This window comes from Eumetopias jubatus, unplaced genomic scaffold (genome assembly GCF_037043125.1).
Source record: "Eumetopias jubatus isolate StellerSeaLion01/CBP00866 unplaced genomic scaffold, mEumJub1_p1.0 scaffold_10, whole genome shotgun sequence".
Lineage (NCBI taxonomy): Eukaryota > Metazoa > Chordata > Mammalia > Carnivora > Otariidae > Eumetopias > Eumetopias jubatus.
In genome coordinates, this window is record NW_028274816.1 from 129,708,807 (window position 1) to 129,780,895 (window position 72,089).

Consider the following 72,089-nt stretch of genomic DNA (forward strand, 5'->3'; position numbering starts at 1 on the left):
AGGGGTTCTCTGTGCCTCCTGGATTTTGATGCCTGTTTCCTTCCTCACATTAGGGAAGTTCTCTGCTATAATTTGCTCCAATATACCTTCTGCCCCTCTCTCTCTCTCTTCTTCTTCTGGGATCCCAATTATTCTAATGTTGTTTCGTCTTATCATATCACTTATCTCCCGAATTCTGCCCTCATGATCCTGTAGTTGTTTCTCTCTCTTTTTCTCAGCCTCTTTATTTTCCATCATTTGGTCTTCTATATCGCTGATTCTCTCTTCTGCCTCATTTATCCTAGCATTTAGTGCCCCCATTTTTGATTGCACCTCATCAATAGCCTTTGTGATTTCGATTTGGTTAGATTTTAGTTCTTTTATTTCTCCAGAAAGGGTTTCTCTAATAACTTCCACGCTTTTTTCAAGCCCAGCTAGTATCTTTAAAGTCATGATTCTGAACTTTAGGTCCGACATCGTACTAATGTCCGTATTGAGTAATGTCCTGGCTCACGGTACTACCTCTTGTTCTTTTTGCTGAGGTGATTTCTTTCGTCTTGTCATTTTGTCCAGAGGAGAATAGATGAATGAGAGAACAAGATGCTAACAGGTTTACAACCTCCCCAGCAAATATACTGTATACAAATCAGAAAAGACCTGAAACCAGGGGAAAAGAAAGGGAAAGAAAGAAAAAGGAAAGAGAAAAAGAAAAAAAAAGAAAAAAAAAGATAAAAACAAAAGCAAAACAATACAAAAAAGGCAGAATATGATCAAATATGATCAGGCTAGTGCATAGATCAGTGCCACACACTAGATTTTGGGCGTATTTTGGTCTGTTAGAAAAAAGTGCCTCCTAAAATTTTAAAGGAAGAAAGACATATATGTACAAAATAAGGGTTGATACAATGAAGGGATGGAAGATGAGTGTAAAGATGAAAATTATAAAAGATCTTATAAAAGGACTTGGTAAGATAAGTTGTTTGAAAAAAGAAAGAAGATTTAAGAAAAAAAAAGGAAAAAGGGAGAGAATGTGATCAGGCAGGAGACTAGAACAAAGCCATACAGTAGTGATTTAGGGTATATTTTGATCTGTTAGAAGAAACTGTACCTCAAAATTTTAAAGAGAGAACAACTTATATATATATGCCAAAAATAAGGGTAACTACTATGAAGGGATAAAATATGACTCTAAAAATGAAAAATAAAAAATGTTTTGTTTTTTGTTTAAAAAAAGGGATTTATAAGATTTTGGTTGAAAAAGGGAAAAATAAAAATAAAAAAACAGTCAACAAAAATTAACTTTGATGAAATAATGAATCATGGTAAAAAAAAAAAAAAAAAAGCCATGAATCTATGTGCAGTATTCCCCTAGCGCTGGAGTTCTCCTATTCTCCTTGATCGATCAACTTGGTCTTGGCTTGCTGGCTGTTTGTGCTGATCTTCTGGGGGAGGGGCCAGTTGCTGTGGTTTCCAAATGTCTTTGCCGGAGGCAGAATTGCCCGCCCTTGTCGGTCCGGGCTAAGGAAGCTGCTCCGGTTTGCTCTCAGGAGCTTTTGTTCCCTGCAAGCTCTCGGTACAGCTTTGGAGGACCAGGACAGAAATGGTGGCCTCCCAATCTCCACTCAGAGGAGCTGAGAACTCGGGGCCCCGCTCCTCAGTGTGCCCCCAGAGAAAAGCAGTCACTTCCGTGTCCCCGGTCTCCGGCCGCACTCCGTGCTCACCCGGCCTGTGACCGAGCGTTGCTATCTCTGGCACCCGACCCCGCGCGGAGTCTCCAAATCCAGCAGATCCCTGCAGTGTGTTCCCGCACCGCTCCTCCCCGGGAAGGAAGGGGAATCTCCCCGGATCTGCTGCTTGTTGGGTCCCTGCTGGGGGAGCCGTGCCCCGACGGGGCCGCAGATCACAGTTTATGGCAACCCCGAGCTGAGAGCCCGCGCCTCTGCTCCGTATCTGCAGCCGGCTTCCCTGCTCTGATACCTGGGAACTCTGGCGCACTCAGGCACCCCCGGTCTCTCTGTGACCCCAAGGGTCCTGAGACCATACTGTCCCGGGAGGATTCCACCCCCCGCTTAGCCACTGCAGCGACGTCCCTCCGCCGACCCAACTTATAAAAGGTCCGATTTTGTGCTCCGCGGCTCTATCACTTGCCAAAAGCGGCCGGTGGAGGCCCCTCCCCTGCCGTCTATCCTCCCGAATATCGCCTCGGATTCACTTCTCCGCACGCCCTACCTTCCAGTAAGTGGTCGATTCTCTGTTCAGAGAGTTGTTGCTACTCTCCTGTTCGATCTCCTGTTGAGTTCGTAGGTGTTCAGAATGGTTTGATCCCTATTCAGCTGGATTCCTGAGACCAGACGAAATCTAGGTCTCCTACTCCTCCGCCATCTTGCTCCGCCTCTTCGAGTTTGATAAGTTCTTTATAGATTTTGGATACTAGCCCTTTATCTGATATGTCATTTGCAAATATTTTCTCCCATTGTGTCGGGTGTCTTTTGGTTTTGTGGACTGTTTCTTTTGCTGTGCAGAAGCTTTTTATCTTGATGAAATCCCAATAGTTCATTTTTGCCCTGGCTTCCGGTGCCTTTGGTGATGTTTCTAGGAAGAAGTTGCTGCGGCTAAGGTCTAAAAGGTTGCTACCTGTGTTCTCCTTTAGGATTTTGATGGACTCCTGTCTCACATTTAGGTCTTTCAACCATTTGGAGTATATTTTTGTGTGTGGCGTAAGGAAATGGTCCAGTGTCATTCTTCTGCATGTGGCTGTCCAATTTTCCCAACACCGTTTGTTGAAGAGACTGTCTTTTTGCCATTGGACATTCTTTCCTGCTTTGTCAAAGATAAGTTGACCATAGAGTTGAGGGTCCATTTCTGGGCTCTCGATTCTGTTCCATTGATCTATGGGTCTGTTTTTGTGCCAGTACCATACTCTCTTGATGATGACAGCTTTGTAATAGAGCTGGAAGTCCGGAATTGTGATGCCGCCACCTTTGCTTTTCTTTTTCAGTATTCCTCTGGCTATTCTGTGTCTCTTCTGGTTCCATACAAATTTTAGGATTATTTGTTCCATTTCTTTGAAAAAAGTGGATGGTATTTTGATGGGGATTGCATTGAATGTGTAGATTGCTCTAGGTAGCATTGACATCTTCACAATGTTGATTCTCCCAATCCATGAGCATGGAACGTTTTTCCATTTCTTTGTGTCTTCTTCAATTTCTTTCCTGAGTATTTTATAGTTTTCTGAGTACAGATCCTTTGCGTCTTTGGTTAGATTTATTCCTAGGTATCTAATGATTTTGGGTGCAATTGTAAATGGGATAGACTCCTTGATTTGTCTCTCTTCTGTCTTGTTGTTGGTGTAAAGGAATGCCACTGATTTCTGTGCATTGGTTTTATATCCTGCTACTTTACTGAATTCCTGTATGAGTTCTAGCAATTTTGGGGTGGATTCTTTTGGGTTTTCCACATACAGTATCATATCATCTGCAAAGAGTGAGAGTTTGACTTCCTCTTTGCCGATTTGGATGCCTTTGATTTCTTTTTGTTTTCTGATTGCTGTGGCTAGGACTTCTAATACTATGTTGAATAGCAGTGGTGAGAGTGGACATCCCTGCCGCGTTCCTGACCTTAGGGGAAAAGCTCTCAGCCTTTCCCCATTGACAATGATATTCGCTGTAGGTTTTTCATAGATGGCTTTTATGATATTGAGGTATGTACCCTCTATCCCTATACTCTGAAGAGTTTTGATCAAGAAAGGATGTTGTACTTTGTCAAATGCTTTTTCTGCATCTATTGAGAGGATCATATGATTCTTGCTCTTTCTTTTGTTAATGTATTGTATCACGTTGATTGATTTGCGGATGTTGAACCAGCCTTGCAGCCCAGGAATAAATCCCACTTGGTCATGGTGAATAATCCTTTTAATGTACTGTTGGATCCTATTGGCTAGTATTTTGGTGAGAAATTTTGCATCCATGTTCATCAAGGATATTGGTCTGTAATTCTCTTTTTTGATGGGGTCTTTGTCTGGTTTTGGGATCAAGTTAATGCTGGCCTCATAAAATGAGTTTGGAAGTTTCCCTTCCATTTCTATTTTTTGGAACAGTTTCAGGAGAATAGGTATTAATTCTTCTTGAAATGTCTGATAGAATTCCCCTGGGAAGCCATCTGGCCCTGGGCTTTTGTTTCTTGGGAGATTTTTGATGACTGTTTCAATTTCTTTAGTGGTTATAGGTCTGTTCAGGTTTTCTATTTCTTCCTGGTTCAATTTTGGTAGTTGATACATCTCTAGGAATGCACCCATTTCTTCCAGGTTATCTAATTTGCTGGCATAGAGTTGCTCATAATATGTTCTTATAATTGTTTGTATTTCTTTGGTGTTGCTTGTGATCTCTCCTCTTTCATTCATGATTTTGTTGATTTGGGTCATTTCTGTTTTCTTTTTGATCAGTCTGGCCAGGGGTTTATCTATCTTGTTAATTCTTTCAAAGAACCAGCTCCTAGTTTCGTTGATCTGTTTTACTGTTATTTTGGTTTCTAGTTCATTGATTTCTGCTCTGATCTTTATGATTTCTCTTCTCCTGCTGGGTTTAGGCTTTATTTGCCGTTCTTTCTCCAGCTCCTTTAGGTGTAGGGTTAGGTTGTGTATTTGAGACCTTTCTTGTTTCTTGAGAAAGGCTTCTATTGCTATATACTTTCCTCTCAGGACTGCCTTTCCTGTATCCCAAAGATTTTGAACAGTTGTGTTTTCATTTTCATTGGTTTCCATGAATGTTTTTAATTCTTCTTTAATTTCTTGGTTGACCCATTCATTCTTTAGTAGGATGCTCTTTAGCCTCCATGTATTTGAGTTCTTTCCGACTTTCCTCTTGTGATTGAGTTCTAGTTTCAAAGCATTGTGGTCTGAAAATATGCAGGGAATGATTCCAATCTTTTGTTACCGATTGAGACCTGATTTGTGACCTAGGATGTGATCAATTCTGGAGAATGTTCCATGGGCACTAGAGAAGAATGTGTATTCCTTTGCTTTGGGATGGAATGTTCTGAATATGTCTGTGAAGTCCATTTGGTCCAGTGTGTCATTTAAAGTCTTTATTTCCTTGTTGATCTTTTGCTTAGATGATCTGTCCATTTCAGTCAGGGGGGTGTTAAAATCCCCCACTATTATTGTATTGTTGTGAATGTGTTTCTTTGCTTTTGTTATTAATTGCCTTATATAATTGGCTGCTCCCATGTTCGGGGCATAGATATTTACAATTGTTAGATCTTCTTGTTGGATAGACCCTTTAAGTAGGATATAGTGTCCTTCCTCATCTCTTATTACAGTCTTTGTTTGAAAATCTAGTTTGTCTGATATAAAGATTGCCACCCCAGCTTTCTTTTGGTGTCCATTAGCATGGTAAATGGTTTTCCACCCCCTCACTTTCAATCTGGGGGTGTCTTTGGGTCTAAAATGAGTCTCTTGCAGACAGCATATGGATGGGTCTTGTTTTTTAATCCAATCTGATAGCCTGCATCTCTTGATTGGGGCATTGAGCCCATTTACATTCAGGGTAACTATTGAAAGGTATGAATTTAGTGCCATTGTATTACCTGTAAGGTGACTGTTAACTGTCTGTTGTCTGTGTTCGTTTCTGCTCTTTGCTGCTTTTAGGTTCTCTCTTTGCTTAGAGGACCCCTCTCAATATTTTTTGGAGGGCTGGTTTCGTGTTTGCAAATTCCTTTAGTTTTTGTTTGTTCTGGAAGCTTTTTATCTCTCCTTCTATTTTCAATGATAGCCTAGCTGGATATAGTATTCTTGGCTGCATGTTTTTCTCATTTAGTGCTCTGGAGATATCTTGCCAGTCCTTTCTGGCCTGCCAGGTCTCTGTAGATAGGTCTGTTGCCAATCTAATGTTTCTACCATTGTAGGTTACATATCTCTTCTCCCGAGCTTCTTTCAGGATTTTCTCTTTGTCTCTGAGACTCGTAAGTTTTACTATTAGATGTCGGGGAGTTGACTTATTATTATTGATTTTGAGAGGGGTTCTCTGTGCCTCCTGGATTTTAATGCCTGTTTCCTTCCTCACATTTGGGAAGTTCTCTGCTATAATTTGCTCCAATATGCCTTCTACCCCTCTCTCTCTCTCTCTTCTTCTTCTGAGATCCCAATTATTCTAATGTTGTTTCGTCTTATCATATCACTTACCTCTCGAATTCTGCCCTCGTGATCCTGTAGTTGTTTCTCTCTCTTTTTCTCAGCCTCTTTATTTTCCATCATTTGGTCTTCTATATCGCTGATTCTCTCTTCTGCCTCATTTATCCTAGCATTTAGTGCCCCCATTTTTGATTGCACCTCATCAATTGCCTTTGTGATTTCGATTTGGTTAGATTTTAGTTCTTTTATTTCTCCAGAAAGGGTTTCTCTAATAACTTCCACGCTTTTTTCAAGCCCAGCTAGTATCTTTAAAGTCATGATTCTGAACTTTAGGTCCGACATCGTACTAATGTCCGTATTAAGTAGGTCCCTGGCTGACGGTACTACCTCTTGTTCTTTTTCCTGAGGTGATTTCTTTCGTCTTGTCATTTTGTCCAGAGGAGGATAGATGAATGAGAGAACAAATGGCTAACAGGTTTACAACGTCCCCAGCAAATATACTGTATACAAATCAGAAAAGACCTGAAAGCAGGGGAAAAGAAAGGGAAAGAAAGAAAAAGAAAGAGAAAAAGAAAAAAAAAGAAAAAAAAAGATAAAAACAAAAACAAAACAATACAAAAAAGGCACAATATGATCAAATGTGATCAGGCTAGTGCATAGATCAGTGCCACACACTAGATTTTGGGCGTATTTTGGTCTGTTAGAAAAAAGTGCCTCCTAAAATTTTAAAGGAAGAAAGACATATATGTACAAAATAAGGTTTGATACAATGAAGGGATGGAAGATGAGTGTAAAGATGAAAATTATAAAAGATCTTATAAAAGGACTTGGTAAGATAAGTTGTTTGAAAAAAGAAAGAAGATTTAAGAAAAAAAAAAGGAAAAAGGGAGAGAATGTGATCAGGGAGGAGAGTAGAACAAAGCCATACGCTAGTGATTTAGGGTATATTTTGATCTGTTAGAAGAAACTGTACCTCAAAATTTTAAAGAGAGAACAACTTATATATATATGCCAAAAATAAGGGTAACTACTATGAAGGGATAAAATATGACTCTAAAAATGAAAAATAAAAAATGTTTTTTTCTTAAAAAAAGGGATTTATAAGATGTTGGTTGAAAAAGGGAAAAATAAAAATTAAAAAAAACAGTCAACAAAAATTAACTTTGATGAAATAATGAATCATGGTAAAAAGAAAAAAAAAAAAAAGCCATGAATCTATGTGTAGTATTCCCCTAGCGCTGAAGTTCTCCTATTCTCCTTGATCGATCAATTTGGTCTTGGCTTGCTGGCTGTTTGTGCTGATCTTCTGGGGGAGGGGCCTGTTGCTGTGGTTTCCAAATGTCTTTGCCGGAGGCGGAATTACCCCGCCCTTGTCGGTCCGGGCTAAGGAAGCTGCTCCGGTTTGCTCTCAGGAGCTTTTGTTCCCTGCAAGCTCTCGGTACAGCCTTGGAGGACCAGGGCAGAAATGGTGGCCTCCCAATCTCCACTCGGAGGAGCTGAGAACCGCACCCCCATAGCGTTGTTTTCTACAACTAAGTGTATAGCACGTTCCTTACGCTTCCTCCGATTCAAACACACACCTCTATAGGGGACAACTTGTGACTTGGTGGTACCATTCGACCCACATTTTTCTTCACAATTCAGCCTATGGCATTTTCCTTACGCTTTCAGGCAAAGAACTGAATACGCTTTTAGCTTCCTGAAACAAGATCTGAGTAGGGAGAAACTTTCGACACACCTTTTTCTCAAGCAGTCGTACATGACACAGTATTTGTGCCTTCACTGCGAACGTTGGAAATTGCTTCCATCTTCTTCCCTGTAGGTGGTAGTGGAAAGACTATTTCCCTGCAGTTTTGTTTCTTGAGAGGTGAGTATAAGAACCTTCCCTTAGAGAACAACCCATATATCTCCAAGGGCCTTTATCTTCAAGAACCAAGATGATCGCATGAAAGCCTGTTTGACGTGGCCTTGTTTCTCAGAGTTCAGTGTAAGGCTACTAGGCCTGAGGCAAGCCCACGTCCATTTGAAGACCCATTCACCTGCATGACACAGGACTTAAAAGAGAGAAACCCTCCGCACAACGTGTTCCTCGCTGTACAGGATCGCACGTTCCATCTCTTTCCTTGCACACAAGGTTTAACAAGCTGATTCCAACCTTACGAAAGGAGATGGTAGTCGAAGGACGGCAACACCATAGATTTGTTCTTACAGTTAAACAAACGTATGCCATCTTCCTTAGGCTTGCTCACATCATCCATTTCCATACATCGTTCTTCATGTCACGACTGTAAGCACATTCGACACGGAGAGTTAAGTCTAGGCCATGTCCCTTACGCCTTCAAACCCACTACGGAAAACACTTTCATCTCACTGAAACCATAGGAAAGCTGAGGGAAGACTACTTCAGAAGAGGTTTCTACAACACCGTCACAGGGCCCATTCAAGAAGCCTTCACCGTTTCATGCTAAAGTGCTTCTCATCCTTACTTGTATGGCTTTCCTGATGGATTTCCTTCTCACATGAAAACCTTGACACGATCCATCTGCTCTCTCTCCTACGCTTGAAAACACTTCTCACAGAACGAGATTCGAATGGGGACCGTCTTTCTACACTAAGTATGTCTGTGGGACAGGCACGGGGCACATTCCTTGCGATTTCACACTTACGTTGGAAAATTCTACCATGTTCAGGGAAGATGTCAGTAGAAACACGGTTTCTCTGTGGTGGTGTTTCTTCAGACTGAATAGTACTCCCTTTGTTTAAGATTCAACACATACGTTTTGTGACTATGAATTCCTCGCGAACTCAGATGGGCGCTCGAAGTCGCGTTTGAGATAGACTTGGTTCTCACAGATTCGTGTATGCCTTTCCTCTGCATAACTCACATACTTTGTAAGACGCTTCTATCTTCGTGACCCATGAATGGTGTTCGTTGAGAAAAGGACTCCGTAAGAAGTTGTTCCGCGAGTAACGTAGATCACGCTTCCCGTCTGCTTTCTTTCACACTTTGCCTCAAGCCGCTTCGTTTCTTAGCAGTGGAGATGGCAGTCGAAGGACCGCACCCCCACAGCGTTGTTTTGTACAACTAAGTGTATAGCACGTTCCTTACGCTTCCCCCGATTTCCAGACACACACCTCTATAGGAGACAACTTGTGACGTGGTGGTACCATTCGACCCACATTTTTCTTCACAATTCAGCCTATGGCATTCTCCTTGCGCTTACACGCGAAGAACTGAAAACGGTTCTAGCTTCCTGAAACAAGATCTGAGTAGGGAGAAACTTTCGACACAACTTCTTTCTCAAGCAGTGGTACATGACACCGTAATTGTGCCTTCACTGCGAACGTTGGAAATTGCTTCCATCTTCGTCCCTATAGGTGGCAGTTGAAAGACTATTTCCCTGCAGCTTTGTTTCTTGAGAGGTGAGTATAAGAACATTCCCTTAGAGAACAACACATATATCTCCAAGGGCCTTTATCTTCAAGAACCAAGATGTTCGCATGAAAGCCTGTTTGACGTGGCCTTGTTTCTCAGAGTTCAGTGTAAGGCTACTAGGCCTGAGGCGAGCGCACGTCGATTTGAAGACCCATCCACCTGCATGAGAGAGGACGTAAAGGAGAGAACCCTCCGCACAACGTGTTCCTCGCTCTACAGGATCACGTTCCATCTCCTTCCTTGCACACAAGTTTTAACAAGCTGATTCCAACCTTACGGAAAAAGATGGTAGTCGATGGACGGCAACACTATAGATTTGTTCTTAGAGTTAAACAAACGTATGCCATCTTCCTTAGGCTTGCTCACATCATCCATTTCCATACATCGTTCTTCATGTCACGACCGTAGGCACATTCGACACGGAGAGTTAAGTGTAGGCCATGTCCCTTACGCCTTCACACCCACTACGGAAAACTCTTTCATCTCACTGAAACCATAGGTCAGCTGAGGGAAGCCTACTTCACAAGAGGTTTCTCCAACACCGTCACAGGGCCCATTCAAGGTGCCTTCACGGTTTCATGCTAAAGTGCTTCTCATCCTTACGCGTATGGCTTTCCTGATGGATTTCCTTCTCACAATGAAAACCTTGACACGATCCATCTGCTCTCTCTCCTACTCTTGAAAACACTTCTGACAGAACAAGATTCGAATGGGGACAGGCATTCTACACTAAGTATGTCTGTGGGACAGGCATGGGGCACATTCCTTGCGATTTCACACTTACGTTGGAAAAGTCGACCATGTTCAGGGAAGATGTTAGTAGAAACACGGTTTCTCTGTGGTGGTGTTCCTTCAGACTGAATAGTACTGCCTTTGTTTAGGATTCAACACATACGTTTTGTGACTATGAATTCCTCGCGAACCCAGATGGGAGCTCGAAGTTGCGTTTGAGATAGACTTGGTTCGCAGAGATTCGTGTATGCCTTCAGCTCCCTACTCGCATACTTTGGAAGACACTTCTATCTTCGTGACCCATGCATTGTGTTCGTTGAGAAAAGCCCTCCGTAAGAAGTTGTTCCACGCGTAGGGTAGATCACGCTTCCCCTCTGCTTTCTTTCACACTTTGCCTCAAGCCGCTTCGTTTCTTAGCAGAGGAGATGGCAGTCGAAGGACCGCACCTCTATAGCGCCGTTGTGTAGACCTAAGTGTATAGCACATTCCTTACGCTTCCTCTTATTTCCAGACATACGCCTCTCTACGAGACAACGAGTGTGTTGCTTGTCACACTCGAACCACACTATTTTTCACCATTCAGCATGGGGCGTTTTCCTTGTGTTTTCACATCAAGTACTGAAAACGCTTCTCTCTACCGAAACAAGATCTGAGTTGGGAGAAGCTTTCGACACGAATTCTTTCTCAAGCAGCGCTATATGGCCCAGTACCTGTGCCTTCGCTGTGACCGTTGGAACGTTCTTCCATCTTCTTCCCAGTACATGGCAGTAGAAGGACTATCTCCCTCTACCGTGTTGTTCCTTGAGAGGTGAGTGTAAGGCACTGACACATATAGCTCAGAAGGCTACATTCTTCCCGAACCAAGATGTGAGCACGAAATCAGTATCGAGATGGCCTTGTTTCTCTGAGTTCAGGGGAAGGCTCTGATGAGTCTAGCTCGCGTACGTTTGAAGTCCTTCCAACTTCATGACACAAGACTTCACACTTGGTGTAAAGCCGCTTCGATCCTTAGGAAAGGAGAAGGGAGTCGAAGGACCGCTCCTCCACAGCTTTGTTCTTAAAGACTTAACTGTAGAGCACGTTCCTTACGCTTCCTCCGATTAACATACACACACCTCTATAGGGGATAACTTGTGAGTTCGTGGTAACATTCGACCCACATTTTTTTTCACAATTCAGCCTATGGCATTTTCCTTACGCTTTCACGCAAAGAACTGAAAACGCTTCTAGCGTCCGGAAGCAAGATCTGAGTTGGGAGAAACATTCGACACAACTTCTTTCTCAAGCAGTGGTACATGACATAGTATTTGTGCCTTCTCTGCGTACGTTGGAAATTGCTTCCATTTTCTTCCCTGTGGGTTGTAGTGGAAAGACTATTTCCCTGCAGTTTTGTTTCTTGAGAGGTGAGTATAAGAACCTTCTCTCAGAGAGAACACATATATCTCCAAGGGCTTCTATCTTTAAGAACCAAGATGTTCGCAAGAAAGCCTGTTTGAAGTGGCCTTGTTGCTCAGAGTTCAGTGTAAGGCTACTAGGCCTGAGACGAGCCCACGTCCATTTGAAGACCCATCTACCTGCATGACACAGGACTTAAAGGAGAGAAAACCTCCGCACAACGTGTTCCTCGCTGTACAGGATGGCATGTTCCATTTCTTTCCTTGCACACAAGGTTTAACAAGCTGTTTCCAACCTTACGAAAGGAAATGGTAGTCGAAGGACGGCAACACCATAGATTTGTTCTTACAGTTAAACAAACGTATGCCATCTTCCTTAGGCTTCCTCACATCATCCATTTCCATACATCGTTCTTCATGTCACGACTCTAGGCACATTCGACACGGAGAGTTAAGTCTAGTCCATGTCCCTTACGCCTTCACACCCACTACGGAAAACACTTTCATCTCACTGAAACCATAGGACAGCTGAGGGAAGCCTACTTCACAAGAGGTTTCTCCTGCACCGTCACAGGGCCCTTTCTAGATGCCTTCACCTTTTCATGCTAAAGTGCTTCTCATCCTTACGTGTATGGCTTTCCTGATGGATTTCCTTCTAACAATGAAAACCTTGACACGTTCCTTGTGCTCTATCTCCTTCTCTTGAAAACACTTCTCAGAGAACAAGATTCGAATGGGGACAGATATTCTACACTAAGTATGTCTGTGGGACAGGCACGGGGCACATTCCTTGCGATTTCACACTTACGCTGGAAAAGTCTACCATGTTCAGGGAAGATGTAGGAGAAACACGGTTTCTCTGTAGTGGTGTTTCCTCAGAATGAATAGTACTCGCTTTCTATAGGATTCAACACATATGTTTGTGAATATGAATTCCTCGCCAACCCAGATGGGAGCTCGAAGTCGCGTTTGAGATAGACGTGGTTCGCACAGATTCGTGTATGCCTTTCTTCTGCATAAATCGCATACTTTGGAAGACGCTTCTATCTTCGTGACCCATGAATGGTGCTCGTTGAGAAAACCCTCCGTAAGTAGTTGTTCCGCGGGTAAGGTAGATCATGCTTCCCCTCTGCTTTCTTTCACACTTTGCATCAATCCGTTCGTTTCTTAGCAGAGGAGATGGCAGTCGAAAGACCGCACCTCCACAGCGTTGTTTTGTAGAACTAAGTTTATAGCACGTTCCTTACGCTTCCTCCGAATTCCAGACACACACCTCTATAGGGGACAACTTGTGACTTGGTGGTAACATTCGACCCACCTTTTTCTTCACAATTCAGCCTATGGCATTCTCCTTGCGCTTTCACGCGAAAAACTGAAATCACTTCTAGCTTCCTGAAACAAGATCTGAGTAGGGAGAAACTTTCGACACAACTTCTTTCTCAAGCAGTGGTACGTGACACAGTATTTGTGCCTTCACTGCGAATGTTGGAAATTGCTTCCATCTTCGTCTCTATAGGTGGGAGTGGAAAGACTATTTCCCTGCAGCTTTGTTTCTTGAGAGGTGAGTATAAGAACCTTCCCTTCGAGAACAACACATATATCTCCAAGGGCCTTTACCTTCAAGAACCAAGATGTTCGCACGAAAGCCTGTTTGACGTGGCCTTCTTTCTCAGAGTTCAGTGTAAGGCTACTAGGCCTGAGGCGAGCCCACGTCGATTTGAAGAGCCATTCACCTGCATGAGAGAGGACGTAAAGGGGAGACCCATCCGCACAACGTGTTCCTCGCTCTACAGGATCGCGTTCCATCTCTTTCCTTGCACACAGGTTTAACAAGCTGATTCCAACCTTACGAAAATAGTTGCTCGTCGAAGGACGGCAACACTATAGATTTGTTCTTTGAGTTAAACAAACGTATGCCATCTTCCTTTGGCTTGCTCACATCTTCCATTTCCATACATCGTTCTTCATGTCACGACTGTAGGCACATTCGACACGGAGAGTTAAGTCTAGGCCATGTCCCTTATGCCTTCACACGCACTAAGGAAAACACTTTCATCTCACTGAAACCATAGGACAGCTAAGGGAACCCTACTTCAGAAGAGGTTTCTCCAGCACCGTCACAGGGCCCATTCAAGATGCCTTCACCGTTTCATGCTAAAGTGTTTCTCATCCTTACGTGTATGGTTTTCCTGATGGATTTCCTTCTCACAATGAAAACCTTGACACGTTCTATCTGCTCTCTCTCCTACTCTTGAAAACACTTCTCACAGAACAAGATTGGAATGGGGACAGATATTCTACACTAAGTATGCCTGTGGGACAGGCACGGGGCACATTCCTTGCGGTTTCACACTTACGCTGGAAAAGTCTACCATGTTCAGGGAAGATGTTAGGAGAAACACGATTTCTCTGTAGTGGTGTTTCCTCAGAATGAATAGTTCTCCCTTTGTATACGATTCAACACATATGTTTGTTACTATGAATTCCTCGCCAACCCAGATGGGAGCTCGAAGTCGCGTTTGAGATAGCCTTGTTTCGCACAGATTCGTGTATGCCTTTCTTCTGCATAACTCGCATATTTTGGAAGACACCTCTATCTTCGTAACCCATGAATGGTGCTCGTTGAGAAAACCCTCCGTAAGAAGTGGTTCCGCGGGTAAGGTAGATCATGCTTCCCCTCTGCTTTCTTTCACACTTTGCCTCAATCCGTTCGTTTCTTAGCAGAGGAGATGGCAGTCGAAAGATCGCACCTCCACAGCGTTGATTTGTAGAACTAAGTGTAAAGCACGTCCCTTTTGCTTGCACCGATTTCCAGACACACACCTCTACAGGGGACAACTTGTGACTTGGTGGTAACATTGGACCCACATTTCTCTTCACAATTCAGCCTATGGCATTTTCCTGACGCTTTCAGGCAAAGAACTGAAAACGTTTATAGCTTCCTGAAACAAGATCTGAGTAGGGAGAAACTTTCGACACAACTTCTTTCTCAAGCAGTGGTACATGACACAGGATTTGTGCCTTCACTGCGAACGTTGGAAATTGCTTCCATCTTCGTCTCCATAGGTGGTAGTGGAAAGACAATTTCCCTGCAGCTTTGTTTCTTGAGAGGTGAGTATAAGAACATTCCCTTAGAGAACAACACATATATGTCCAAGGGTCTTTATCTTCAAGAACCAAGATGTTCGCACGAAAGCCTGTTTGACGTGGCCTTTTTCTCAGAGTTCAGTGTAAGGCTACTAGGCCTGAGGCGAGCCCATGTCCATTTGAAGACCCATCCACCTACAGGACACAGGACTTAAAAGAGAGAAAACCTCCGCACAACGTGTTCCTCGCTGTACAGGATCGCTCCTTCCATCTATTTCCTTGCACACAACGTTTAACAAGCTGCTTCCATCCTTACGAAAAGAGAAGGTAGACGGAAGACGGCAACACCATAGATTTGTTCTTACAGTTAAACAAACGTATGCCATCTTCCTTAGGCTTGCTCACATCCTCCGTTTCCATACATCGTTCTTCATGTCACGACTGTAGGCACATTCGACATGGAGAGTTAAGTCTAGGCCATTTCCCTTACGCCATCACACACACTACGGAAAACACTTTCGTCTCACTGAAAGCATAGGACAGCTGAGGGAAGCCTACTTCAGAAGACTTTTCTCCAGCACCTTCACAGGGCCCTTTCAAGATGCCTTCACCCTTTCATGCTAAAGTGTTTCTCATTCTTACGTGTATGGCTTTCCTGATGGATTTCCTTCTCACAATGAAAACCTTGACACGTTCCTTCTGCTCTCTCTCCTACTCTTGAAAACACTTCTCCCAGAACAAGATGGGAATGGGGACAGACATTCTACACTAAGTATTTCTGTGGGACAGGCACGGGGCACATTCCTCGTGATTTCACACTTACGCTGGAAAATTCTACCATGTTCAGGGAAGATGTTAGGAGAAACACGGTTTCTCTGTAGTGGTGTTTCCTCAGAATGAATAGTACTCACTTTGTATAGGATTCAACACATATGTTTGTGATTATGAATTCCTCGCCAACCCAGATGGGAGTTCGAAGTCGCGTTTGAGATAGACTCGTTTCGCACAGATTTGTGTATGACTTTCCTCTGCCTAACTCGCATACTTTGTAAGATGCTTCTATCTTCGTGACCCATGAATGGTGTTCGTTGAGAAAAGGACTCCGTAAGAAGTTGTTCCGCAAGTAAGGTAGATCACGCTTCCCTTCTGCTTTCTTTCACACTTTGCCTCAAGCCGCTTCCTTTCTTAGCAGAGGAGATGGCAGGCGAAGGACCACCCCTCCACAGCGTTGTTTTGTAGAACTAAGTGTATAGCACGTTCCTTAAGCTTCCTCCGATTTCCAGACACACACCTGTATAGGGGACATCTTCTCTCTTGGTGGTAACATTCGACCCACATTTTTCTTCACAATTCAGCCTATGGCATTCTCCTTGCGCTTTCACGTGAGGAACTGAAAACACTTCTCGCTTCCTGAAACAAGATCTGAGTAGGGAGAAACTTTCAACACAACTTCTTTCTCAAGCAGTGGTACATGACACAGGATTTGTGCCTTCACTGTGAACGTTGGAATTTGCTTCCATCTTCGTCCGTATAGGTGGTAGTGGAAAGACAATTTCCCTGCAGCTTTGTTTCTTGAGAGGTGAGTATAAGAACATTCCCTTAGAGAGCAAAACATATATCTCCAAGGGCCTTTATCTTCAAGAACCAAGATGTTCGCACGAAAGCCTGTTTGGCCTGGCCTTGTTTCTCAGAGTTCAGTGTAAGGCTACTAGGCCTGAGGCGAGCCCACGTCCATTTGAAGACCCATCTACCTGCAGGACACAGGACTTAAAAGAGAGAAACCCTCCGCTCAACGTGTTCCTCGCTCTACAGGATCGCGCGTTCCATCTCTTTCCTTGCACACAACGTTTAACAAGCTGCTTCCAACCTTACGAAAAGAGATGGTAGTCGAAGGACGGCAACAGTATAGATTTGTTCTTAGAGTTAAACAAATGTATACCATCTTCCTTAGGCTTGCTCACATCTTCCACTTCCATACATCGTTCTTCATGTCACGACTGTAGGCACATTCGACAGGGAGAGTTAAGTCTAGGCCATGTCCCTTATGCCTTCACAACCACTACGGAAAACACTTTCATCTCAATGAAACCATAGGACAGCTGAGGGAAGCGTACTTCAGAAGAGTTTTCTCCAGCACCGTCACAGGGCCCTTTCAAGATGCCTTTACCATTTCATGCTAAAGTGCTTCTCATCCTTACGTGTATGGCTTTCCTGATGGATTTCCTTCTCACAATGAACACCATGACACGTTCCGTCTGCTCTATCTCCTACTCTGGAAACACTTCTCACAGAACAAGTTTCGAATGGGGACAGATATTCTATACTAAGTATGTCTGTGGGACAGGCACGGGGCACATTCCTTGCGATTTCACACTTACCCTGGAAAAGACTACCATGTTCAGGGAAGATGTTAGGAGAAACACGGTTTCTCTCTAGTGGTGTTTCCTCAGAATGAATAGTTCTCCTTTTGTTTAGGATTCAACACATACGTTTTGTGACTATGAATTCCTCGTCAACCCAGATGGGAGGTCGAAGTCGCGTTTGAGATAGACTTGTTTCGCACAGATTCGTGTATGCCTTTCTTCTGCATAACTCGCATAATTTGGAAGACGCTTCTATCTTCGTGACCCATAAATGGTGCTCGTTGAGAAAACCCTCCGTAAGAAGTTGTTCCGCGGGTAAGGTAGATCATGCTTCCCCTCTGCTTTCTTTCACACTTTGCCTCAATCCGTTCGTTTCTTAGCAGAGGAGATGGCAGTCGAAGGACCGCACCTCCACAGCGTTGTTTTGTAGAACTAAGTGTGTAGCACGTTCCTTAGGCTTCCTCCGATTTCCAGACATACACCTCTATAGGGGACAACTTGTGACTTGGTGGTAACATTCGACCCACATTTCTCTTCACAATTCAGCCTATGGCATTTTCCTGACGCTTTCAGGAAAAGACCTGAAAACGCTTATAGCTTCCTGAAACAAGATCTGATTAGGGAGGAACTTTCGACACAACTTTTTCCTCAAGCAGTGGTACATGACACAGTATCTGTGCGTTCACTGCGAACGTTGGAAATTGCTTCCATCTTCGTCCCTACAGGTGGTAGTGGAAAGACTATTTCCCTGCAGCTTCGTTTCTTGAGAGGTGAGTATAAGAACATTGCCTTAGAGAACAACACATATATCTCCAAGGGCCTTTTTCTTCAAGAACCAAGATGTTCGCATGAAAGCCTGTTTGACGTGGCCTTCTTTCTCAGAGTTCAGTGTAAGGCTACTAGGCCTGAGGCGAGCCCACGTCCATTTGAAGACACATCCACCGGCAGGACACAGGACTTAAAAGAGAGAAACCCTACGCACAACGTGTTCCTCGCTGTACAGGATCGCGCGTTCCATCTCTTTCCTTGCACACAACGTTTAACAAGCTGCTTCCATCCTTACGAAAAGAGATGGTAGTCGAAGGACCGCAACACCATAGATTTGTTCTTACAGTTAAACAAACGTATGCCATCTTCCTTAGGCTTGCTCACATCCTCCATTTCCATACATCGTTCTTCATGTCACGACTGTAGGCACATTCGACACGGAGAGTTAAGTCTAGGCCATTTCCCTTACGCCTTCACACCTACTACGGAAAACGCTTTCATCTCACTGAAAACATAGGACAGCTGAAGGAAGCCTACTTCAGAAGAGGTTTCTCCAGCACCGTCACAGGGCCCATTCAAGATGCCTTCACCCTTTCATGATAAAGTGCTTCTCATCCTTACGTGTATGGCTTTCCTGATGGATTTCTTTCTCACAGTGAAAACCTTGGCACGTTCCATCTGCTCTCTCTCCTGCTCTTGAAAACACCTCTCACAGAACAAGATTCGAATGGGGACAGATATTCTACACTAAGTATGCCTGTGGGACAGGCACGGGGCACATTCCTTGCGATTTCACACTTACGTTGGAAAAGTCTACCCTGTTCAGGTAAGATGTTAGTAGAAACACGGTTTCTCTCTAGTGGTGTTTCTTCAGAATGAATAGTATTCCCTTTCTTTAGGATTCAACACATACGTTTTGTGACTATGAATTCCTCGCGAACCCAGAGGGGAGCTCGAAGTCGTCATTGAGATAGACTTGGTTCGCACAGATTGGTGTATGCCTTTCTTCTGCATAACTCGCATACTTTGGAAGACGCTTCGATCTTCGTGACCCATGAATGGTGTTCGTTCAGAAAAACCCTCCGTAAGAAGTAGTTCCGCCAATAAGGTAGATCACGCATCCCCAATGCTTTCTTTCACACTTTGCCTCAAGCCGCTTCGTTTATTAGCAGAGGAGATGGAAGTCGAAGGACCGCACCTCCACAGCTTTTTTTTGTAGCACTATGTGTATTGGACTTTCCTTAGGCTTCCTCCGATTTCCAGACACACACCTCTATAGGGGACAACTTGTGACTTGGTGGTACCTTTCGACCCACATTTTTCTTCACAATTCAGCCTATGGCATTCCCCTTGCGCTTTCACGCGAAGAAGTGAAAACACTTCTACTTTCCTGAAACAAGATCTGAGTAGGGAGAAACTTTCAACACAACTTCTATCTCAAGCAGTGGTACATGACACAGTATTTGTGCCTTCACTGCGAACGTTGGAAATTGCTTCCATCTTCGTCCCTATAGGTGGTAGTGGAAAGACTATTTCCCTGCAGCTTTGTTTCTTGAGAGGTGAGTATAAAACTTTCCCTTAGAGAACAACACATATATCTCCAAGGGCCTTTATCTTCAAGAACCAAGATGTTCGCACGAAAGCCTGTTTGACGTGGCCTTGTTTCTCAGAGTTCAGTGTAAGGCTACTAGGCCTGAGGCTAACCTACGTCCATTGGAAGACCCATCCACCTACAGGACACAGGACTTAAATGAGAGAAACCCTCCGCACAACGTGTTCCTCGCTGTACCGGATCGCGCGTTCCATCTCTTTCCTTGCACACAAAGTTTAACAAGCTGCTTCCATCCTTACGAGAAGAGATGGTAGTCGAGGGACGGCAACAGCATAGATTTGTTCTTACAGTTAAACAAACGTATGCCAACTTCATTAGGCTTGCTAACATCCTCCATTTCCATACATCGTTCTTCATGTCACGACTGTAGGCATATTCGATACGGAGAGTTAAGTCTAAGCCATTTCCCTTACGCCTTCACACCCACTACGGAAAACACTTTCATCTCACTGAAACCATAGGACACCTGAGGGAAGCCTACTTCAGAAGAGGTTTCTCCAGCACCGTCACAGGGCCCATTCAAGATGCCTTCACCGTTTCATGCTAAAGTGCTTCTCATCCTTACGTGTATGACTTTCCTGATGGATTTCTTTCTCACAGTGAAAACCTTGGCACGTTCCATCTGCTCTCTCTCCTACTCTTGAAAACACTTCTCACAGAACAAGATTCGAATGGGGACAGTCATTCTACAATAAGTATGTCTGTGGGAGAGGCACGGGGCACATTCCTTGCGATTTCACACTTACGTTGGAAAAGTCTACCATGTTCAGGGAAGATGTTAGTAGAAACACGGTTTCTCTCTAGTGGTGTTTCTTCAGAATGAATAGTACTCCCTTTCTTTAGGATTCAACACATACGTTTTGTGACTATGAATTCCTCGTCAACCCAGATGGGAGGTCGAAGTCGCGTTTGAGATAGACTTGGTTCACACAGATTCGTGTATGCCTTTCTTCTGCATAACTCGCATACTTTGGAAGACGCTTCTATCTTCGTGACCCATGAATGGTGTTCGTTGAGAAAAGCCCTCCGTAAGAAGTTGTTCCTCCAGTAAGGTAGATCACGCTTCCCCTCTGAATTCTCTCACACTTTGCCTCAATCCGCTTCGTTTCGTAGCAGAGGAGATGTCAGTCGAAGACCGCACCTCCACAGCGTTGTTGTGTAGAACTAAGTGTATAGCACGTTCCTTACGCTTCCTCCGATTTCCAGACACACACCTCTAGGAGACAACGTGTGACTTGGTGGTAACATTCGACCCACATTTTTCTTCACAATTCAGCCTATGACATTCTCCTCGCGCTTTCACGCAAGGAACTGAAAAGACTTCTAGCTTCCTGAAACAAGATCTGAGTAGGGAGAATCTTTCGACACAACTTCTTTCTCAAGCAGTGGTACATGACACAGGATTTGTTCCTTCACTAGGAACGTTGGAAATTGCTTCCATCTTCGTCCCTATAGGTGGTAGTGGAAAACTATTTCCCTGCAGTTTTGTTTCATGAGAGGTGAGTATAAGAACATTCCCTTAGAGAACAACATATATATCTCCAAGGGCCTTTATCTTCAAGAAAAAAGATGTTCGCACGTAAGCCTGTTTGACGTGGCCTTCTTTCTCAGAGTTCAGTGTAAGGCTACTAGGCCTGAGGCGAGCCCACGTCGATTTGAAGAGCCATCCACCTGCATGAGAGAGGACGTAAAGGAGAGACCCCTCCGCACAACGTGTTCCTCGCTCTACAGGATCGCGTTCCATCTCTTTCCTTGCACACAGGTTTAACAAGCTGATTCCAACCTTACGAAAATAGTTGGTAGTCGAAGGACGGCAACACTATAGATTTGTTCTTTGAGTTAAACAAACGTATGCCATCTTCCTTTGGCTTGCTCACATCTTCCATTTCCATACATCGTTCTTCATTTCACGACTGTAGGCACATTCGATACGGAGAGTTAAGTCTAGGCCATGTCCCTTATGCCTTCATACGCACTACGGAAAACACTTTCATCTTACTGTAACCATAGGACAGCTAAGGGAACCCTACTTCAGAAGAGGTTTCTCCAGCACCGTCACAGGGCCCATTCAAGATGCCTTCACCGTTTCATGCTAAAGTGTTTCTCATCCTTACGTGTATGGTTTTCCTGATGGATTTCCTTCTCACAATGAAAACCTTGACACGTTCTATCTGCTCTCTCTCCTACTCTTGAAAACACTTCTCAGAGAACAAGTTTCGAATGTGGACAGTCATTCTACACTAAGTATGTCTGTCGGACAGGCACGGGGCACATTCCTTGCATTTCACACTTACGTTGGAAAATTCTACCCTGTTCAGGCAAGATATCAGTAGAAACACGGTTTCTCTGTGGTGGTGTTTCTTCAGACTGAATAGTACTCCCTTTGTTTAAGATTCAACACATAGGTTTTGTAACTATGAATTCCTCGGGAACCAGATGGACACTCGAAGTCGCGTTTGAGGTAGACTTGGTTCGCATAGATTCGTGTATGCCTTTCCTCTGCCTAACTCGCATACTTTGGAGGACGCTTCTATCTTCGTGACCCATGAATGGTGTTCGTTGAGAAAAGGACTCCGTAAGAAGTTGTTCCGCAAGAAAGGTAGATCACGCTTCCCCTCTGCTTTCTTTCACACTTTGTCTCAAGCCGCGTCGTTTTATGGCAGAGGAGATGGAAGTCGAAGGACCGCACCTCCACAGCTTTTTTTGTAGAACTAAGTGTATAGCACGTTCCTTACGCTTCCTCCGATTTCCAGACACACACTTGTATAGAGGACAACTTGTGACTTTGGGGTACCATTCGACCCACATTTTTCTTCACAATTCAGCCTATGGCATTCTCCTTGCGCTTTCACGGGAAGAACTGAAAACACTTCTAGCTTCCTGAAACAATATCTGAGTAGGCAGAAACTTTCGACACAACATATTTCTCAAGCAGTGGTACATGACACAGTATTTTTGCCTTCACTGCGAACGTTGGAAATTGCTTCCATCTTCGTCCCTATAGGTGGTAGTGGAAAGACTATTTCCCTGCAGCTTTGTTTCTTGAGAGGTGAGTATAAGAACATTCCCTTAGAGAACAACACATATATCTCCAAGGGCCTTTATCTTCAAGAACCAAGATGTTCGCACGAAAGCCTGTTTGACGTGGCCTTGTTTCTCAGAGTTCAGTGGAAGGCTACTTGGCCTGAGGCGAGGCCACGTCCATTTGAAGACACATCCACCGGCAGGACACAGGACTTCAAAGAGAGAAACCCTCCGCACAACGTGTTCTTCGCTGTACAGGATCGCGCGTTCCATCTCTTTCCTTGCACGCAACCTTTAACAAGCTGATTCCAACCTTACGAAAAGAGATGGTTTTCGAAGGACGGCAACACCATAGATTTGTTCTTATAGTTGAACAAACGTATGCCATCTTGCTTAGGCTTGCTCACATCCTCCATTTCCATACATCGTTCTTCATGTCACGACTGTAGGCACATTCGACACAGAGAGTTAAGTCTAGGCCATGTCCCTTACGCCTTCACACCCACTACGGAAAACACTTTCATCTCACTGAAAGCATAGGATAGCTGAGGGAAGCCTACTTCAGAAGAGATTTCTCCAGCACCGTCACAGGGCCCTTTCAAGATGCCCTCACCGTTACATGCTAAAGTACTTCTCATTCTTACGTGTATGGCTTTCGTGATGGATTTCCTTCTCACAATGAAAACCTTGACACGTTCCTTCTGCTCTATCTCCTACTCTTGAAAACACTTCTCACAGAACAAGATTCGAATGGGGACAGATATTCTACACTAAGTATGCCTGTGGGACAGGCACGGGGCACATTCCTTGCGATTTCACACTTACGCTGGAAAAGACTACCATGTTCAGGGAAGATGTTAGGAGAAACACGATTTCTCTGTAGTGGTGTTTCCTCAGAATGAATAGTACTCCCTTTGTATACGATTCAACACATATGTTTGTTACTATGAATTCCTCGCCAACCCAGATGGGAGCTCGAAGTCGCGTTTGAGATAGCCTTGTTTCGCACAGATTCGTGTATGCCTTTCTTCTGCATAACTCGCATACTTTGGAAGACACCTCTATCTTCGTAACCCATGAATGGAGCTCGTTGAGAAAACCCTCCGTAAGAAGTTGTTCCGCGGGTAAGGTAGATCATGCTTCCCCTCTGCTTTCTTTCACACATTGCCTCAATCCGTTCGTTTCTTAGCAGAGGAGATGGCAGTCGAAGGATCGCACCTCCACAGTGTTGATTTGTAGAACTAAGTGTATAGCACGTTCCTTTCGCTTGCACCGATTTCCAGACACACACCTCTACAGGGGACAACTTGTGACTTGGTGGTAACATTCGACCCACATTTCTCTTCACAATTCAGCCTATGGCATTTTCCTGACACTTTCAGGCAAAGAACTGAAAACGCTTATACCTTCCGGAAACAAGATCTGAGTAGGGAGAAACTTTCGACACAACTTCTTTCTCAAGCAGTGGTACATGACACAGGATTTGTGCCTTCACTGCGAACGTTGGAAATTGCTTCCATCTTCGTCTCCATAGGTGGTAGTGGAAAGGCTATCTCCCTGCAGCTTTGTTTCTTGAGAGCTGAGTATAAGAACATTCCCTTAGAGAACAACACTTATATCTCCAAGGGTCTTTATCTTCAAGAACCAAGATGTTCGCACGAAAGCCTGTTTGACGTGGCCTTCTTTCTCAGAGTTCAGTGTAAGGCTACTAGGCCTGAGGCGAGCCCACGTCCATTTGAAGACCCATCCACCTACAGGACACAGGACTTGAAAGAGAGAAACCCTCCGCACAACGTGTTCCTCGCTGTACAGGATCGCTCGTTCCATCTGTTTCCTTGCACACAACGTTTAACAAGCTGATTCCAACCTTACGAAAAGAGATCGTAGACGGAAGACGGCAACACCATAGATTTGTTCTTACAGTTAAACAAACGTATGCCATCTTCCTTAGGCTTGCTCACATCCTCCATTTCCATACAGCGTTCTTTATATCACGACTGTAGGCACATTCGACATGGAGAGTTAAGTCTAGGCCATTTCCCTTACGCCATCACACACACTACGGAAAACACTTTCGTCTCACTGAAACCATAGGACATCTGAGGGAAACCTACTTCAGAAGAGGTTTCTCCAGCACCGTCACAGGGCCCATTCAAGATGCCTTCACCGTTTCATGCTAAAGTGCTTCTCATCCTTACGTGTATGGCTTTCCCGATGGATATCTTTCTCACAGTGAAAACCTTGGCACGTTCCATCTGCTCTCTCTCTTACTCTTGGAAACACTTCTCACAGACCAAGATACGAATGGGGACAGACATTCTACACTAAGTATGTCTGTGGGACAGGCATGGGGCACATTCCTTGCGATTTCTCACTTACGGTGGAAAAGTCTCCCATGTTCAGGGAAGATGTTAGTAGAAACACGGTTTCTCTCTAGTGGTGTTTCTTCAGAATGAATAGTACTCCATTTGTTTAGGATTGCACTCATACGTTTTGTGACTATGAATTCCTCGCGAACCGAGATGGGAGCTCGAAGTCGCGTTTGAGATAGACTTGGTTCGCACAGATTCGTGTATGCCTTTCTTCTGCATAACTCGCATACTTTGGAAGACGCTTCTATCTTCGTGACCCATGAATGGTGTTCGTTGAGAAAAGCCCCCCGTAAGAAGTTGTTCCGCCAGTAGGGTAGATCACGCTTCCCCTCTGCTTTCGTTCACACATTGCCTCAAGCCGCTTCGTTTCTTAGCAGAGGAGATGTCAGTCGAAGAACCGAACCTCCACAGCGTTGTTGTGTAGAACTAAGTGTATACCACGTTCCTTACGCTTCCCCCGATTTCCAGACACACACCTCTATAGGGGACAACTTGTGACTTGGTGGTAACATCCGACCCACATTTTTCATCACAATTCAGCCTATGGCATTCTCCTTGCGCTTTCACGCGAGGAAGTGAAAACAGTTCTAACTTCCTGAAACAAGATCTGAGTAGGGAGAAACTTTCGACACAACTTCTTTCTCAAACTGTGGTACATGACACAGGATTTGTGCCTTCACTCCGAATGTTGGAATTTGCTTCCATCTTTGTCCCTATAGGTGGTAGTGGAAAGACAATTTCCCTGCAGGCTTGTTTCTTGAGAGCTGAGTATAAGAACATTCCCTTAGAGAACAACACATATATCTCGAAGGGCCTTTATCTTCAAGAACCAAGATGTTCGCACGAAAGCCTGTTTGACGTGGCCTTGTTTCTCAGAGTTCAGTGTAAGGCTACTAGTCCTGAGGCGAGCCCACGTCCATTTGAAGACCCATCCACCTGCAGGACACAGGACTTCAAAGAGAGAAACCGTCCGCACAACGTGTTCCTCGCTGTACAGGATCGCGCGTTCCATCTCTTTCCTTGCACGCAACCTTTAACAAGCTGATTCCAACCTTACGAAAAGAGATGGTAGTCGAAGGACGGCAACACCATAGATTTGTTCTTACCGTTAAACAAACATATGCCATCTTCCTTAGCCTTGCTCACATCCTCCATTTCCATACATCGTTCTTCATGTCACGACTGTAGGCACATTCGACACGGAGAGTTATGTCTAGGCCATGTCCCTTACGCCTTCACACCCACTACGGAAAACACTTTCATCTCACTGAAACCATAGGACAGCTGAGGGAAGCCTACTTCAGAAGAGTTTTCTCCAGCACCTTCATAGGGCCCTTTCAAGATGCCTTCACCCTTTCATGCTAAAGTGTTTCTCATTCTTACGTGTATGGCTTTCCTGATGGATTTCCTTCTCACAATGAAAACCTTGACACGTTCCTTCTGCTCTCTCTCCTACTCTTGAAAACACTTCTCCCAGAACAAGATGGGAATGGGGACAGACATTCTACACTAAGTATGCCTGTGGGACAGGCACGGGGCACATTCCTTGCGATTTCACACTTACGGTGGAAAATTCTACCATGTTCAGGGAAGATGTTAGGAGAAACACGGTTTCTCTGTAGTGGTGTTTCCTCAGAATGAATAGTACTCACTTTGTATAGGATTCAACACATATGTTTGTGATTATGAATTCCTCGCCAACCCAGATGGGAGTTCGAAGTCGCGTTTGAGATAGACTCGTTTCGCACAGATTTGTGTATGACTTTCCTCTGCCTAACTCGCATACTTTGTAAGATGCTTCTATCTTCGTGACCCATGAATGGTGTTCGTTGAGAAAAGGACTCCGTAAGAAGTTGTTCTGCAAGTAAGGTAGATCACGCTTCCCTTCTGCTTTCTTTCACACTTTGCCTCAAGCCGCTTCCTTTCTTAGCAGAGGAGATGACAGGCGAAGGACCACACCTCCACAGCGTTGTTTTGTGGAACTACGTGTATAGCACGTTCCTTACGCTTCCTCCGATTTCCAGACACACACCTCTATAGGGGACAACTTGTGACTTGGTGGTAACATTCGACCCACATTTCTCTTCACAATTCAGCCTATGGCATTTTCCTTACGCATTCAGGCAAAGAACTGAAAACGTTTCTAGCTTCCTGAAACAAGATCTGAGTAGGGAGAAAGGTTCGACACAACTTCTTTCTCAAGCAGTGGTACATGACACAGTATTTGTGCCTTCACTGCGAACGTTGGAAATTGCTTCCATCTTCGTCCCTGTAGGTGGTAGTGGAAAGACTACTTCCCTGCAGTTTTGCTTCTTGAGAGGTGAGTATAAGAATCTTCCCTTCGAGAACAACACATATATCTCCAAGGGCCTTTATCTTCAAGAACCAAGATGTTGGCACGAAAGCCTGTTTGACGTGGCCTTGTTTCTCAGAGTTCAGTGTAACGCTACTAGGCCTGAGGCGAGCCCACGTCCATTTGCAGACCCATCCACCTGCATGACACAGGACTTAAAGGAGAGAAACCCTCCACACAACGTGTTCCTCGCTGTACAGGATCGCACGGTCCATCTCTTTCCTTGCACACACCGCTTAACAAGCTGCTTCCAACCTTACGAAAGAGATGGTAGTCGAAGGACGGCAACAGTATACATTTGTTCTTTGAGTTAAACAAACGTATGCCACCTTCCTTAGGCTTGCTCACATCATCCATTTCCATACATCGTTCTTCATGTCACGACTGTAGGCACATTCGACATGGAGAGGTAAGTCTAGGCCATGTCCCTTACGCCTTGACACCCAATACGGAAAACACTTTCATGTCACTGAAACCATAGGACAGCTGAGAGAAGCCTACTTCAGAAGAGGTTTTTCCAGCACCGTCACCGGTCCCATTCAAGATGCCTTCACCGTTTCATGCTAAAGTGCTTCTCATCCTTACGTGTATGGCTTTCCTGATGGATTTCCTTATCACAATGAAAACCTTGACACGGTCCATCTGCTCTCTCTCCTACTCGAAGATTGTTAGATCTTCTTGTTGGATAGACCCTTTAAGTAGGACATAGTGTCCTTCTTCATCTCTTATTACAGTCTTTGTTTTTTATTGCTTTGTTAATCACCATGTACTACATCATTGGTTTTGGTGTAGTGTTCCATGATCCATTGTTTGTTCACAACACACAGTGCTCCATGTGGAATGTGCCCTTGTTAATACCCATCACCAGGCTAACCAATCCCCCTACCCACCTCCCCTCTAGAAACCTCCGTTTGTTTTTCAGAGTCCATCATCTCTCCTGGTTCGTCTCCCCCTCTGACTAACTCCCCTTCATTCTTCCTCTCCTGCTATCTTCTTCTTTTTCTTTATTCTTAAAATATGTTGCGTTTTTGTTTCAGAAGTACAGATCTGTGATTCAACAGTCTTACACAATTCACAGCGCTCACCGTAGCTCATACCCTCCCCAATGTCTATCACCCAGCCACCCCATCCCTCCCACCCCCGACCACTCCAGCAACCCTCAGTTTGTTCCTGACATTAAGAATTCCTCATATCAGTGAGGTCATATGATACATGTCTTTCTCTGATTGACGTATTTCACTAATCATCGACGCTCCAGTTCCATCCACGTCGTTGCACATGGCAAGATCTCATTCCTTTTGATGGCTGCATAATATTCCATTGTGTATATGTATACCAGCTCTTCTTTATCCATTCCTCTGTCGATGGACATCTTGGCTCTTTCCACTGTTTGGCTATTGTGGACATTGCTGCTATAAACAATGGGGTGCACGTACCGCTTCGGGTCCCTACCTTTGTATCTTTGGGGTACATACCCAGGAGTGCCATTGCTGGATCGAATGGTAGCTCTAATTTCAACTGTTTGAGGAACCTCCATACTGTTTTCCAGAGGAGTTGCGCCAGCTTGCATTCCCACCAACACTGTAGGAGGGTTCCCCTTTCTCCACATCCCCGCCAACATCTGTCGTTCCCTGACTTGTTAATTTTAGCCCTTCTGACGGGTGTGAGGTGGTATCTCATTGAGGTTTTGATTTGGATTTCCCTGATGCCGAGCCGTGTTGAGCACTTTTTCATGTGTCTGTTGGCCATTTGGATGTCTTCTTTGGAAAAATGTCTGTTCATGGCTTCTGCCCATTTCTTGATTGGATTATTTGTTCTTTGGCTGTTGAGTTCGATAAGTTCTTTATAGATTTTGGATAGTAGCCCTTTATCTGATATGTCATTTGCAAATATTTTCTCCCATTGTGTCGGGTGTCTTTTGGTTTTGTGGACTGTTTCTTTTGCTGTGCCAAAGCTTTTTATCTTGATGAAATCCCGATAGTTCATTTTTTGCCCTGGCTTCCCGTGCCTTTGGTGATGTTTCTAGGAAGAAGTTGCTGCGGCTGACGTCGAAGAGCTTGCTACCTGTGTTCTCCTTTAGGATTTTGATGGACTCCTGTCTCACAGTGAGGTCTTTCAACCATTTGGAGTCTATTTTTGTGTGTGGTGTATGGACATGGTCCAGGGTCATTCTTCTGCATGTGGCTGTCCAATTCTCCCAACACCCGTTGTTGAAGAGACTGTCTTTTTGCCATTGGACATTCTTTCCTGCTTTGTCAAAGGTAAGTTGACCATAGAGTTGCGGGTCCATTTCTGGGCTCTCGATTCTGTTCCATGGATCTATGTGTCTGTTTTTGTGACAGTACCATACTGTCTTGATGATGACAGCTTTGTCATAGCGCTCGAAGTCCAGAATTGTGATGCCGCCCGCTTTGCTCTTCTTTTCCAATATTCCTCTGGCTATTCGGTGTCTCTTGTGGTTCCATTCAAAATTTAGCATTATTTGTTCCATTCCTTTGAAAAAAGTGGATGGTATTTTGATGGATATTGCATTGAATGTGTAGATTGCTCTAGGTAGCATTGACATCTTCACAATATTGGTTCTCCTAATCCATGTGCATGGAACGTTTTCCCATTTCTTTGTGTCTTCTTCAATTTCTTTCCTCAGTATTCTGTAGTTTTCTGAGTACAGATCCTTTGCCTCTTTGGTTCAATTTATTCCTAGGTATCTTATGGTTTGGGGAGCAATTGGGAATGGGATAGACTCCTTGATTTGTCTCTCTTCTGTCTTGTTGTTGGTGTATAAGAATGCCACTGATTTCTGTGCATTGATTTTATAGCCTGCTACTTGACTGAATTCCTGTGTGAGTTCTAGCAGTTTTGGGGTGGAGACTTTTGGGTTTTCCACATAAAGTATCATATCATCTGCAAAGAGTGAGAGTTTGACTTCCTCTCTGCCGATTGTGATGCCTTTGATTTCTTTTTGTTGTCTGCTTGCTGTGGCTAGGACTTCGAATACTATGTTGAGTAGCAGTGTTGAGAGTGGCTATCCCTGCCGCGTTCCTGACCTTAGGGGAAAAGCTCTCAGCTTTTCCCCACTGAGAATGATATTCGCTGTAGGTTTTTCGTAGATGGCTTTTATGATATTGAGGTTTGTAACCTCTGTCCCTATACTCTGAAGCGTTTTGATCAAGAGTGGGTAGTGTACTTTGTCAAATGCTTTCTCTGCATCTATTGAGAGGATCCTATGATTCTTGTTCTTTCTTTTGTTAATGTATTTTATCACGTTGATTGATTTGCGGATGCTGAACCAGCCTTGCAGCCCAGGGATAAATCCCACTTGGTCGTGGTGAATAGTCCTTTTAATGTACTGTAGGATCCTCTTGGCTAGTATATTGGTGAGAATTTTTGCATCGATGTTCATCAAGGATATTGGTCTGTAATTCTCCTTTTTGATGGGATCTTTGTCTGGTTTGGTGATCAAGGTAACGGTGGCCTCATAAAATGAGTTTGGAAGTTTTCCTTGCGTTTCTACTCTTTGGAACAGTTTCAGGAGACTAGGTATGAATTCTTCTTTAAATGTCAGAAAGAATTCCCCTGGGAAGCCATCTGGCCCCGGGCTTTTGTTTTTTGGGAGATTTTTGATGAGTGCTTCAATTGCCTTCGTGGTTATAGGACTCTTCAGGTTTTCTATTTCTTCCTGGGTCAGTTTTGGTAGTTGACACATCTCTAGGAACGCACCCATTTCTTCCAGGTTATCTAATTTGCTTCCATAGGGTTGCTCATATTGTGTTCTTATAATTGTTTGTATTTCTTTGGTGTTGGTTGTGATCTCTCCTCTTTCCTTCATGATTTTGTTGATTTGGGTCATTTCTCTTTTCTTTTTGATCAGCCTGGCCAGTGGTTTATCCATCTTGTGAATTCTTTCAAAGAACCAGCTCCTAGTTCCGTTGATCTGTTCTCCTGTTCTTTTGGGTTCTAGTTCATTGATTTCTGCTCTGATCTTCATGATTTCTCTTCTCCTGCAGGGTTTATGCTTTCTTTGCCGTTCTTTCTCCAGCTCCTTTAGGTGTAGGGTTAGGTTGCGTATTTGAGACCTATCTTGTTTCTTGAGAAAGGCTTGTATTGCTATATACTTTCCTCGCAGGACTGCCGTGGGTGTATCCCAAAGATTTTGGGCTGTTGTGTTTTCATTTTCATTGGTTTCCATGAATTTTTGAAATTCTCCTTTAATTTCCTGGTTGACCCATTCATTCTTTAGTAGGATGCTCTTTAGCTTCCATGTATTTGAGTTCTTTCCGACTTTCCTCTTGTGATTGAGTTCTAGTTTCAAAGCATTGTGATCTGAAAATGTGCAGGGAATGATCCCAATCTTTTGGTACCGGTTGAGACCTGATTTGGGACCTAGGATGTGATCCATTCTGGACAATGTTCCATGGGCACTAGAGAAGAATGTGTATTCCGTTGCTTTGGGATGGAACGTTCTGAATATGTCTATGAAGTCTCTTTGGTCCAGTGTGTCATTTAAAGTCTTTATTTCCTTGTTGATCTTTTGCTTAGATGATCTGTCCGTTACAGTCAGGGGGATGTTAAAGTGCCCCACTATTATTGTATTGTTGTCAATCTGTTTCTTTGCTTTTCTTATTAATTGCCTTATATAATTGGATGCTCCCATGTTTGGGGCATTGATATTTACAATTGTTAGATCTTCTTGTTGGATAGACCCTTTAAGTAGGATATAGTGTCCTTCTTCATCTCTTATTACATTCTTTGTTTTTTATTGCTTTGTTAATCACCATGTACTACATCATTTGTTTTGGTGTAGTGTTCCATGATCCATTGTTTGTTCATAACACACAGTGCTCCATGCGGAATGTGCCCTCGTTAATACCCATCACCAGGCTAACCAATCCCCCTACCCACCTCCACTCTAGAAACCTCAGTTTGTTTTTCAGAGTCCATCATCTCTCCTGGTTCGTCTCCCCCTGTGAATAACTCCCCCTCATTCTTCCTCTCCTGCTATCCTCTTCTTTTTCTTTATTCTTAAAATATGTTGCGTTCTTTGTTTCAGAAGTACAGATCTGTGATTCAACAGTCTTACAAAATTCACAGCGCTCACCATAGCTCATACACTCCCCAATGTCTTTCACCCAGCCACCCCATCCCTCCCACCCCCGACCACTCCAGCAACCCTCAGTGTGTTCCTGAGATTAAGAATACCTCATATCAGTTTGGTCATATGATACATGTCTTTCTGTGATTGACGTATTTCACTAATCATCGGACCCTCCAGTTCCATCCATGTCGTTGCACATGGCAAGATCTCATTCCTTTTGATGCCTGCATAATATTCCATTGTGTATATGTATACCACCTCTTCTTTATCCATTCCTCTGTCGATGGACATCTTGGCTCTTTCCACAGTTTGGCTATTGTGGACATTGCTGCTATAAACAATGGGGTGCACGTACCGCTTCGGGTCCCTACCGTTGTATCTTGGGGTAAATACCCAGGAGTGCCATTGCTGGATCGAATGGTAGCTCTAATTTCAACTGTTTGAGGAACCTCCATACTATTGTCCAGGGGGTTGCACCAGCTTGCATTCCCACCAACACTGTAGGAGGGTTCCCATTTCTCCACATCCCCGCCAACATCTGTCGTTCCCTGACTTGTTAAATTTAGCCCTTCTGACGGGTGTGAGGTGGTATCTCATTGAAGTTTTGATTGGGATTTCCCTGATGCCGAGCCGTGTTGAGCAGTTTTTCATGTGCCTGTTGGCCATTTGGATGTCTTCTTTGGAAAAATCTCTGTTCATGGCTTCTGCCCATTTCTTGATTGGATTATTTGTTCTTTGGCTGTTGAGTTCGATAAGTTCTTTATAGATTTTGGATAGTAGCCCTTTATCTGATATGTCATTTGCAAATATTTTCTCCCATTGTGTCGGGTGTCTTTTGGTTTTGTGGACTGTTTCTTTTGCTGTGCCAAAGCTTTCTATCTTGATGAATCCCAATAGTTCATTTTTGCCCTGGCTTCCCGTGCCTTTGGTGATGTTTCTAGGAAGAAGTTGCTGCGGCTGACGTCGAAGAGCTTGCTACCTGTGTTCTCCTTTAGGATTTTGATGGACTCCTGTCTCACATTGTGGTCTTTCAACCATTTCGCGTCTATTTTTGTGTGTGGTGTAAGGAAATGGTCCAGTCTCATTCTTGTGCATGTGGCTGTCCAATTTCCCCAACACCAGTTGTTGAAGAGACAGTCTTTTTGCCATTGGACATTCTTTCCTGCTCTGTCAAAGATAAGTTGACCATAGAGTTGAGGGTCCATTTCTGGGCTCTCGATTCTGTTCCATGGATCTGTGTGTCTGTTTTTGTGCCAGTACCATCCTGTCTTGATGATGACACCTGCGTTAGAGCTGGAAGTCCAGAATTGTGATTCCGCCAGCTTTGCATTTCTTTTTCAATATTCCTCTGGCTATTCGGGGTCGCTTCTGGTTCCATTCAAATTTTAGGATTATTTGTTCCATTTCTTTGAAAAAAGTGGATGGTATTTTGATGGGGTTGCATTGAATGTGTAGATTGCTCTACGTAGCATTGACATCTTCACAATGTTGGTTCTCCCAATCCATGAGCATGGAACGTTTTTCCATTTCTTTGTGTCTTCTTCAATTTCTTTCCTGAGTATTTTGGAGTTTTCTGAGTACAGATCCTTTGCCTCTTTGGTTCAATTTATTCCTAGGTATCTTATGATTTTGGGTGCAATTGTGAATGGGATCGACTCCTTGATTTGTCTCCCTTCTGTCTTGTTGTTGGTGTATAGGAATGCCACTGATTTCTGTGCATTGATTTTATAGCCTGCTACTTGACTGAATTCCTGTGTGAGTTCTAGCAGTTTTGGGGTGGAGTCTTTCGGGTTTTCTACATACAGTATCATATCATCTGCAAAGAGTGAGAGTTTGACTTCCTCTCTGCCGATTGGGATGCCTTTGATTTCTTTTTGTTGTCTGATTGCTGTGGCTAGGACTTCGAATACTATGTTGAATAGCAGTGGTGAGAGTGGCTATCCGTGCCGCGCTCCTGACCTTAGGGGAAAAGCTCTCAGCGTTTCCCCATTGAGAAGGATATTCGCTGTAGGTTTTTCGTAGATGGCTTTTATGGTATTGAGGTTTGTACACTCTGTCCCTATACTCTGAAGAGTTTTGATCAAGAAAGGGTGCTGTACGTTGTCAAATGCTTTTTCTGCATCTATTGAGAGGATCCTATGATTCTTGTTCTTTCTTTTGTGAATGTATTGTATCACGTTGATTGATTTGCGGATGTTGAACCAGCCTTGCAGCCCAGCGATAAATCCCACTTGGTCATGGTGAATACTCCTTTTAATGTACTGTTGGATCCTCTTGGCTCGTATTTGGGTGAGAATTTTTGCATCGATGTTCATCAAGGATATTGGTCTGTAATTCTCCTTTTTGATGGGATCTTTGTCTGGTTCTGGGATCAAGGTAACGGTGGCCTCATAAAATGAGTTTGGAAGTTTTCCTTCCATTTCTATTTTTTGGAACAGTTTCAGGAGAATAGGTATTAATTCTTCTTTAAATGTCTGATAGAATTCCCCTGGGAAGCCATCTGGCCCTGGGCTTTTGTTTCTTGGGAGATTTTTGATGACTGCTTCAATTGCCTTCGTGGTTATAGTACTGTTCAGGTTTTCTATTTCTTCCTGGGTCAGTTTTGGTAGTTGACACATCTCTAGGAATGCACCCATTTCTTCCAGATTATCTAATTTGCTGCCATAGTGTTGCTCATAATGTGTTCTTACAATCGTTTGTATGTCTTTGGTGTTGGTTGTGATCTCTCCTCTTTCATTCATGATTTTGTTGATTTGGGTCATTTCTCTTTTCTTTTTGATCAGCCTGGCCAGGGGTTTATCAATCTTGTGAATTCTTTCAAAGAACCAGCTCCTAGTTCCGTTGATCTGTTCTCCTGTTCTTTTGGGTTCTATTTCATTGATTTCTGCTCTGATCTTGATGATTTCTCTTCTCCTGCTGGGTTTAGGCTTTCTTTGCCGTTCTTTCTCCAGCTCCTTTAGGTGTAGGGTTAGGTTGTGTTTTTGAGACCTTTCTTGTTTCTTCACAAAGGCTTGTATTGCTATCTCCTTTCCTCGCAGGACTGCCTTGGCTGTATCCCAATGATTTTGGATAGTTGTGTTTTCATTTTCCTTGGTTTCCATGAATTTTTCAATTCTTCTTTAATTTCCTGGTTGACCCAATCATTCTTTAGTGGGATGCTCTTTAGCCTCCATGTATTTGAGTTCTTTGCGACTTTCCTCTTGTGATTGAGTTCTAGTTTCAAAGCAATGGGGTCTGAAATGTGCAGGGAATGATCCCAATCTTTTGGTACCGGTTGAGACCTAATTTTGACCTAGGATGTGATCCTTTCTGGAGAATGTTCCATGGACACTAGAGAAGAATGTGTATTCCGTTGCTTCGGGATGGAACGTTCTGAATATGTCTGTGAAGTCCATTTGGTCCAGTGTGTCATTTAAAGTCTTTATTTCCTTGTTGATCTTTTGCTTAGATGATCTGTCCATTTCAGTCAGGGTGGTGTTAAATTCCCCCACTATTATTGTATTGTTGTCAATGTGTTTCTTTGCTTTTCTTATTAATTGTCTTATATAATTGGATGCTCCCATGTTCGGGGCATCGATATTTACAATTGTTAAATCTTCTTGTTGGATAGAGCCTTTAAGTAGGATATAGTGTCTTTCTTCATCTCTTATTACAGTCTTTGATTTTTATTGCTTTGTTTATCACCATGTACTACATCATTTGTTTTGGTGTAGTGTTCCATGATAGATTGTTTGTTCATAACACACAGTGCTCTGTGCAGATGTACCCTCTTTAATACCCATCACCAGGCTAACCCATCCCCCTACCCACCTCCCCTCTAGAAACGTCAGTTTGTTATTCAGAGTCCATCATCTCTCCTGGTTCGTCTCCCCCTCTGACTAACTCCCCTTCATTCTTCCTCTCCTGCTATCTTCTCCTTTTTCTTTATTCTTAAAATATGTTGCGTTATTTGTTTCAGAAGTACAGATCTGTGATTCAACAGTCTTACACAATTCACAGCGCTCACCGTAGCTCATACCCTCCCCAATGTCTATCACCCAGCCACCCCATCCCTCCCACCCCCGACCACTCCAGCATCCCTCAGTTTGTTCCTGACATTAAGAATTCCTCATATCAGTGAGGTCATATGATACATGTCTTTCTCTGATTGACGTATTTCACTAATCATCGGACCCTCCAGTTCCATCCACGTCGTTGCACATGGCAAGATCTCATTCCTTTTGATGGCTGCATAATATTCCATTGTGTATATGTATACCACCTCTTCTTTATCCATTCCTCTGTCGATGGACATCTTGGCTCTTTCCACAGTTTGGGTATTGTGGACATTGCTGCTATAAACAATGGGGGGCACGTACCCCTTCGGGTCCCTACCTTTGTATCTTTGGGGTAAATACCCAGGAGTGCCATTGCTGGATCGAATGGTAGCTCTAATTTCAACTGTTTGAGGAACCTCCATACTGTTTTCCAGAGGGGTTGCGCCAGCTTGCATTCCCACCAACACTGTAGGAGGGTTCCCCTTTCTCCACATCCCCGCCAACATCTGTCGTTCCCTGACTTGTTAATTTTAGCCCTTCTGACGGGTGTGAGGTGGTATGTCATTGAGGTTTTGATTGGGATTTCCCTGATGCCGAGCCGTGTTGAGCACTTTTTCATGTGCCCGTTGGCCATTTGGATGTCTTCTTTGGAAAAATGTCTGTTCATGGCTTCTGCCCATTTCTTGATCGGATTATTTGTTCTTTGGCTGTTGAGTTCGATAAGTGCTTTATAGATTTTTGATAGTAGCCCCTTATCTGATATGTCATTTGCAAATATTTTCTCCCATTGTGTCGGGTGTCTTTTGGTTTTGTGGACTGTTTCTTTTGCTGTGCCAAAGCTTTTTATCTTGATGAAATCCCAATAGTTCATTTTTGCCCTGGCTTCCCGTGCCTTTGGTGATGTTTCTAGGAAGAAGTTGCTGCGGCTGACGTCGAAGAGCTTGCTACCTGTGTTCTCCTTTAGGATTTTGATGGACTCCTGTCTCACAGTGAGGTCTTTCAACCATTTGGAGTCTATTTTTGTGTGTGGTGTATGGACATGGTCCAGGGTCATTCTTCTGCATGTGGCTGTCCAATTCTCCCAACACCCGTTGTTGAAGAGACTGTCTTTTTGCCATTGGACATTCTTTCCTGCTTTGTCAAAGGTAAGTTGACCATAGAGTTGAGGGTCCATTTCTGGGCTCTCGATTCTGTTCCATGGATCTATGTGTCTGTTTTTGTGCCAGTACCATACTGTCTTGATGAGGACAGCTTTGTCATAGCGCTCGAAGTCCAGAATTGTGATGCCGCCCGCTTTGCTCTTCTTTTTCAATATTCCTCTGGCTATTCGGGGTCTCTTCTGGTTCCACTCCAAATTTAGGATTAGTTGTTCCATTCCTTTGAAGAAAGTGGATGGTATTTTGATGGGGATTGCATTGAATGTGTAGATTGCTCTAGGGAGCATTGTCATCTTCACAATGTTGGTTCTCCCAATCCATGAGCATGGAACGTTTTTCCATTTCTTTGTGTCTTCTTCAATTTCATTCCTGAGTATTCTGTAGTTTTCTGAGTACAGATCCTTTGCCTCTTTGGTTCAATTTATTCCTAGGTATCTTATGGTTTTGGGTGCAATTGTGAAAGGGATCGACTCCTTGATTTGTCTCCCTTCTGTCTTGTTGTTGGTGTATAGGAATGCCACTGATTTCTGTGCATTGATTTTACAGCCTGCTCCTTGACTGAATTCCTGTGTGAGTTCTAGCAGTTTTGGGGTGGAGTCTTTTGGGTTTTCCACATAAAGTATCATATCATCTGCAAAGAGTGAGAGTTTGACTTCCTCTCTGCCGATTGGGATGCATTTGATTTCTTTTTGTTGTCTGATTGCTGTGGCTAGGACTTCTAATTCTATGTTGAGTAGCAGTGGTGAGAGTGGCTATCCCTGCTGCGTTCCTGACCTTAGGGGAAAAGCTCTCAGCTTTTCCCCATTGAGAATGATATTCGCTGTAGGTTTTTCGTAGATGGCTTTTATGATATTGAGGTATGTACCCTCTGTCCCTATACTCTGAAGAGTTTTGATCAAGAAAGGGTGCTGTACTTTGTCAAATGCTTTTTCTGCATCTATTGAGAGGATCCTATGATTCTTGTTCTTTCTTTTGTGAATGTATTTTATCACGTTGATTGATTTGCGGATGTTGAACCAGCCTTGCGGCCCAGGGATAAATCCCACTTGGTCGTGGTGAATAGTCCTTTTAATGTACTGTTGGATCCTCTTGGCTAGTATTTTGGTGAGGATTTTTGCATCGATGTTCATCAAGGATATTGGTCTGTAATTCTCCTTTTTGATGGGATCTTTGTCTGCTTTGGGGATCACGGTAACGGTGGCCTCATAAAATGAGTTTGGAAGTTTTCCTTGCCTTTCTACTTTTTGGAACCGTTTCAGGAGACTAGGTATGAATTCTTCTTTAAATGTCTGATAGAATTCCCCTGGGAAGCCACCTGGCCCTGGGCTTTGGTTTCTTGGGAGATTTTTGATGACTGCTTCAATTGCCTTCGTGGTTATAGGACTCTTCAGGTTTTCTATTTCTTCCTGGGTCAGTTTTGGTAGTTGACACATCTCTAGGAAGGCACCCATTTCTTCCAGGTTATCTAATTTGCTGCCATAGGGTTGCTCATATTATGTTCTTATCATTGTTTGTATTTCTTTGGTGTTGGTTGTGATCTCTCCTCTTTCATTCATGATTTTGTTGATTTGGGTCATTTCTCTTTTCTTTTTGATCAGCCTGGCCAGGGGTGTATCAACCTTGTGAATTCTTTCAAAGAACCAGCTCCTAGTTCCGTTGATCTGTTCTCCTGTTCTCTTGGGTTCTAGTTCATTGATTTCTGCTCTGATCTTCATGATTTCTCTTCTCCTGCTGGGTTTAGGCTTCATTTGCCGTTCTTTCTCCAGCTCCTTTAGGTGTAGGGTTAGGTTGTGTATTTGAGACCTTTCTTGTTTCTTGACAAAGGCTTGTATTGCTATCTCCTTTCCTCGCAGGACTGCCGTGGGTGTATCCCAACGATTTTGGGCAGTTGTGTTTTCATTTTCATTGGTTTCCATGAGTTTTTTAAAAGCTTCTTTAATTTCCTGGTTGACCCATTCATTCTTTAGTAGGACGCTCTTTAGCCTCCATGTATTTGAGTTCTTTCCGACTTTCCTCTTGTGATTGAGTTCTAGTTTCAAAGCATTGTGGTCTGAAAATGTGCAGGGAATGATCCCAATCTTTTGGTACCGGTTGAGACCTGATTTGGGACCTAGGATGTGATCCATTCTGGAGAATGTTCCATGGGCACTAGAGAAGAATGTGTATTCCGTTGCTTCGGGATGGAACGTTCCGAATATGTGTGTGAAGTCCATTTGCTCCAGTGTGTCATTTCAAGTCTTTATTTCCTTGTTGATCTTTTGCTTAGATGATGTGGCCATTTCAGTCAGGGGGGTGTTAAAGTGCCCCACTATTATTGTATTGTTGTCAATGTGTTTCTTTGCTTTTCTTATTAATTGCCTTATATAATTGGATGCTCCCATGTTCGGGGCATAGATATTTACAATTGTTAGATCTTCTTGTTGGATAGACCCTTTCAGTAGGACGTAGTGTCCTTCTTCATCTCTTATTACAGTCTTTGTTTTTTATTGCTTTCTTAATCACCATGTACTACATCATTTGTTTTGGTGTAGTGTTCCATGATTCATTGTTTGTTCATAACACACAGTGCTCCGTGCGGAATGTGCCCTCTTTAATACCCATCACCAGGCTAACCCATCCCCCTACCCACCTCCCCTCTAGAAACCTCAGTTTGTTTTTCAGAGTCCATCATCTCTCCTGGTTCGACTCCCCCTCTGACTAACTCCCCTTCATTCTTCCTCTCCTGCTATCTTCTCCTTTTTCTTTATTCTTAAAATATGTTGCGTTATTTGTTTCAGAAGTACAGATCTGTGATTCAACAGTCTTACACAATTCACAGCGCTCACCGTAGCTCATACCCTCCCCAATGTCTATCACCCAGCCACCCCATCCCTCCCACCCCCGACCACTCCAGCATCCCTCAGTTTGTTCCTGACATTAAGAATTCCTCATATCAGTGAGGTCATATGATACATGTCTTTCTCTGATTGACGTATTTCACTAATCATCGGACCCTCCAGTTCCATCCACGTCGTTGCACATGGCAAGATCTCATTCCTTTTGATGGCTGCATAATATTCCATTGTGTATATGTATACCACCTCTTCTTTATCCATTCCTCTGTCGATGGACATCTTGGCTCTTTCCACAGTTTGGCTATTGTGGACATTGCTGCTATAAACAATGGGGGGCACGTACCGCTTCGGGTCCCTACCTTTGTATCTTTGGGGTAAATACCCAGGAGTGCCATTGCTGGATCGAATGGTAGCTCTAATTTCAACTGTTTGAGGAACCTCCATACTGTTTTCCAGAGGGGTTGCGCCAGCTTGCATTCCCACCAACACTGTAGGAGGGTTCCCCTTTCTCCACATCCCCGCCAACATCTGTCGTTCCCTGACTTGTTAATTTTAGCCCTTCTGACGGGTGTGAGGTGGTATCCCATTGAGGTTTTGATTGGGATTTCCCTGATGCCGAGCCGTGTTGAGCACTTTTTCATGTGCCTGTTGGCCATTTGGATGTCTTCTTTGGAAAAATGTCTGTTCATGGCTTCTGCCCATTTCTTGATCGGATTATTTGTTCTTTGGCTGTTGAGTTCGATAAGTGCTTTATAGATTTTGGATAGTAGCCCCTTATCTGATATGTCATTTGCAAATATTTTCTCCCATTGTGTCGGGTGTCTTTTGGTTTTGTGGACTGTTTCTTTTGCTGTGCCAAAGCTTTTTATCTTGATGGAATCCCAATAGTTCATTTTTGCCCTGGCTTCCCGTGCCTTTGGTGATGTTTCTAGGAAGAAGTTGCTGCGGCTGACGTCGAAGAGCTTGCTACCTGTGTTCTCCTTTAGGATTTTGATGGACTCCTGTCTCACAGTGAGGTCTTTCAACCATTTGGAGTCTATTTTTGTGTGTGGTGTATGGACATGGTCCAGGGTCATTCTTCTGCATGTGGCTGTCCAATTCTCCCAACACCCGTTGTTGAAGAGACTGTCTTTTTGCCATTGGACATTCTTTCCTGCTTTGTCAAAGGTAAGTTGACCATAGAGTTGAGGGTCCATTTCTGGGCTCTCGATTCTGTTCCATGGATCTATGTGTCTGTTTTTGTGCCAGTACCATACTGTCTTGATGAGGACAGCTTTGTCATAGCGCTCGAAGTCCAGAATTGTGATGCCGCCCGCTTTGCTCTTCTTTTTCAATATTCCTCTGGCTATTCGGGGTCTCTTCTGGTTCCACTCCAAATTTAGGATTAGTTGTTCCATTCCTTTGAAGAAAGTGGATGGTATTTTGATGGGGATTGCATTGAATGTGTAGATTGCTCTAGGGAGCATTGTCATCTTCACAATGTTGGTTCTCCCAATCCATGAGCATGGAACGTTTTTCCATTTCTTTGTGTCTTCTTCAATTTCATTCCTGAGTATTCTGTAGTTTTCTGAGTACAGATCCTTTGCCTCTTTGGTTCAATTTATTCCTAGGTATCTTATGGTTTTGGGTGCAATTGTGAAAGGGATCGACTCCTTGATTTGTCTCCCTTCTGTCTTGTTGTTGGTGTATAGGAATGCCACTGATTTCTGTGCATTGATTTTACAGCCTGCTCCTTGACTGAATTCCTGTGTGAGTTCTAGCAGTTTTGGGGTGGAGTCTTTTGGGTTTTCCACATAAAGTATCATATCATCTGCAAAGAGTGAGAGTTTGACTTCCTCTCTGCCGATTGGGATGCCTTTGATTTCTTTTTGTTGTCTGATTGCTGTGGCTAGGACTTCTAATACTATGTTGAGTAGCAGTGGTGAGAGTGGCTATCCCTGCCGCGTTCCTGACCTTAGGGGAAAAGCTCTCAGCTTTTCCCCATTGAGAATGATATTCGCTGTAGGTTTTTCGTAGATGGCTTTTATGATATTGAGGTATGTACCCTCTGTCCCTATACTCTGAAGAGTTTTGATCAAGAAAGGGTGCTGTACTTTGTCAAATGCTTTTTCTGCATCTATTGAGAGGATCCTATGATTCTTGTTCTTTCTTTTGTGAATGTATTTTATCACGTTGATTGATTTGCGGATGTTGAACCAGCCTTGCGGCCCAGGGATAAATCCCACTTGGTCGTGGTGAATAGTCCTTTTAAGGTACTGTTGGATCCTCTTGGCTAGTATTTTGGTGAGGATTTTTGCATCGATGTTCATCAAGGATATTGGTCTGTAATTCTCCTTTTTGATGGGATCTTTGTCTGCTTTGGGGATCACGGTAACGGTGGCCTCATAAAATGAGTTTGGAAGTTTTCCTTGCCTTTCTACTTTTTGGAACCGTTTCAGGAGACTAGGTATGAATTCTTCTTTAAATGTCTGATAGAATTCCCCTGGGAAGCCACCTGGCCCTGGGCTTTGGTTTCTTGGGAGATTTTTGATGACTGCTTCAATTGCCTTCGTGGTTATAGGACTCTTCAGGTTTTCTATTTCTTCCTGGGTCAGTTTTGGTAGTTGACACATCTCTAGGAAGGCACCCATTTCTTCCAGGTTATCTAATTTGCTGCCATAGGGTTGCTCATATTATGTTCTTATCATTGTTTGTATTTCTTTGGTGTTGGTTGTGATCTCTCCTCTTTCATTCATGATTTTGTTGATTTGGGTCATTTCTCTTTTCTTTTTGATCAGCCTGGCCAGGGGTGTATCAACCCTGTGAATTCTTTCAAAGAACCAGCTCCTAGTTCCGTTGATCTGTTCTCCTGTTCTCTTGGGTTCTAGTTCATTGATTTCTGCTCTGATCTTCATGATTTCTCTTCTCCTGCTGGGTTTAGGCTTCATTTGCCGTTCTTTCTCCAGCTCCTTTAGGTGTAGGGTTAGGTTGTGTATTTGAGACCTTTCTTGTTTCTTGACAAGGGCTTGTATTGCTATCTCCTTTCCTCGCAGGACTGCCGTGGGTGTATCCCAACGATTTTGGGCAGTTGTGTTTTCATTTTCATTGGTTTCCATGAGTTTTTTAAAAGCTTCTTTAATTTCCTGGTTGACCCATTCATTCTTTAGTAGGACGCTCTTTAGCCTCCATGTATGTGAGTTCTTTCCGACTTTCCTCTTGTGATTGAGTTCTAGTTTCAAAGCATTGTGGTCTGAAAATGTGCAGGGAATGATCCCAATCTTCTGGTACCGGTTGAGACCTGATTTGGGACCTAGGATGTGATCCATTCTGGAGAATGTTCCATGGGCACTAGAGAAGAATGTGTATTCCGTTGCTTCGGGATGGAACGTTCTGAATATGTGTGTGAAGTCCATCTGCTCCAGTGTGTCATTTCAAGTCTTTATTTCCTTGTTGATCTTTTGCTTAGATGATGTGGCCATTTCAGTCAGGGGGGTGTTAAAGTGCCCCACTATTATTGTATTGTTGTCAATGTGTTTCTTTGCTTTTCTTATTAATTGCCTTATATAATTGGATGCTCCCATGTTCGGGGCATAGATATTTACAATTGTTAGATCATCTTGTTGGATAGACCCTTTCAGTAGGACGTAGTGTCCTTCTTCATCTCTTATTACAGTCTTTGTTTTTTATTGCTTTCTTAATCACCATGTACTACATCATTTGTTTTGGTGTAGTGTTCCATGATTCATTGTTTGTTCATAACACACAGTGCTCCGTGCGGAATGTGCCCTCTTTAATACCCATCACCAGGCTAACCCATCCCCCTACCCACCTCCCCTCTAGAAACCTCAGTTTGTTTTTCAGAGTCCATCATCTCTCCTGGTTCGACTCCCCCTCTGACTAACTCCCCTTCATTCTTCCTCTCCTGCTATCTTCTCCTTTTTCTTTATTCTTAAAATATGTTGCGTTATTTGTTTCAGAAGTACAGATCTGTGATTCAACAGTCTTACACAATTCACAGCGCTCACCGTAGCTCATACCCTCCCCAATGTCTATCACCCAGCCACCCCATCCCTCCCACCCCCGACCACTCCAGCAACCCTCAGTTTGTTCCTGACATTAAGAATTCCTCATATCAGTGAGGTCATATGATACATGTCTTTCTCTGATTGACGTATTTCACTAATCATCGGACCCTCCAGTTCCATCCACGTCGTTGCACATGGCAAGATCTCATTCCTTTTGATGCCTGCATAATATTCCATTGTGTATATGTATACCACCTCTTCTTTATCCATTCCTCTGTCGATGGACATCTTGGCTCTTTCCACAGTTTGGCTATTGTGGACATTGCTGCTATAAACAATGGGGGGCACGTACCGCTTCGGGTCCCTACCTTTGTATCTTTGGGGTAAATACCCAGGAGTGCCATTGCTGGATCGAATGGTAGCTCTAATTTCAACTGTTTGAGGAACCTCCATACTGTTTTCCAGAGGGGTTGCGCCAGCTTGCATTCCCACCAACACTGTAGGAGGGTTCCCCTTTCTCCACATCCCCGCCAACATCTGTCGTTCCCTGACTTGTTAATTTTAGCCCTTCTGACGGGTGTGAGGTGGTATCCCATTGAGGTTTTGATTGGGATTTCCCTGATGCCGAGCCGTGTTGAGCACTTTTTCATGTGCCTGTTGGCCATTTGGATGTCTTCTTTGGAAAAATGTCTGTTCATGGCTTCTGCCCATTTCTTGATCGGATTATTTGTTCTTTGGCTGTTGAGTTCGATAAGTGCTTTATAGATTTTGGATAGTAGCCCCTTATCTGATATGTCATTTGCAAATATTTTCTCCCATTGTGTCGGGTGTCTTTTGGTTTTGTGGACTGTTTCTTTTGCTGTGCCAAAGCTTTTTATCTTGATGGAATCCCAATAGTTCATTTTTGCCCTGGCTTCCCGTGCCTTTGGTGATGTTTCTAGGAAGAAGTTGCTGCGGCTGACGTCGAAGAGCTTGCTACCTGTGTTCTCCTTTAGGATTTTGATGGACTCCTGTCTCACAGTGAGGTCTTTCAACCATTTGGAGTCTATTTTTGTGTGTGGTGTATGGACATGGTCCAGGGTCATTCTTCTGCATGTGGCTGTCCAATTCTCCCAACACCCGTTGTTGAAGAGACTGTCTTTTTGCCATTGGACATTCTTTCCTGCTTTGTCAAAGGTAAGTTGACCATAGAGTTGAGGGTCCATTTCTGGGCTCTCGATTCTGTTCCATGGATCTATGTGTCTGTTTTTGTGCCAGTACCATACTGTCTTGATGAGGACAGCTTTGTCATAGCGCTCGAAGTCCAGAATTGTGATGCCGCCCGCTTTGCTCTTCTTTTTCAATATTCCTCTGGCTATTCGGGGTCTCTTCGGGTTCCATTCAAAATTTAGGATTAGTTGTTCCATTCCTTTGAAGAAAGTGGATGGTATTTTGATGGGGATTGCATTGAATGTGTAGATTGCTCTAGGGAGCATTGTCATCTTCACAATGTTGGTTCTCCCAATCCATGAGCATGGAACGTTTTTCCATTTCTTTGTGTCTTCTTCAATTTCATTCCTGAGTATTCTGTAGTTTTCTGAGTACAGATCCTTTGCCTCTTTGGTTCAATTTATTCCTAGGTATCTTATGGTTTTGGGTGCAATTGTGAATGGGATCGACTCCTTGATTTGTCTCCCTTCTGTCTTGTTGTTGGTGTATAGGAATGCCACTGATTTCTGTGCATTGATTTTACAGCCTGCTCCTTGACTGAATTCCTGTGTGAGTTCTAGCAGTTTTGGGGTGGAGTCTTTTGGGTTTTCCACATAAAGTATCATATCATCTGCAAAGAGTGAGAGTTTGACTTCCTCTCTGCCGATTGGGATGCCTTTGATTTCTTTTTGTTGTCTGATTGCTGTGGCTAGGACTTCTAATACTATGTTGAGTAGCAGTGGTGAGAGTGGCTATCCCTGCCGCGTTCCTGACCTTAGGGGAAAAGCTCTCAGCTTTTCCCCATTGAGAATGATATTCGCTGTAGGTTTTTCGTAGATGGCTTTTATGATATTGAGGTATGTACCCTCTGTCCCTATACTCTGAAGAGTTTTGATCAAGAAAGGGTGCTGTACTTTGTCAAATGCTTTTTCTGCATCTATTGAGAGGATCCTATGATTCTTGTTCTTTCTTTTGTGAATGTATTTTATCACGTTGATTGATTTGCGGATGTTGAACCAGCCTTGCGGCCCAGGGATAAATCCCACTTGGTCGTGGTGAATAGTCCTTTTAAGGTACTGTTGGATCCTCTTGGCTAGTATTTTGGTGAGGATTTTTGCATCGATGTTCATCAAGGATATTGGTCTGTAATTCTCCTTTTTGATGGGATCTTTGTCTGCTTTGGGGATCACGGTAACGGTGGCCTCATAAAATGAGTTTGGAAGTTTTCCTTGCCTTTCTACTTTTTGGAACCGTTTCAGGAGACTAGGTATGAATTCTTCTTTAAATGTCTGATAGAATTCCCCTGGGAAGCCACCTGGCCCTGGGCTTTGGTTTCTTGGGAGATTTTTGATGACTGCTTCAATTGCCTTCGTGGTTATAGGACTCTTCAGGTTTTCTATTTCTTCCTGGGTCAGTTTTGGTAGTTGACACATCTCTAGGAAGGCACCCATTTCTTCCAGGTTATCTAATTTGCTGCCATAGGGTTGCTCATATTATGTTCTTATCATTGTTTGTATTTCTTTGGTGTTGGTTGTGATCTCTCCTCTTTCATTCATGATTTTGTTGATTTGGGTCATTTCTCTTTTCTTTTTGATCAGCCTGGCCAGGGGTGTATTAACCCTGTGAATTCTTTCAAAGAACCAGCTCCTAGTTCCGTTGATCTGTTCTCCTGTTCTTTTGGGTTCTAGTTCATTGATTTCTGCTCTGATCTTCATGATTTCTCTTCTCCTGCTGGGTTTAGGCTTCATTTGCCGTTCTTTCTCCAGCTCCTTCAGGTGTAGGGTTAGGTTGTGTATTTGAGACCTTTCTTGTTTCTTGACAAGGGCTTGTATTGCTATCTCCTTTCCTCGCAGGACTGCCGTGGGTGTATCCCAACGATTTTGGGCAGTTGTGTTTTCATTTTCATTGGTTTCCATGAGTTTTTTAAAAGCTTCTTTAATTTCCTGGTTGACCCATTCATTCTTTAGTAGGATGCTCTTTAGCCTCCATGTATTTGAGTTCTTTCCGACTTTCCTCTTGTGATTGAGTTCTAGTTTCCAATCATATTGTGGTCTGAAAATATGCAGGGAATGATCCCAATCTTTTGGTACCGATGGAGACTGATTTGTGACCTAGGATGTGATCAATTCTGGAGAATGTTCCATGGGCACTCGAGAAGAATGTGTATTCCGTTGCTTTGGGATGGAATGTTCTGAATATGTCTGTGAAGTCCATTTGGTCCAGTGTGTCATTTAAAGTCTTTATTTCCTGGTTGATCTTTTGCTTAGATGATCTGTCCATTTCAGTCAGGGGGGTGTTAAAGTCCCCCACTATTATTGTATTGTTGTCAATGTGTTTCTTTGCTTTTGTTATTAGTTGCCTTATATATTTGGCTCCTCCCATGTTCGGGGCATAGATATTTACAATCGTTAGATCTTCTTGTTGGATAGACCCTTTAAGTAGGTTATAGTGTCCTTCTTCATCTCTTATTACAGTTTTTGTTTTAAAATCTAGTTTGTCTGATATAAGGATTGCCACCCCAGGTTTCTTTTGGTGTACATTGGCATGGTAAATGGTTTTCCACCCCCTCACTTTCAATCTGGGGTGTCTTTGGGTCTGAAATGAGTCTCTTGCAGACAGCATATTGATAGGTCTTGTTTTATAATCCAATCTGGTAGCCTGTGTCTTTTGATTGGGGCATTGAGCCCATTTACATTCAGGGTAACTATTGAAAGGTATGAATTTAGTGCCATTGTATTGCCTGTAAGGTGACTGTTAACTGTATGTTGTCTGTGTTCCTTTCTGATCTTTGCTGCTTTTAGGGTCTCTCTTTGCTTAGAGGACCCCTTTCAATATTTCTTGGAGGGCTGGTTTCGTGTTTGCAAATTCCTTTAGTTTTTGTTTTTTCTGGAAGCTTTTTATCTCTCCTTCTATTTTCAGTGACAGCCTAGCTGGATATAGCATTCTTGGCTGCATATTTTTCTCGTTTAGTGCTCTGAAGATATTTTGCCAGTCCTTTCTGGCCTGCCAGGTCTCTGTGGATAGGTCTGTTGCCAATCTAATGTTTCTACCATTTTAGGTTACATATCTCTTCTCCCGAGCTGCTTTCAGGATTTTCTCTTTGTCTGTGAGACTCGTAAGTTTTACTGTTAGATGTCGGGCTGTTGACCTATTATTATTGATTTTGAGAGGGGTTCTCTGTGCCTCCTGGATTTTGATGCCTGTTTCCTTCCTCACATTAGGGAAGTTCTCTGCTATTATTTGCTCCAATATACCTTCTGCCCCTCTCTCTCTCTTCTTCTTCTTCTGGGATCCCAATTATTCTAATGTAGTTTCATCTTATCGTATCACTTATCTCTCGAATTCTGCCCTCGTGATCCTGTAGTTTTTTCTCTCTCTTTTACTCAACCTCTTTATTTTCCATCATTTGGTCTTCTGTATCACTGATTCTCTCTTCTGCCTCATTTATCCTAGCACTTAGTGCCCCCATTTTCTTTTTAAATTTTTTAAAAAAATTTTTTTAATGTTATGTTAATCACCATATATTACATCATTAGTTTTTGGTGCAGTGTTCCGTGATTCATTGTTTGTTCATAACACCCAGTGCTCCATGCAGAACGTGCCCTCCTCAATACCCATCACCAGGCTAACCCATCCCCCTACCCCCCTCCCCTCTAGAACCCTCAGTTTGTTTTTCAGAGTCCATCATCTCTCATGGTTCGTCTCCCTCTCTGACATACTCCTCTTTTCTTCCTCTCCTGTTATCTTCTTTTTCTTTTTTCTAAAAATATGTTGCGTTATTTGTTTCAGAAATACAGATCTGTGATTCAACAGTCTTGCACAATTCACAGCACTCACCGTAGCACATACCCTCCCCAATGTCTATCACCCAGCCACCCCATCCCTCCCACCCCCAACCACTCCAGTAACACTCAGTTTGTTTCCTGAGATTAAGAATTCCTCATATCAGTGAGGTCATGTGATACATGTCTTTCTCTGATTGACTTATCTCACTCAGCATAACACCCTCCAGTTCCATCCACGTCGTTGCAAATGGCAAGATCTCATTCCTTTTGATGGCTGCATAATATTCCATTGTGTATATATACCACATCTTCTTTATCCATTCATCTGTCGATGAGTGCCCCCATTTTTGATTGCACCTCATCCATAGCCTTTTTGATTTCGACTTGGTTAGATTTTAGTTCTTTTATTTCTCCAGAAAGGTTTTCTCTAATAACTTCCACGCTTTTTTCAAGCCCAGCTAGTATCTTTAAAGTCATGATTCTGAACTCTAGGTCCGACATCATACTAACGTCCATATTGAGTAGGTCCGTGGCTGACGGTACTACCTCTTGTTCTTTTTGCTGAGGTGATTTTTTTCGTCTTGTCATTTTGTCCAGAGGAGAATAGATGAATGAGAGAAGAAAAGGCTAACAGGTTTACAACGTCCCCAGCAAATGTACTGTATACAAATCAGAAAAGACCTGAAACCAGGGGAAAAGAAAGGGAAAGAATGAAAAAAGAAAGAGAAAAAAAAAGAAAAAAAAGATAAAAACAAAAACAGAACAATACAAAAAAAGCAGAATATGATCAAATATGATCAGGCTAGTGCATAGATTAGTGGCACACAGTAGATTTTGGGCGTATTCTGGTCTGTTAGAAAAAAGTGCCTCCTAAAATTTTAAAGGAAGAAAGACATATATGTACAAAATAAGGTTTGATAAAATGAAGGGATGGAACATGAGTGTAAAAATGAAAAGTATAAAAGACTTTATAAAAGGACTTGATAAGATAAGAAGTTGTTTGAAAAAAGAAAGAAGATTTAAGGAAAAAAAAAGGAAAAAGGGAGAGAATGTGATCAGGCAGGAGACTAGAACAAAGCCATACAGTAGTCATTTAGGGTATATTTTGAGCTGTTAGAAGAAACTGTATCTCAAAATTTTGAAGAGAGAACAACTTATATATATATATGTCAAAAATAAGAGTAACTACAACTCTGGAAAACAGTATGGAGGTTCCTCAAACAGTTGAAATTAGAGCTACTGTTCGATCCAGCAATTGCACTACTGGGTATTTACCACAGAGATACAAATGTAGGGACCCGAAGGGATACGTGTACCCCAATGTTTATAGCAGCAATGCCCACAATAGCCAAACTGTGGAAAGAGCCAAGATGCCCATCGACAGATGAATGGATAAAGAAGAGGTGGTATATATACACAATGGAATATTATGCAGCCATCAAAAGGAAGGAGATCTTGCCATTTGCAACGACGTGGATGGAACTGGAGGGTGTTATGCTGAGTGAAATAAGTCAATCAGAGAAAGACATGTATCACATGTCCTCACTGATATGAGGAATTCTTAATCTCAGGAAAGAAACTGAGTGTTACTGGAGTGGTTGGGGGTGGGAGGGATGGGGTGGCTGGGTGATGGACATTGGGGAGGGTATGTGCTACGGTGAGCGCTGTGAATTGTGCAAGACTGTTGAATCACAGATCTGTACTTCTGAAACAAATAACGCAACATATTTTAAGAAAAAGAAGAAGATAACAGGAGAGGAAGAAAAGGGGAGTATGTCAGAGGGGGAGACGAACCATGAGAGATGATGGACTCTGAAAAACAAACTGAGGGTTCTAGAGGGGAGGGGGGTGGGGGGATGGGTTAGCCTGGTGATGGGTATTGAGGAGGGCACGTTCTGCATGGAGCACTGGGTGTTATGAACAAACAATGAATCATGGAACACTGCACCAAAAACTAATGATGTAATATATGGTGATTAACATAACAATAAAAAAATTTTCTTTATTTAAAAAAAACATAACAATAAAAAAATTAAAAAAAATAAGAGTAACTACAATGAAGGGATAAAATATGATTATAAAATGAAAAATAAAAACTTTTTTTTTTTAAAAAAGGGATTGATAAGATGTTGGTTGAAAAAGGGAAAAATAAAAATTAAAAAAAAACAGTCAACAAAAATTAACTTTGATGAACTAATGAATCATGGTAAAAAAAAGCCATGAATTCTATGTGCAGTATTCCACTAGCGCTGGAGTTCTCCCGTTCTCCTTGATCGGTAAACTTGGTCTTGGTTTGCTGGCTGTTCGTGCTGATCTTCTGGGGGAGAGGCCTGTTGCTGTAGTTTCCAAATATCTTTGCCGGAGGCTGAATTGCCCCGCCATTGTCCGTCCGGGCTAAGGAAGGTGCTCCGGTTTGCTCTCAGGAGATTTTTTCCCTGCAAGCTCTCGGTAGAGCTTTGGAGGACCAGGGCAAAAATGGTGGCCTCCCAATCTCCACCCGGGGGAGCTGAGAACTCGGGGTCCCGCTCCTCAGTGTGCCCCCAGAGAAAAGCAGTCACTCCCTTCTCCCTGGTCTCCGGCCGCACTCCGTGCTCACCCGGCCTGTGCCCGAGCGTTGCTATCTCTGGCACCCGACCCCGTGTGGAGTCTCCAAACCCAGCAGATCCATGCGCTGCGCTCCCGCGCCGCTCCTCCCCGGGAAGGAAGGGGAGTCTCCCCAGCTCTGCGGCTTTTTGGGTCCCTGCTGGAGAAGCAGTGGCCCGACTGGGCCGCGGATCATAGTTTATGGCAACACCGAGGTGAGAGCCCGCGCCTCGGCTCTGTCTCTGCAGCCGGCTTCCCCGCTCTGATACCTGGGAGCTCTGGCGCACTCAGGCACCCCCGGTCTTTCTGTGACCCCAAGGGTCCTGAGACCACACCATCCCGGGAGGATTCCACCCCATGCTTAGCCACTGCAGCGACGTCCCTCAGCCGAGCCGACTTCTAAAAGGTCCGATTTTGTGCTCCGGGGCTCTATCACTTGCCAGAATCGGCCGGCGGAGGCCACTCCCCCACCGTCTATCCTCCCGAATATCGCCTTGGATTCACTTCTCCGCATGTCCTACCTTCCAGTAAGTGGTCGCTTCTCTGTTCAGAGAGTTGTTGCTACTCTCCTGTTCGATCTCCTGTTGAGTTTGTAGGTGTTCAGAATGGTTTGATCCCTATTCAGCTGAATTCCTGAGACCAGACGAAATCTGGGTCTCCTACTCCTCCGCCATCTTGCTCTGCCGCACTTCGACATTTTGATTCTCATGGGAAAAAGGAACGTACCTGTGGATGGGCATGAAAGTGATGAAATCCCGGAGGGTCTCTTGACCCTGGATAACTTCCAAGAACTTCTGGAGTGCCAGATCCCTTCTGGTGAAGAGGTTCTTGGAAAGCGCTTTGAGTGGACAGCCGTTACCACCGGGTTGTTCTCGAAAACACAGCAGAAACAGATGCTAGACATCTGTGAGAGCTGCATTCATTTGGGAGGAGACCTTCAGGGAAGGGAGAGACTCCCGCTTCTCTTCCATCATCACTGATGATGTAGTGGACATAGCGGGGGAGGAACACTTGCCTTTGTTGGTGAGGTTTGTTGAAGAATCTCATAACCTGAGAGAGGCAATTGTGGAATTCTTGCCTTAGGAAGTGGAGGCAGAAATTTTGGCTGTAAAATTTCACACGACGAGAACTGAGGAGAGGGGTAAAACATGGAGTATGGTCGTGGCCAGGCTTACATTGTGCGCCGTGGATTGTCTTCCAAAAGGAAAGTCGGTGCTTCTAGACTTTGATAGAAATATCCCCAAGCTCTCTACACACTTTGCTCTTCCCGTGTCTTTGCTATGTGCTTGGCAAAAGCAGTGCCTCTTCTGGGAGTATCTGTGGCTTTAGGAACAATTGAGCAATTTTCTTCTCCCTTCCATCGATCTCCACACTTGCTTTTGGAGCTTGACAATGTCATTTCTCTCCTCCTGCACAACAATGAGCCAAAGGGTAAAGAACGGAAGGAAATCTGCCATTCTCAGTGGACAGGCAGGCACGATGCCTTTGAAAATTTTGTGGACCTCCTACAAGCCCTTGTTTTATGTGGAGACGGTATAAAGAGTGATACAAATAGTAGATGGAATAACTGGAGAGCTGGTTGAGCTTTTGTACTCTGTAGGGCAGTAACGGATTTTGATTTCATCGTTCCCACTGTTGTTCGTCAAAATGTCCTATCTTTTCCAAGAGCCTTTGGGAAAAACCTTCAAGGGCCAGCCTCTGATGTCTTCTGGGCAGTCAGTAGCTTGAGGGCGGTGCTGCATTCACGAAATGAAGGGATGGAAAATATTGAAGGTCATCATGGATTTTTTTTGAAGAAGCCACCAATTTGGCAACTATGCTTGAGAGTCAGATGAAAGTCCCTGGGAAATTCTGCAGAGCCCAGCAAGGTGACCTGGAATCCCAGCTCACTTCGGAGAGTGCCTCTAAAGAAACTCTAAGGGTTCACACAGTGGAACAAGTTATTCAGGAACTGAAGGGCATCTTCTCAGAACAGTACCTCAAAGCTCTTCAATGCTTATCTCTTCTACCCTCTGTCATGGGACAGCTCAGACGCAATCCATTGGAGGAGCACCATGCTCACATGTATACAAGTGACTTGCCTAATCCCGACACACTCTCAGGTGAGCTGGAGCCCTGGAGAATCAAGTGGAAATGCAGAAGAAAAGAGAGAGAGCTTCCACCCATCCGTTAGGAAGCCCTGCATCTACCGGACATCAAGGTTTTCCTAGTGTTTATGCATTGCTGAAAGTCCTAAGGTTACTTCCTGTGATGAAGGTTGCGAATGCACTCTATGAACATGGGTGAAAGCGTCTCAAAGCATAATTGAGGAACGGTGTGAGGGACCAAATGTCAAGTCACGTTGGCTTGGTATAACATAAATTTTAATATAAAACAGGATCTGGATTCAATGATGGACACATCCATGAAACTCTAGACAACTAAGTCAGAGCTTCCTACAGATAACTCCGAAACCATTACCTTGAGCCCAAACGCAGACAAAGACCCCATCAAAAAGGAGAATTATAGACCAATATCCTTGATGAACATGGATGCAAAAATTTTCAACAAAATACTAGCTCATAGGATCCAACAGTACATCAAATGGATGATTCACCATGACCAAGTGGGATTTGTCCCTGGGCTGCAAGGTTGGTTCAACATCCGCAAATCGATCTGCGTGATACAATACATTAACAAAAGAAAGAACAAGAATCATAGATCCTCTCTATTGATGCAGAGAAAGCATTGGACAAAGTACAGCACCCTTTCTTTATCAAAACTCTTCAGAGCCTAGGGATAGAGGATACATCCCTCCAAATCATAAAAGCCATCTATGAAAAACTTACAGCGACTATCATTCTCAATGGAGAAAAGCTGAGAGCTTTTCCCCTGAGGTCAGGAATGTGGCAGGGATGTCCACTATCAGCCCTGCTTTTCAAAATATTATTAGAGGTCCTAGCCACAGCAATCACACAACAAAAAGACTTCAAAGGCATCCAAATGGGCAAAGAGGAAGTCAAACTCTTATGCTATGCACATGATAAGATACTCTATGAGGAAAACACTAAAGACTCCACCCCAGAAATGCTAGAACTCATACAGGAAATCAGTCAAGTAGCAGGGTATAAAATCAATGCACACAAATCAGTGGCATTCCTATACACCAACGACAAGAGAGAAGCGAGACAAATCAAGGTGTCGATCCCATTTACAATTGCACCCAAAACCATAAGATACCTAGGAATAAATTGAACCAAAGAGGCAAAGGATCTCTACTCAGAAAACTATAAAATTCTCATCAAAGAAATTGAAGAAGACACAAAGAAATGGAAAAACGTTCCATGCTCATGGACTGGGAGAACCAACATTGTGAAGATGTCAATGTTACCTAGAGTAATGTACACATTCAAAGCAATCCCCACCAAAGTACCATCCACTTTTTTCAAAGAAATGGAACAAATAATCCTAAAGTTTGTATGGAACCAGAAGAGACCCCGAATAGCCAGAGGAATCTTGAGAAAAGAAAAGAAAAGCTGGCGGCATCACAATTCCGGACGTCCAGGTCTATTTCACAGCTGTCATCATCAAGACAGTACGGGACCGCGAAAAAAACAGACACATAGGTCAATGGAACCGAACAGAGAGGCCATAAATGGACGCTCAGCTCTATGGTCAACTCTTCTTTGACAAAGCAGGAAAGAATGTCCAATGGAAAAAATACAATCTCTTCAACAAATGGTGTTGGGAAAATTGGACAGCCACATGCAGACGAATGAAACTGGACCATTTCCTTACACCACACACACAAAGAGACTCCAAATGTTTGAAAGACCTAAACATGAGACAAGAGTCCATAAAATCATACAGGAGAGCACAGACAGCAACCTCTTCGAACTCAGCCGCAGCAACCTCTTCCTAGAAACATTGCCAAAGGCCAGGGAAGCATGGTCAAAAATGAACTCTCGGGATTTCATCAAGATAAAAGCTTTTGCACAGCAAAAGAAACAGTCCACAAAACCAAAAACAACCGACAGAGTGGGAGAAAATATTTGCAAATCACATATCCGATAAAGGGCTAGTGTCCAAAATCTCTAAAGAACATATCAAACTCAACACCCAAAGAACAACTAATCAAATCAAGAAATGGGCAGAAGACATGGACAGACATTTTTCTAAAGAAGATATCCAAATGGCCAACAGACCCATGAAAAAGTGCTCCATATCCCCCGGCATCAGGGAAATCCAAATCCAAACCTTAATGAGATACCACCTCACACCAGTTTGAATGGCTAAAATTAAAAAGTCAGGAAATGACAGATGTGGGCGGGGATGCGGAGAAATGGGAACCCTCTTACACTGTTGGTGGGAATGCAAGCTGCTGCAACCCTCTGGAAAACAGTATGAAGGTTACTCAAACAGTTGAAAATGGAGCTACCCTACGATCCAGTAATTTCACTACTGTGTATTTAACCCAACCATACAAATGCGGGATCCGAAGGGGTACGTGCACACCAATGTTTATAGCAGCAATGTCCACAATAGGCAAACTGTGGAAAGAGCCAAGATGTCCATCGACAGCTGAATGGATGAAGAAGCTGTGGTATATATACACAATGGAATAGTGTACAGCATTCAAAAGGAACGAGAGCTTGCAATTTGCAACGACGTGGATGGAACCGGAGCGTTTATGCTGAGTGAAATAAGTCAATCAGAGAAAGACATGTATCATATGACCTCACTGTTATGAGGAATTCTCAATCTCAGGAAACACCCTGAGGGTTGCCAGAGAGGTGGGGGTAGGGAAGGATGGGGTGGCTGGGGGAGAGACATTGGGGAGCTTATGTGCTATGGTGAGCGCTGTGAATTGTACAAGACTGATGAATCACAGATCTGTACTTCTGAACCCAATAATGCAATATATGTAAGAAAAAAAAAACAAGAAGAATATGGCAGGAGGGGAAGAATGAAGGGGAGTAAGTCGGAGGGTGGGTGACGAACCATGAGAGATGATGGACTCTGAAGATCAAACTGAGGTTTCTAGAGGGGAGGGGGGTTGGGGGGATGCGTCAGGCTGGTGATGGGTATTAGGGAGGGCACATTCTTCGTGGACCACTGGGTGTTATGCACAAACAATGAATCATGGAACACTACATCAGAAACGAATTATATAATGTATGGTGATGAACATAACAATAAAAAATTATTAAACAAAATGGGGGCACTAACTGCTAGGATAAATGAAGCAGAATGGACAATCAGCGATATAGATGATCAAATGATGGAAAATAAAGAGGCTAAGTACAAGAGAGGGAAACAACTATAGGATCACGAGGGCAGAATTCGAGAGATAAGAGATAGGATAAGACGAAACAACATTAGAATAATTGGGATCCAAGAAGGAGAAGAAAGAGAGAGAGGGGCAGAAGGTATATTGCAGCACATAGTAGCAGAGAACTTCCCTCATGTGAGGACGGAATCAGGCATCAAAATCCAGGAGGCACAGAGAACCCCTCTCAAAATCAATACAAAGAGGTCAACACCCCGACATCTAATAGTAAAACTGATGACTCTCAGAGACAAAGGGAAAATCCTGAAAGCAGCTCGGGAGAAGAGATATGTAACCTACAATGGTAGAAACATTAGATTGGCAACAGACCTACGCACAGAGACCTGGCAGGCCAGAAAGGACTTGCATGAGACCTTCAGAGCACTAAACGAGAAAAATATGCAGCCAAGAATGCTATATCCAGCTAGGCTGTCTTTGAAATTAGAAGGAGAGCTAAAAAACTTCCAGGACAAACCAAAACTAAGGGAATTTGCAAACATGCAACCAGCCCTCCAAGGAATCTGGAAAGGGGTCCTCTAAGCAAATTGAGAGCCTAAAAGCTGCATAGATCAGGAAGGAACACAGACAATATACAGTCACAGTCACCTACAGGCAATACAATGGCACTAAATTCATACCTTTCAATAGTTACCCTGAATGTAAATGGGCTCAATGCCCTAATCAAAAGACACAGGCTAGCAGATTGGATTCAAAAACAAGACCCCTCAATACGCTGTGTGCAGGAGATTCCTTTTAGACCCAAAGCCACGCCCAGATTGAAAGTGAGGGGGTGGAAAACCATTTACCATGCTAATGGACACTAAAGGAAAGCTGGAGTGGCAATCCTTCTATCAGACAAATTAGATTTTAAAACAAAGATTGTAATAAGAGATGAAGTAGGACACTATATCCTACTTAAAGGGTCTCTCCAAAAAGAAGATCTAACAATTGTAAATATCTATGCCCCTAACGTGGGAGCAGCCAATTTTATAAGGCAATTAATCACAAAAGCGAAGAAACACATTGACAACAATACAATAATAGTGGGGGACTTTAACACCCCCCGGACTGAAATGGACAGCTCATCTAAGCAAAAGATCAACAAGGAAATAAAGACTTCAAATGACACACTGGACCAAACGGACTTCACACACATATTCAGAACATTCCATCCCAAAGTAACGGAATACACATTCTTCTCTAGAGCCCATAGAACATTCTCCAGAATAGATCACTACCTAGGTCACAAATCAGGTCTCAACTGGTACCAAAAGACTGGGATTATTCCGTGCGTATTTTTAGACCACGATGCTTTGAAACTGGAACTCAGTCACAAGAGTAAAGTCGGAAAGAACTCAAGTATATGGAGGCTAAAGAGCATCCTACTAAACAATGAATGGGTCAAGCGGGAAATTAAAGAAGAATTAATAAAAATCATGGTAACCAATGAAAAGGAAACACAACTGTTCAAAATCTTTGGGATACAGCAAAGGCAGTCCTGAGAGGAAAGTATAGAGCAATACAAGCCTTTCTCAAGAAACAGGAAAGGTCTCAAATACACAACCTAAACCTACACCTAGTCGTGCTGGAGAAAGAGAGCAAATAAAGCCTAAAGCCTGCAGGAGAGGAGAAATATTAAAGATCAGAGCAGAAATCAATAAAATAGAAACCCAAAGAACAGTAGAAGAGATCAAAGAAACTAGGAGCTGGTTCTTTGAAATAATGAAGAAGATTGATGAACCCCTGGCCAGACTTATCAAACAGAAAGGAGAAATGACCCAAATCAACCAAACCATGAATGAAAGAGGAGAGATCACAACTCACACCAAAGAAATACAATTATAAGAACATATTATGAGCAACTCTATGCCAGCAAATTAGATAACTTGGAAGAAATGGGTGCATTCCTCGAGATGTATCAACTACCTAAATTGAATCAGGAAGAAATGGAAAACCTGAACAGACCTATAACCACTAAGGAAATTGAAGCAGTCATCGAAAAAAATTCCCAACAAACCAAAGCACAGGGCCAGATGGCTTCCCAGGGGAATTCTATCAGACATTTAAAGAAGAATTACTACCTTTTCTCCTGTCAATCTTCCAAAAAACAGCAATGGAAGGAAAACTTCCAAAATCATTTTATGAGGCCACAATTACCTGGATCCCAAAACCAGACAGAGACCCCATTAAGAAGGAGAATTACAGACCAATATCCTTGATGAACATGGATGCAAAAATTCTCACCAAAATACTAGCCAATAGCATCCAACAATACATCAAATAGATTATTCTCTATTATCAAGTGGGATTTATCCCTGGGCTGCAAGTTTGGTTCAACATCCATAAATCGATCTACCTGATGCAATACATTAACAAAAGAAAGAACAAGAATCATATGATCCTCTAAATTGATGCAGAGAATGCATTGGACAAACTACAGCACCCTTTCCTGATCAACACTCTTCAGAGCATAGGCATAGAGTTTACATCCCTCAATAGCATAAAGCCATCTATGTAAAACCTACAGCGACTATCATTCTCAATGGGGAAAAGCTGAGAGCTTTTCCCCTAAGGTCAGGAACTTGGCAGGGTTGTCCACTATCACCCCTGCTTTTCAAAATACTATTAGAAGCCCTAGCGACAGCAATCACACAACAAAAACAAATCAAAGGCATCCAAATCGGCAAAGAGGAAGTCAAACTCTCACTCTTTGCACAAGATATGATACTGTATGAGGAAAACCCAAAAGACTCTACCCCAAAACTGCTAGAACTCACACAGGAATTCAGTAAAGTAGCAGGATATAAAATCAATGCACAGAAATCAGTGGCATTCCTATACACCAACAACAAGACAGAAGAGAGACAAAGCAAGGAGTCGATCCCACTCACAATTGCACCCAAAACCATTAGATACCTAGTAATAAATTGAACCAAAGAGGCAAAGGATCTGTACTCAGAAATCTATAAAATACTCATGCAAGAAATTGAAGAAGACACAAAGAAATTGAAAAATGTTCAATGCTCATGGACTGGGAGAACCAACATTGTGAAGAGGTCAATTCTACCTAGAGCATTCTACACATTCAATGCAATCTCCACCAAAATACAACCCACTTTTTTCAAAGAAATGGAGCAAATAATCTTAAAATTTGTATGGAACCAGAAGAGACCCCGAATAGCCAGAGGAATCTTGAATAAAAAAAAAGTAAAACTGTCGGAATCACAATTCCGGACTTCCAGCTCTATTACAAAGTTGTAATCAACAAGAGAGTAAGGGACTGAGACAAAAACAGACACATAGATCAATGGAACAGAATAGAGGGCCCAGAAATGGACCTCAACTCAATGGTCAACTCCTCTTTGACAAAGCAGGAAAGAATGTCCAATGGAAAAAAGACAGTCTCTTCAACAAATGGTGTTGGGAAAATTGGACAGCCACTTGCAGGCGAATGAAACTGGACCATTTCCTTACACCACACACACTAATAGACTCCAAATTGTTGAAAGACCTAAACGTGAGACAGGAGTCCATCAAAATCCTACAGGAGAAGAGAGGCAGCAACCTCTTCGAACTCAGCTGCAGCAAATTCTTCCAAGAAACCTCACCAAATGCAAGGGAAGCAAGGGCAAATATGAACTCTTTGGATTTCATCAAGATAAAAAGCTTTTGCACAGCAAAAGAAACAGTCCACAAAACCAAAAGACAACCGACAGAATGGAAGAAAATATTTCCAAATGACATATCCGATAAAAGGCTAGTATCCAAAATCTGTAAAACACTTCATCTCAAGTGGTTTGTCAAACACCGTCACAGGGCACATTCCTTACGCCTTCACACGTTCATGCCCGAATGCCTCTCATACCTAGGTGTATGGCTTTCCATGATTTCCTTCTCACACTTAAAGACATGACCTCTTCCCTCTGCTCTCTCTACTACTTTTGAAAACAATTCTCACGGAACAAGATTCGAATGGGGAGAGACAATCTACACTAATTATTCCTGTAGCACAGGCATGGGGCACCTTCCATGTGATGTCAAGCTTACATGGGAATAGACTACCATGTTCAGGGAAGATTTTAGTAGAAACAAGGTTTCTCTTCAGTGGTGTTTCTTCAGACTGAAGTGCACGCCGTCGGTTTAGGATCAACACATACATGTGCTGACTATGGTTTCCCCGTGAACCCAGATGGAAGCTCGAAGTCGCGTTTGACACAGAATTATTTCGCACACTTTAGTCTGTGGTTTTCCTTTGGGGAACTCACATACGTTTGAAAACCCTTCTAGCGTCTTGACCCACGGTGTTCATTGAGGGAAGCCCTCCATACAAAGTTGTTCCACGAAGAAGGTCGATCACGCTTTTCCTCTGCCTCCTTTCACGCTTGGTGTAAAGCCACTTTGATCCTTAGGAAAGGAGAAGGGAGTCGACAGACCGCTCCTCCACAGCATTGTTTTTGAAGACTTAAGTGCAGAACTCATTCCTTACGCTTCCCCCGATTTCCAGACACACACCTCTATAGGGGACAACTTGTGAGTTGGTGGTAGCATTCGACCCATATTTTTCTTCACAATTCAGCCTATGGCATTTCCTTACACTTTCACGAGAAGTACTGAAAACGCTTCTAGCTTCCTGAAACAGGATCTGAGTTGGGAGAAGCTTTCGACAACTTCTTTCTCAAGCAGTGGTATATGGCACAGTATTTGTGCCTTCACTGCGAACGTTGGAAAATTCTTCAATCTTCTTCCCTGTAGGTGGTCGTGGAAAGAGTATTTCCCTCCAGTTTTGTTTCTTGAGAGCTGAGTGTAAGACCCTTCCCATAGAGAGCAACACATATATCTCAAAGAGCTTCTTCAAAAACCAAGATGTTCGCATGAAAGCCTCTTTGACGTGGCCTTGTTTCTCAGAGTTCCGTGTAAGGCTATTACGCTTGAGGCGAGCCCACGTCCATTTGAAGACCCATCCACCTGCATGACACAGGACGTAAAGGAGAGAAACCCTCCGCACAACGTGTTCCTCGCTGTACAGGATCGCGCGTTCCATCTCTTTCCTTGCACACAAGGTTTAACAAGCTGCTTCCAACCTTACGAAAAGAGATGGTAGTCGAAGAACGGCAACACTATAGATTTGTTCTAAGAGTTAAACAAACGTATGCCATCTTCCTTAGGCTTGCTCACATCATCCATTTCCATACACATCGTTCTTCATGTCACGACGGTAGGCACATTCGACACGGAGAGCTAAGTCTAGTCCATGTCCGTTACGCCTTCACACCCACTACGGAAAACACTTCCATCTTACTGAAACGGTAGGACAGCTGAGGGAAGCCTTCTTCACAAATGGTTTCTCGAGCACCGTCACAGGGTCCATTCTAGATGCCTTCACCGTTTCATGCTAAAGTGCTTCTCATTCTTACGTGTATGGCTTTCCTGACGGATTTCCTTCTCACAATGAAAACCTTGACACGTTCCATCTGCTCTCTCTCCTACTCTTGAAAACACTTCTCACGGAATAAGATTCGAATGGGGACAGACATTCTACTCTAATTACTTCTGTAGCCCAGGCACGGGGCACATTCCTTGCGATTTCACACTTACGTTGGAAAAGTCTACCATGTTCAGGGAAGATGTTAGTTGAAACACGGTTTCTCTGCAGTGGTGTTTCTTCAGACTGAAGAGTACTCCCTTTGTTTAGGATTCAACACATACGTTTTGTGACTATGAATTCCTCGCGAACCCAGATGGGAGCTCGAAGTCGCGTTTGAGATAGACTTGGTTCGCAGAGATTCGTGTATGCCATTCCTCTGGCTAACTCGCATACTTTTGAAGACCCTTCTATCTTCGTGACGGATGCATGGTGTTCGTTGAGAAAAGCCCTCTTTAAGAAGTTGTTCCGCGAGTAATGTAGATCACGCTTCCCCTCTGCTTTCTTTCACACTTTGCTTCAAGCCGCTTCGTTTCTTAGCAGAGGAGATGGCAGTCGAAAGACCGCACCTCCAGAGAGTTGTTTTGTAGACCTCAGTGTATAGCACGTTCCTTACGCTTCCTCTCATTTCCAGACACACTCCTCTCTAGGGGACAACGAGTGTGTTGCTTGTCACATGCGACCCACACTATTCTTCACCATTCAGCATGGGGCGTTTTCCTTGTGTTTTCATACCAAGTACTGAAAACCCTTCTCTCTTCCCGAAACAAGATCTGAGTTGGGAGAAGCTTTCGACGCGACTTCTTTCTCAAGCAGCGGTATATGGCCCGGTACCTATGCCTTCGCTGTGACCGTTGCAAAGTTCTTCCATCTTCTTCCCTGTAGATGGCAGTAGAAGTACTATTTCCCTCTACCGTGTTGTTTCTGGAGAGGTGAGTGGAAGACACTGACACATATACCTCGAAAAGCTTCATTTTCCCGTACCAAGATGTGAGCATGAAATCAGTTTTGACATGGCCTTGTTTCTCTGAGTTCAGCGTAAGGCTCTGTTGAGGCTAGCTCACGTACGTTTGAAGGCCCTTCCAACATCATGACACAAGAGTTTAGTGGAGAGAACCCCTCCACACAATGTGTTCCTCACTGTAGAGTATCGCGCATTCTGACTCGTTTCTTTCACACTACGTTTCCACAAGCTGCTTCCATCCGTAGGGAAAGAGATGGTAGTCAACAGACGGCAACCCTCTAGATTTGTTCTTAGAGTTAAACGCCCGTCGGCAATCCTCCTTAGGCTTCCTCACATCATACATTTCCATACTCATCCTTCTTCATGGAACGACAGTAGGCACATTCGAAATGGACAGCTAACTCTAGGGTACGTCCCTCACTCATGCCTTCACACCCACTCCGGAAAACACGTCCATCTTCCTGAAACGATATGATAGTTGAGGGAAGACTTTTTCACAAGTGGTTTGTCAAGCACTGTCACAGGGCATATTCCTTACGCCTTCACACGTTCATGCCCGAATGCCTCTCATACCTAGGTGTATGGCTTCCCAGGATTTCCTTCTCACACTTAAAGGCATGACCTACTCCCTCTGCTATCTCTCCTACTCATGGAAACATTTCTCACGGAACAAGATTCGAATGGGGAGAGACAATCTACACTAAATATTCCTGTAGCACAGGCATGGGCACCTTCCTTGTGAAGCCACGCTTCCATGGGAATAGACTACCATGTTCAGGGAAGATGTTAGTAGAAAAAAGGTTTCTCTGCACTGGTGTTTCTTCAGACTGGAGTGCACGCCGCCTTTTTAGGATTCAACACATACATGTGGTGACTATGGTTTCCCCGTGAACCCAGATGGAAGCTCGAAGTCGCGTTGGACACAGACTTGTTTCGCACACTTTCGTCTGTGGCTTTCCTTTGGCGAACGCACATACGTTCGAAAACCCTTCTAGCGTCTTGACTCACGGTGTTCATTGAGAGAAGCCGTCCATACAGAGTTGATCCACGGGAAAGGTCGATCACGCTTTTCCTCTGCCTCCTTTCACACTTGCTGTAAAGCCGCTTCGATCCTTAGGAAAGGAGAAGGGAGTTGAAGGACCGCTCCTCCACAGCATTGTTCGTGAAGACTTAAGTGCAGAGCTCGTTCCTGACGCTTCCTCCGATTTCCAGACACAAACCTCTATAGGGGACAACTTGTGAGTCGGTGGTAACATTCGACCCACATTTTTCTTCACAATTCAGCCTATCGCATTTTCATTACGCTTTCTCGCGAAGAACTGAAAACGCTTGTGGCTTCCTGAAACAAGATCTGAGTAGGGAGAAACTTTCGACACAACTTCTTTCTCAACCAGTGGTACATGACACAGTATTTGTGCCTTCACTGTGAACGTTGGAAAGTTCTTTCATCTTCTTCCCTGTAGGTGGTAGTGGAAAGACTATTTCCCTGCAGTTTTGTTTCTTGAGTGCTGACACTAAACCTTTTCTAAGAGAGCAAAACTTATATATCCAAGGGCTTCTATCTTCAAGAACCAAGATGTTTGCACCAAAGCCTGTTTGACGTGGCCTTGTTTCTCAGAGTTCAGTGTAAGGGTACTAGGCCTGAGGCGAGCCCACGTCCATTTGAAGACCCATCCACCTGCATGACAGAGGACTTAAAGGAGAGAAACCCTCCACACAACGTGTTCCTCGCTGTACAGGATCGCGCGTTCCATCTCTTTCCTTGCACACAAGGTTTAACAAGCTGCTTCCAACCTTAGGAAAAGAGATGGTAGTCAAAGGACGGCAACACTATAGATTTGTTCTTAGAGTTAAACAGGCGTATGCCATCTTCCTTAGGCTTGCTCACATCATCCATTTCCATACAGATCGTTCTTCATGTCACGACGGTAGGCACATTCGACACGGAGAGTTAAGTCTAGTCCATGTCTCTTACGCCTTCACACCCACTACAGAAAACACTTTCATCTTACTGAAACCATAGGACAGCTGAGGGAAGCCTATTTCACAAGTGGTTTCTCCAGCACCGTCACAGGGCCCATTCTAGATGCCTTCACCGTTTCATGCTAAAGTGCTTGTCATCCTTTCGTGTATGGCTTTCCTGACGGATTTCCTTCTCACAATGAAATCCTTGACACATTCCTTCTGCTCTCTCTCCTACTCTTGAAAACACTTCTCACGGAACAAGATTCGAATGGGGACAGACATTCTACACTAAGTACGTCTCTAGCACGGGCACGGGGCACATTCCTTGCCATTTTACACTTACGTTGGAAAAGTCTACCATGTTCAGGGAAGATGTTAGTTGAAACACGGTTTCTCTGCAGTGGTGTTTCTTCAGATTGAAGAGTACTCCCTTTGTTTAGGATTCAACACATACGTTTTGTGACTATGAATTCCTCGCGAACCCAGATGGGAGCTCGAAGTCGCGTTTGAGATAGACTTGGTTCGCAGAGATTCGTGTATGCCTTTCCTCTGCCTATCTCGCATATTTTTGAAGATGCTTCTATCTTCGTGACCCATGCATGGTGTTCGTTGAGAAAAGCCCTCCCTAAGAAGTTGTTCTGCGAGTAAGGTAGATCACGCTTCCCCCGTGCTTTCTTTCACACTTTGCTTCAAGCCGCTTCGTTTCTTAGCAGAGGAGATGGCAGTCGAAGGACCGCACCTCCACAGCGTTGTTTTGTAGACCTAAGTGTATAGCACGTTCCCTACGCTTCCTCCGATTTCCAACCACACACCTCTATAGGGGAGAACTTGTGACTTTGTGGTAACATTCGACCCACATTTTTCTCAACAATTCAGCCTATGGCATTTTCCTTACGCTTTCAGGCGAAGAAATGAAAACGCTTCTAGCTTCCTGAAACAAGATCTGAGTAGGGAGTAACTTTCGACACAACTTCTTTCTCAAGCAGTGGTACATGACACAGTATTTGTGTCTTCACTGGGAACGTTGGAAATTGCTTTCATCTTCTTCCTTGTAGGTGGTAGTGGAAAGACTATTTCCCTGCAGCTTTGTTTCTTGAGAGGTGAGTCTAAGAACCTTCTCTAAGAGAGCAACACATATATCTCCAAGGGCTTTTACCTTCAAGAACCAAGAAGTTCACACGAAAGCCTCTTTGACGTGGCCTTGTTTCTCAGAGTTCAGTGTAAGGCTACTAGGCCTGAGGAGAGCCCACGTCCATTTGAAGATCCATCCACTTGCATGACACAGGACATAAAGGAGAGAAACCGTCCGCACAACGTGTTCCTCGCTGTACAGGATCGCGCGTTCCATCTCTTTCCTTGCACACAAGGTTTAACAAGCTGCTTCCAACATTACGATAAGAGATGGTAGTCGAAGTACAGCAACACTATAGATTTGTTCTTAGAGTTAAACAAACGTATGCCATCTTCCATAGGCTTGCTCACATCATCCATTTCCATACAGATCGTTCTTCATGTCACGACGGTAGGCACATTTGACACGGAGAGTTAAGTCTAGTCCATGTCCCTTACGCCTTCACACCCACTACGGAAAACACTTTCATCTTACTGAAACCATAGGACAGCTGAGGGAAGCCTACTTCACAAGTGGTATCTCCAGCACCGTCACAGGGCCCATTCTAGATGCCTTCACCGTTTCATGCTGAAGTGCTTCTCATCCTTACGTGTGTGGCATTCCTGACGGATTTCCTTCTCACAATGAAATGCTTGACATATTCCTTCTGCTCTCTCTCCTACTCTTGAAAACACTTCTCACGGAACAAGATTCGAATGGGGACAGAGATTCTACACTAAGTACGTCTGTGGGAAAGGCACGGGGCACATTCCTTGCGATTTCACACTTACGTTGGAAAAGTCTACCATATCAGGGGAGATGTTAGTAGAAACACGGTTTCTCTGTAGTGGTGTTTCTTCAGACTGAAAAGTACTCCCTTTTTTTAGGATTCAACACATACGTTTTGTGACTATGAATTCCTCGTGAACCCAGACGGGAGCTCGAAGTCGCGTTTGAGATAGACTTGGTTCGCAGAGATTCGTGTATGCTTTTCCTCTGGGTAACTCGCATCATTTAAAAAATTTTTTTATTATTATGTTAATCACCATATATTACATAATTTGTTTTGGTGTACTGTTCCATGATTCATTGTTTGTTCATAACACTCAGTGCTCCATGCAGAATGTGCCCTCCTCAATACCCATCACCAGGTGAACCCATCCCGCCAGCCCCTCCCCTGTAGAACCCTCAGTTTGTTTTTCAGAGTCCATCGTCTCTCCTGGTTCGTCTCCCCCTCTGACTTACTCCCCTTCCTTCTTCCTCTCCTGCTATCTTCTTCTTTTTCTTTTTTCTTAAAATAAGTTGCGTTATTTGTTTCAGAAGTACAGATCTGTGATTCAACAGTCTTGCACAATTCACAGCACTCACCATAGCACATACCCTCCCCATTGTCTATCACCCAGCCACCCCATCCCTCCCACCCGCAACCACTCCAGTTACACTCAGTTTGTTTCCTGAGATTAAGAATTCCTCATATCAGTGAGGTCATGTGATACATGTCTTTCTCTGATTGACTTATTTCACTCAGCATAACACCCTCCAGTTCCATCCACGTCGTTTCAAATGGCAGGATCTCATTCCTTTTGATGGCTGCATAATATTCCATTGTGTATATATACCACCTCTTCTTTATCCATTCATCTGTCGATGGGCATCTTGGCTCTTTCCACAGTTTGGCTATTGTGGACATTGCTACTATAAACATAGGGGTACACGTACCCCTTCCGGTCCCTACAGTTGTATCTTGTCGTAAATACCCAGTAGTGCAATTGCTGGATCGAACGGAAGCTCTAATTTGAACTGTTTGAGGAACCTCCATACTGTTTTCCAGAGGGGTTGCACCAGCTTGCATTCCCACCAACAGTGTAGGAGGGGTCCCCTTTCTCCGCATCCCCGCCAACATCTGTCGTTCCCTGACTTGTTAATTTTAGCCATTCTGACGGGTGTGAGGGGGTATCTCATTGAGGTTTTGATTTGGATTTCCCTGATGCCGAGCGATGTTGAGCTCTTTTTCATGTGCCTGTTGGCCATTTGGATGTCTTCTTTGGAGAAATGTCTGTTCATGTCTTCTGCCCATTTCTTGATTGGATTATTTGGTCTTTGGTTGTTGAGTTTGATAAGTTCTTTATGGATTTTGGATACTAGCCCTTTATCTGATATGTCATTTGCAAATATTTTCTCCCATTCTGTCGGTTGTGTTTTGGTTTTGTGGACTGTTTCTTTGCTGTGGAAAAGCTTTTTATCTTGATGAAATCCCAATAGTTCATTTTTGCCCTGGCTTCCTGTGCCTTTGGTGATGTTTCTAGGAAGAAGTTGCTGCGGCTGAGGTTGAAGAGGTTGCTACCTGTGTTCTCCTTTAGGATTTGGATGGACTCCTGTCTCACGTTTAGGTCTTTCAACAATTTGGGGTCTATTTTTGTGTGTGGTGTAAGGAAATGGTCCAGTTTCATTCTTCTCCATGTGGCTGTCCAATTTTCCCAACACCATTTGTTGAAGAGACTGTCTTTTTTCCACCGGACATTCTTTCCTGCTTTGTCAAAGATAAGTTGACCATAGAGTTGAGGGTCCATTTCTGGGCTCTCAATTCTGTTCCATTGATCGATGTGTCTGTTTTTGTGCCAGTACCATACTGTCTTGATGATGACAGCTTTGTAATAGAGCTGGAAGTCCGGAATTGTGATGCCGCCAGCTTTGCTTTTCTTTTTCACGATTCCTCTGGCTATTCGGGTTCTCTTCTGGTTCCATACAAATTTTAGGATTATTTGTTCCATTTCTTTGAAAAAAGTGGATGGTATTTTGATGGGGATTGCATTGAATGTGTAGATTGCTCTAGGTAGCATTGACATCTTCACAATGTTGATTCTCCCAATCCATGAGCATGGAACGTTTTTCCATTTCTTTCTGTCTTCTTTAATTTCTTTCCTGAGTATTTTATAGTTTTCTGAGTACAGATCCTTTGCGTCTTTGGTTCGATTTATTCCTAGGTATCTAATGATTTTGGGTGCAATTGTGAATGGGATCGACTCCTTGATTTGTCTCTCTTCTGTCTTGTTGTTGGTCTATAGGAATGCCACTGATTTCTGTGCATTGATTTTATAGCCTGCTCCTTGACTGAATTCCTGTATGAGTTCTAGCAGTTTTGGGGTGGAGTCTTTTGGGTTTTCCACATACAGTATCATATCATCTGCAAAGAGTGAGAGTTTGACTTCCTCTTTGCCGATTTGGATGCCTTTGGTTTCTTTTTGTTGTCTGATTGCTGTGGCTACGACTTCTAATACTATGGTGAATAGCAGTGGTGAGAGTGGACATCCCTGCCGCGTTCCTGAACTTAGGGGAAAAGCTCTCAGCCTTTCCCCATTGAGAATGATATTCGCTGTAGGTTTTTCATAGATGGCTTTTATGATATTGAGGTATGTACCCTCTCTCCCTATACTCTGAAGAGTTTTGATCAAGAAAGGACGCTGTACTTTGTCAAATGCTTTTTCTGCATCTATTGAGAGGATCTTATGATTCTTGCTCTTTCTTTTGTTAATGTATTGTATCACGTTGATTGATTTGCAGATGTTGAACCAGCCTTGCAGCCCAGGCATAAATCCCACTTTGTCCTGGTGAATAATCCTTTTAATGTACTGTTGGATCCTATTGGCTATTATTTTGGTGAGAATTTTTGCATCCATGTTCATCAAGGATATTGGTCTGTAATTCTCTTTTTTGATGGGGTCTTTGTCTTGTTTTGGGATCAAGGTAATGCTGGCCTCATAAAATGAGTTTGGAAGTTTCCCTTCCATTTCTATTTTTTGGAACAGTTTCAGGAGAATAGGTATTAATTCTTCTTGAAATGTCTGATAGAATTCCCCTGGGAAGCCATCTGGCCCTGGGCTTTTGTTTCTTGGGAGATTTTTGATGACTGCTACAATTTCCTTAGTGGTTATAGGTCTGTTCAGGTTTTCTATTTCTTCCTGGTTCAGTTTTGGTAGTTGATACATCTCTAGGAATGCACCCATTTCTTCCAGGTTATCTAATTTGCTGGCATAGAGTTGCTCATAATATGTTCTTATAATTGTTTGTATTTCTTTGGTGTTGCTTGTGATCTCTCCTCTTTCATTCATGATTTTGTTGATTTGGGTCATTTCTCTTTTCTTTTTGATCAGTCTGGCCAGGGGTTTATCAATCTTGTTAATTCTTTCAAAGAATCAGCTCCTAGTTTCGTTGATCTGTTCTACTGTTCTTTTGGTTTCTAGTTCATTGATTTCTGCTCTGATCTTTATGATTTCTCTTCTGCTGGGTTTAGGCTTTATTTGCTGTTCTTTCTCCAGCTCCTTTAGGTGTAGGGTTAGGTGTTGTGTTTGAGTCCTTTCTTGTTTCTTGAGAAAGACTTGCATTGCTATATACTCTCCTCTCAGGGCTTACTTTGCTGTATCCCAAAGATTTTGGACAGTTGTGTTTTCATTTTCATTGGTTTCCATGAATTTTTTAAATTCTTCTTTAATTTCCTGATTGACCCATTCATTCTTTAGTAGGATGGTCTTTAGCCTCCATGTATTTGAGTTCTTTCCGACTTTCCTCTTGTGATTGAGTTCTAGTTTCCAAGCATATTGTGGTCTGAAAATATGCAGGGAATGATCCTAATCTTTTGGTACCGGTTGAGACCTGATTTGTGACCTAGGATGTGATCAATTCTGGAGAATGTTCCATGGGCACTAGAGAAGAATGTGTATTCCGTTGCTTTGGGAGGGAATGTTCTGAATATGTCTGTGAAGTCCATTTGGTCCTGTGTGTCATTTAAAGACTTTATTTCCTTGTTGATCTTTTGCTTAGATGATCTGTCCATTTCAGTCAGGGGGGTGTTAAAGTCCCCCACTATTATTGTATTGTTGTCAATGTGCTTCTTTGCTTTCGTTATTAATCGCCTTATATAATTGGCTGCTCCCATGCTCGGGGCATAGATATTTACAATTGTTAGATCTTCTTGTTGGATAGACCCTTTAAGTAGGATATAGTGTCCTTCCTCATCTCTTATTACAGTCTTTGTTTTAAAATCTAGTTTGTCTGATATAAGGATTGCCACCCCAGCTTTCTTTTAGTGTCCATTAACATGGTAAATGGTTTTCCACCCCCTCACTTTCGATCTGGGGGTGTCTTTCGGTCTAAAATGAGTCTCTTGCAGACAGCATATGGATGGGTCTTGTTTTTTAATCCAATCTGATAGCCTGTGTCTTTTGATTGGGGCATTTAGTGCATTTACATTCAGGGTAACTATTGAAAGGTATGAATTCAGTGCCATTTTATTACCTGTAAGGTGACTGTTAACTGTCTGTTGTCTGTGTTCGTTTCTGCTCCTTGCTGCTTTTAGGTTCTCTCTTTGCTTAGAGGACCCCTCTCAATATTT

At 43.3% G+C, this 72,089-nt stretch overlaps 1 pseudogene; it reads left to right on the top strand.

The window, feature by feature from the left end:
* Positions 1–27,648: 27,648 nt before the first annotated feature.
* LOC148163492 (52 kDa repressor of the inhibitor of the protein kinase pseudogene) lies at positions 27,649–54,463 on the top strand (annotated as a pseudogene).
* The last annotated feature ends 17,626 nt before the right edge of the window (positions 54,464–72,089 follow it).